Source organism: Pelophylax lessonae (genome assembly GCF_965119305.1).
Source record: "Pelophylax lessonae genome assembly, chromosome: 4".
Lineage (NCBI taxonomy): Eukaryota > Metazoa > Chordata > Amphibia > Anura > Ranidae > Pelophylax > Pelophylax lessonae.
In genome coordinates, this window is record NC_138771.1 from 518,234,760 (window position 1) to 518,306,848 (window position 72,089).

At 45.8% G+C, this 72,089-nt stretch overlaps 1 protein-coding gene across 1 annotated transcript; it reads left to right on the forward strand.

Moving 5' to 3' along the window:
• The first annotated feature begins 3,862 nt into the window (after nt 1–3,862).
• On the forward strand, nt 3,863–29,472 carry LOC309553439 (hemagglutinin/amebocyte aggregation factor-like). Its single transcript, XM_082254640.1, has 5 exons — nt 3,863–3,946; nt 17,436–17,511; nt 22,740–22,928; nt 27,941–28,093; nt 29,312–29,472. Exons 1-5 carry the CDS (start codon nt 3,889–3,891, stop codon nt 29,352–29,354), a joined length of 519 nt encoding a protein of 172 aa, XP_082110766.1. The 5' UTR covers nt 3,863–3,888; the 3' UTR covers nt 29,355–29,472.
• Nucleotides 29,473–72,089: the final 42,617 nt, after the last annotated feature.

Genomic DNA, 72,089 nt, shown 5'->3' on the forward strand with positions numbered 1-72,089 from the left:
TATCCTTACTTCTCAATTCTATCTTATTTTTCTAAATTGCTGAATTATGTCGCTATTTCTTTTAAACACCTTTTTCTGTAAATATTTTATTTGCAAAAGTCCAAGAGCCACGGTAAGGCCAGTATCCTCCTCGGCTAAGGCTTCTTCTGCAGTACCTGAGAGGAATCAAGAGCGAGGATCTTCCAATCAGCCTGGTGGCTGTAAATGTCCCTTGGGGGATTCCTCTTAACGAAGACCAGTTGTCCCAAGGGCTGATCTACCATCCTGCTTTAATGGCTTATGAGTTATGATTTATGAAGCACTGTGTTCGTCGATAAACGAAAGAGAGAATTTAATTTTTGTACTTACTGTACAGCACCCACCCCTCACGCTGGAGTTCTGTTACTTTTTTTTAAATAATCTTTATTTTATTTTCACAATTTGCAAGGTACAAACACAACAAGACAAAGTGTAAAGCTGAGTAATCAACAAGAAAATGCAGCTTACATGAATACGTAACAATGGTTATAAAGCAGATGGAACTGAAAGACATCGGCATATAAAGCAGGTTTATCATACTGTAGAGTGTGCCTATTTGTAGAGTGTGCCAATAGGCACACTCTACAGTATGATAAACCTGCTTTATATGCCGATGTCTTTCAGTTCCATCTAACAGAGGCGAACCTCAACCAACCTCCATCCCAATGGCAGGGCCTGGGCCCGGCGTAGGTCCTCCGGAGGGGCCCCTCATGACCAAGGCCCCCCGTAACCTTTAAATACCATGCATAGTTGCTGCTATTACTGCATGTTGAAATAATGAAAGCAGCAAGCACAGAACATAAACTAAAAGGAAAAACAAAAAGAAAACAAACCCAGGCCTCAGAGGGGCCGAAAAAAGAGTAGTAGAAAGAAGAAGAGAGAAAACGAAGCAGCCTAGATGAGACGGGCCATAGAGGAAGCAGTGCCAAAGGGGGAATCTCCGGGTCCCAAACAATGTTAGACGTGCCCCCTGGATCCCACCCCCCAGTAAACTAATAATTAGGGATCTCTTCCGAGTAAAACATCCACCCCGTCCAAGTATCCATGAAACAAGACTGCTTCCCTTGTAGGGTCAGGGCCCTCCTTTCAGCCTTCATAACCCAGTTCACTTCCTTCTTCCATTCAGCTAAGGTGGGACAGGTGGGCTGTTTCCAGTGTCGCGGGATGAGACACTTGGCAGCATTTAATAGAAATGATATGACACTACATTTGTACCTTTTAATCGCAATGTGGGTATCGTGAAAGAGGTACTGGAGCGGGGTGCGTTCAGGAGGGGAAATGGCTAGTTTTTGAATTTCAAGGATAAACTGCATCCCAGAAAGGTTTAAGGACTGGGCAGCCCCACCAAATATGGAGGAACATGTCCTCCTGGCCGCAGCCCCTCCAGCAACCTGGATCAGCGGTAGGAAACATTTGCTTCAACTTCGAGGGGGTCCTATACCATCGGGACAGGAACTTGTATTAGGATTACTGGATCCTAGTACTAATAGTGGAGACATGGGCAAGGCGCAATATCCTAGATAGCTGTTGGGTCGTGAATTCCGTTCCCAATTCCGTCTCCCAGTCCCGAACATAATAAGGGACTGAGGGAGACTTCGAGGCAAGGACTAGTTTATGCATATGATAGAGAAGATGTCGGTAGTCCAGAGGATGGACAAACCATTTTTCCAGGGGGAGAGTCTATCTATCGGGCGAGGGGGGGTAGGAAGTCTGGTTACAAAATCAGCCATCTGCCAGTGGTGCCAGGCGGACATAGGGAAATCCCCAAATCGAGCTCTGAGCTTGGTCAGGGATACCAGCTGCCAAGACGGTGCAAACTTGCCGCAAAATGTCTTCCCGTCGTCCCCACAAGACCGGAAAAACAGCATCCTCGCCAAACTGAGTTCTGATACTTCTAATACTGCTTGCTACTAAACTGATTACCTAGAGCAGAGAGGGGGGTTATACATAAAAACAAAAAAGATGTAAGGAAGGAGAAAATTGCTAGGACCAGAGATCCCAGCTGGGAGCCTAGATCCTTACTCCTGACTAGACAGAATAAAACTGATTACCTAGAGCAGAGTGGGGGGGGGGGGGGGGGGGGGTTTATACCAGCTAAGGACGGCCCATGGGCGTAGCCAGGTGTTTTATGTTCGGCCTAGTCCTACTCCTAGTGGAGGCACTATAACCCAGTAGTTTTGATTAATGGAGCGCTGTGTCCGTCAAACTCAGAGAAATTGATTTTACATTAAGTACAATAATCCCATTTTCTTATGACCAAAACAAGCTTGATCTTTTGTGTGAGTACACACACCAATCTGTCTAACATCAATAAACCGATCAGTCCAACATGCTGTAAAATATGTGCAACTTCTTTCCAACACGCTGTGTGATATCTTCTCTCTGATGCACTTCACTCCTCCACTCCAGTTGTACTCTTAACTTAAAGTGATTGTAAACCCTTACATATACCCAGTGAAGTGATCGGCCTTAGGTGATCTACACAGAGATTAAACACATCCTCCCAGTTGTTCCTGTTTATCTGCAGTCGTCCCTACATGCATTTAAAGTCCAGACTTTCTAAAACTTGTCTGAGTGTTCGATAAAAAAGAGGGTGGAGAGCTGAAGTTACAGTCTGCAGAGCTCAGTGAGGAGAGATCTGAGAGCTGATTGGAGGAAAGGGACACACCCCTTCACACAGCTCACATGAACATAGTTAAGGGTGTCAATCAGCTGGAGCTCCCTTTCCTGACACCCTTTTTCCTCTTGGTGCCAGAAAAACTCATAAGAAGTGATTCATGCAAATAGCATAGGAACGATGCGTGGACAGAAAAGACACTTAGTGCTCCTAATTGAGACAAAGTACACACTATAGAGGGGTATACTTTGTTCATATTTCATGTCTGAGGATTACAAACACTTTAAATGTGTGACCTGTACATTATAGAGATCAGTTACAGCCTTCTCCCGGGGTCCAGAGATCTCTACCATAGTCTACTTCCTCTTACTCTTTCAAGTCAAGCAAAAAATAAACTACATACAAAGATGACCTTTATTAAAACCTTATGTTGACCATCACCAACCAACCAATCACTATTCCTCAGTGCTCATAGGTAAAGCACATCAATAAAAGCATTTCCGCTTTAACAGTACATAAACTTGCACTTCCGATTACTTCTTCATGTGAGATTACTTCATCCAAGTCTGCTCAACGCATTTTGTCAGTCACGCGACTGCTTCAGGAGACCCGGATTGCATAACAGCATCGATCTTTTAGAACCCTCAGGTTACTGGAGTTACTCTGAAGCCATTTTATTGACAATTTCACTGATCTCCTGCACAATTAATATGTATGCTAATCAGATCATTTATTAACTGGCATCCATTTTTTAATACCCATTCGGTAATTAAAGTTACCCTGATTCCATTTTATTGAAGGTTACACTGATCTCCTAAACACTTAATATGTTATGCTTCTCTGACCATTTCATATAAATGCTGCATGCTTGATTTTGAAGTGCATCAGATGGCCCTTTCAAATTAATGAGCTTCCTTAATGTAATGGGCGATAGCGTGCAACACAATGTGTATGAGAGCGCCACAGTGGATCAGGCTGGTACAAATGGGCCTTAAAAGCTTATGACCTGAAATCCAATTTGGCAATCTTCATTGCGGCATGGTTAAAAGTCACACTCTTTAATGTGTAAACAGAGGGCCGTATTATTAATCATGTTATTTTTGACTGATACTCCTGGCACAATCCTGTCATTAGCAGCAATATCTAAAGAACAGGTGGTTAATGTGTAAGAAAATTTCTCAGCAATGCTTTTATACCAGCCAGTATAATACAGAAAATATCCTCTTTATCAAGACATATCCAGAAGTAAAGTTATGATGGTGGTTTTGGCCCTCCTGCTGAGTGTCACTGTGGCAATGGCTGCACCTCAAGGTAACTTTAAAGGGATATTCTATTTTTTTTAGCAGTTTGTATTTCAGTTAATATTGCAGTATTTTCCTTAAATCATATCTAAACCCAAAAAAAAAAAAAAATTGTAATATAACGTAGCTTGCTGGTCCTTCGATATGGTGGCTGCATTAGGGTTTTTTTTGGCTTTTTTCCTTTTTATTTTTACCAAGTCATCCTGCAAACAACACTCTTTCTATACCTGGGACGTTCACTGCTTCACCGCATCAATGGAGGGGAGCCATGGTTGCCACACAGGCCAGACTTTTTAAACATGTCTGCTTTTGCTGGTTTACATTACATGAGCAATTATTGGGGTTAGAGGTTTTTCAGAAACAAGATAGGATTATTTTTTTATTTTTCTGTCTGTTCAGTTTGCAAGAAATGATACTTATAGGATTAACAGGTAGTTTCTGTGCTTGCTGAAAATATTCATAGTCTGAAAAAAAAGAAAACAAATACAGCCACCACATCTAAGGCACAGTAGGCTATACTATATTTTGTTTTAGTTCTTGGATCTAGTTCCACTTTAAAGTAGATTTTGATTACCTACACATTTTTACATGCTTGCTTTTCCATATATTGATTATATTAGTATAAATAAAAAGATTTGTAGATTAGCCATTCCTGGAAGACAAGATGCACTGCTACAAAGGTTCTGCCTGACTGCTTAACAGCTGCTCAGGTAAGATAAAGATCACACAGGGAGTGCATTATTTTCAATGACTTCCATTGTAGGAAGAAACTGTAAAGAACAAAATGATTCCGTAGCACTGCACAGCAGGAAGCAGAGCCTGCATATGTAATGGATATATAGGGCTGCCCCAATGAACATATATCATTAAAAATTATACAGTATAAGTTTTAGGCAGTTGTAAAAAATTGCTGTTAAATGAAGAAATCTTCCAGAAATAGAGTTGTTTGTTTTTTATCAATTAAAATAAGGAAAAAAAAGTAAATGAACAGAAGAGAAATCCAAATGAAATCAATATTTGATGTGACCATCCTTTGCCTTCAATACGGCATTAATTCTTCTAGGTACACTTGTATACACTTTTTGAAGGAACCCGGCAGGTAGGTTGTTCAAAACATCTTGGAGAACAAACCACAGATGATCTGTGAATGTAGGCTGCCTCAAATCATTTTGTCTCTTCATATAATTCCAGACTGACTCAATGCTTTTGAGATCAGGGCTCTGTGGTGGGCCAAGCCATCGCTTCAAGGACTCCTTGTTCTTTGTGCTTAAGACAGTTCTTAATGACATTGGCTATATGTTTGGATTTGTTGTCCTGCTGCAGAATAAATTTACAAGCCAATAACACGCCTCCCTGGTCGTATGGCATGATGGATAAGTATTTGCCTGTATTTCTCAGCATTGATCCTGACCTAAACCCCTACTCCATTTGCAGAAATGCAGCCCCAAACTTGCAAGGAAACTCTACCATGCTTCACTGTTGCCTGCAGACACTCATTATTGTACAGCTCTCCAGCCCTTCAGTAAACAAACTGCCTCCTGCTACAGCCAAATATTTCACATTTTCACTCATCAGTCCAGAGCACCTGCTGTAATTTTTCTGCACCCCTGTTCCTATGTTTGCATGCATAGGACATGGCAACAAGGCTAAGCGACAACTACAGTGGGGAAATTATTTTTTGGATCCCCTCCAGATTTTGTAAGTTTGTCAGCTTACAAAAAAATGAAAGGTCTATAATTATCATTGGTTTATTTTAAATGATAGCCAGAATATCAACCAAAAATCCATAAAAATCACAATACAAATGTTATAAATTGAGTTGCAGCTCAGTGAGTAAAATAAGTATTTGATCCCCTACCAACAATAATTCTGGCTCCCACAGACTGGCCACAGTATGTGCTTATGTGGTACACAGATTAGTCCTGTCAATTTAAGAAGGTGCTCCTAACAATTACTCGTTCTGTGTATAAAAGACACATGGCCACATCATTTTTCTTCCATTCAAGTCCACCATCATGGGCAAGACCAAAGAGTTGTCAAAGGACATCAGTCACCAAACAAACCATTGGTAACACAATCGATAGATTGAAATCCTGCAGCGCCCGCAAGGTCCGCCTCCTCAAGAAGGCACATGTACAGGTCCATCTGAAGTTTGCCAATGAACATCTAAATGATTCAGAGAAGGATTGGGAGAAAGTGCTGTGGTTAGATGAGACCAAGATTAAGCTCTTTGGCATTAACTCGACTCGTCGTGTTTGGAGGAAGTAAAATGCTGACTATTACCCTAAGAACATCATCCCTACAGTCAAGCATGGAGGTGGAAACATTATGCTTTGGGGCTGTTTCTCTGCTGCAGGTACAGGCTGACTTTGCTGCATTGAGGGGCCAATGAACGGGGCCATGTATCGTAAAATCTTGGATAGGAACCTTCTTTTCCTCAGCAAGGACACTGAAGATGGGTCATGGATGGGTCTTCCAGCATGACAATGACCCAAAACATACCGCCAAGGCAACAAAGAAGTGGCTCAAGAAGAAGCACATTAAGGTCAAGAAGTGGCTTCCAGTCTCCAGACCTTAATCCTATTAAAAATGTATGGAGGGAGCTGAGACTTCGAGTTGCTTAGGGACAGCCAAGAAACCTTAAGAATTTAGAGAAGATTTGTAAAGAAGAGTGGACCAAAATCCCTCTTGAAATGTAGTTGGTTACCAGGTTTGCACACAAACGTCTTACCTCTGTGCTTGCCAACAAGGGTTTCTCCACCATGTACTAAGTCATGTTTTGCTTTGGGATCAAATACTTATTTTACTCACTGAACTGCACCTTAATTTATAACATTTGTATCATGTTTTTTCTGGATTTTTGGTTGATGGTCACTGGTATTCATTCCCCACAACTATCTTTTTTTTTTTTTTTATGCCAGGATGGTCTCGATTTTCAAAATAGAATGGTAGCATAGTTTGGCAATATGAGCCTGGTTTTATCCCTATACAGATGAATTGGGATGTAGTTTGGTTGAGTTATCAGTTGGGCCCTTATGCCATTTTGAAGTTGCTGTGAAAGTCTAGTTAAAGTGTTAACTTGCAGACCTCCAGCTGCTAAAGGCCTGCAAAGCGTCCCGGAGCTTGTAGTTTCTCAGAACTGCATATCTGCAGTGTGAGTGGCCTATAACTTTAATGTAGGTCACACTATGCATTGTGCTAATGCACGTGTATAGACACATTGGAGGGAATTTACTAAAACTGGAGCAGCCAGAATCTGGAGCAGCTGTGCAGGGCAACAAATCAGCTTGGTTTCCAAAGCTTAAAGGATAAGTTCACCTTTATGGAACATATTACATGTTTTGCCCGTTTTTAGGGTGGACCATGTAACATGTTCCCACTGCTGCAGCCGCTCGCAGATTCCCCTCTCTCCCTGTGACAGCAGTATAGCAAGAAGTTCCCCATACAATGTGAACTTATCCTTTTAAGTGAACAAACTAAAGATAGCTAATTGGTTACTATGCACAGCTGCTCCAGATTTAGTCAATTTCCTCTGATGCGTTTTTGTGTGTTGGGCCTGCTTAGACCTATTTGTTGTGGTTTTAGACAGTAAAAGGCGCATTGCTAGATGTACGTAAGAAGAGCCATAAATATCACCTTAGCAGCACAATTGCCATGGTTTATTGTTACTAAGGTTGCCACCTGTTCGAGATTCACCTGGACAGACCGGGTTTATAATCATGTGTCCAGATTTCTGGCTGCCTGAAACCCAGACACATTATTCAGACCGGACCGTGGCTCCCCATGCTCCAGGGGCCCGTGCAACCTCCCTGTCACACCTGGATAGGAAGGGCCGTGGGAGCATTACTACTCTCCTTGGGGCACCCAAAGGTGTCCTAGATCTTTTACAATGCTACTGTATAGTGTATACCACAAAATAAAAATTGCTGTGTGTCGCTAAAGTGTTTTGGTTTAGCATGAAGAAAAGGTGGCATCCCTAGTTTTTACGTGGCATCAGCTGTACTTTTGTTGCATAGTTGTCTGCCTGTTTTTGGGGACTAATCCCTGTCTTTAAAAACTGTACTCTAGGCAAAACAAATGTAATTTAAATACAGTGTATTCCTGAATAGCCACAAATACACTTTTTGTGCACCAAATGTCTTTGCAAATCCAGAAATTACCCTTTAAAGGTAGCAGTGACATTATCACTGCTGTACATAGCCTGTGCAGACAGCATAGCTGCAGACAATCCCGTTTTTCCCTGGACAGTCCCGGTTTTCAGACCCATGTCTCGGTCTGTCCGTGTCCCAGGAAAAATCACTGGAAATTGGCTTTTTTGATAGCCGAAGAGAAAATATAGCCGCGCGCGGGATCTCCCTCCGCTTAGCAGGTCACTTCCTTGTGTACAGTGGAGAGGGGAGGGGCCTCTGACCGGAGCAGCCCCTCCCCTCTCCACAAAACACATGGAAGAAACCTGCTAGCCAGAGGGAGATCCCGCGTGGGCATCACAAAGCTGCCACTTGCCCCCTCAATTCTGAGCTGACACGTGCAGGGGGAGATGCTATGCTTCAGGCACACAGTTGCAGGTCAGTGGCCATTGGGTGCGCTGATACTTAGACCACATAAGTACAGTCTCTGGACTGTAAGAAACAGAAGATCAGCTTCTCTGTACAGAGTCTAGTCATCCTTATGGCAATATACCAAGCAATTAGTACACTTGTGATAATCTGACTAATGCTGGCTTTTATAAACAGTAAAGAGAGAAATACTTTAAATTAATTTACAACTAATTTAGTATAAAATTTCATTTTTATTTGAATTAATTGCAATAGGACGCCTTTTAAAACTAATGCACATTTATTTTATGGTCATATTTGTAATAGGATACCTTTAAAACTGATGCGCATTTATTTTATGGTCATATTTACTCTAAATATTGCTGGATAGTTCTATAGACCACAAGAGGAAAAAAGATGAGAAAAAGTTCCTGGCATAATATTTTTAAAATGGGGATGATCAAACTTTTAAATATTCACTCTGATTGTGACGACCTGTTAACACTAATTTATTCTCACATACCTGAAAACCTAACTATAAAAATTCCGGGCATTGGCATATCATACATAGGTACATTGGTTGAGCTTGGACCAATATAATGATGTATACACCATTCCTGCCAAATGCGGCTGGAAGCTGGAAATCACCGAAATAGATCTGCACTTGCTTCCCGGTCCTGGGACAAGCAGTTGCTCTCCTGCTTTGTGAACGCAGGAGGTTGGCTGCTTGGCACGGGCGCCATTAAAAGAATGCTTTTGCTTCTTCTGAATGAATGCAAAGTGTTCTCTGATTGGACAAGGCAGAGAGGCGGGGAAGGGATGTCATGATCTCTACCGTGTCCAATAGGAGAGTGCTTTGCATCCATTCAGAAAATGCAAAGCATTCCTTAAATGGCGTTGTACTGAGTGGCGGACCTCCTGTATTCACAATGCATCAGTTGACCCTATAATCTGATGAGAAGTAGGTGGAGAGTAATTATGTGGAGTGGGTGGAGTTTCAGGGAAGCGGGAGTGGTACATTTTAAAGTAAGTAATTGATAGCTGTGCTGCAAATTGTCCCTGGAATTTTTTTTTCAAATGTTGGCAACTATGAGACAGCAGAGCTGTGGGAGGGTCCCAAAAAGCCCCACCAACTACAGGCTTCCAGACGAAAACTACAGGAGGCCTCTTCATCAGGGCTCAGCACAGAATAAAACTTGGATGGACTCGGAGAAAACCATGACTTCACCTATTAATATTAGAATCAGTATTGAACCCTCCACATGGAGTAACCACTTGTCAGCATTTGCTGAGCAGAAGGTTTTCCTTCTGATTACACATGCAAGTCTAAAAGTTCCCAGTGCTTCCTTGATGCAGTTGCAGTTTTTATTACAATAAGCTCCTGCACAAAGGTACATTTTCACACTGGATTACTGCACAGATCTGGAAGAAAGCAGACGGGATGCGCATGCTGATCTGGCAAAAAATTCAGGGGTCTAATTAGACCCCTGAAGTCTCACTTTTGAGACAGAAAAAAGGGGTAAAGGGGAAACATTCCCCAGTTTCTTTCAGCAGTCTCGGCTACACAGAATGAATGAACAAGAAGAACTCTGCACAGCCTTCCTGTTCATTCATTAACTGAAGTATAATAAACAGCGTTTACTGTGTTCATTAATAAAAGGGAGTGGCTGGTGAATTACATATTTACCAGACTCTTACCTGCTCTCCATCCAGGAAAAATCTCTCTTAGCAACTGGTGGCAGAGGTGACGGGGAAGCCGGCAGAGCAGGGAAGGGTCTGGTAATATGTAATGGGCAGCCGACACAGAGAGGGTGATCAGTGAAGTGGGGGGCATTTAGAGGAACTGATCCCCTGAATGTAGCAGTTGAAAGCAGTGGTAGGGAATAGAAGAACCTGACTTTTGGCTGCTGCATACAGGGAATCAGTTCCTCTAATTGCCTTCCGCCACAAAACCTAATGTGACAGGTTTGTGCATGGGCCAGGTCGCAATTGAGGCCCCCTGGTGGTACACCACTGAGTCCATGCCTCGACAGGCTATAGTGGGTGGTCATAATGTTATGGCTAATCGGTGTACAAAGCACCCCAGCATTTAAGTAAGAATACACAACTTTTTAGGGAAAAAAAAAAAAAAAAAAAAAAAGAATACACATGCCTCTTGTATTTAGACCATACTTGCTTACCCTGGAGTTGAGCCATAAAATATCCATAGACCAGAGAATAGGGTGTTTACTCTATGCACCAATCCACACAGGGCATTTTATAGCACGAACATACAGGATTATTCAAAACAATGAAGATTATGTAAGGGATAGAAGCAGGTTCTGTACATCACTGGATAGAAGAAGGTTCAAAGTTAAAAGCCCGCCTAAAAGTTCCATTCAATGCCACACAGTGGCGCTGTTTCTTGTTTATAGGAAATATGGGAAATGGTGACGCCACAGGAGAAGTTCTTTTGTGTGCTGCAGTTTCGAAAGTGTGAATCTATTGTTTAAGTACAATGTGAATTACGCTGCCGGTTCAACAAACAGCCATCTTGTCATCAGCAAATTTACAAAATTTGTTGAAGACTATTGCATATGCAATTGAAAAAGCACTGATCATTCCTGCACGTCAGATGAAAATGTTCAGTGTATCCAGGGTGTGTTCGAATAGAGCCGTAGCAAATCCACAACATGGGCAAGCGTTAAACTTGGAATTCCTCAAACCACAGTATGGCGTTTTCTTGAAAACAGTCTGCATATGACGCCATACAAGTTGCAGTTACAACATTTTATCTCTCTGGTAAAGTTAATTGCTACAATGTTAGAATTTGGGGAGTGAAAATCCTTGCATAGTCATGGAATATGAGAGACTTGCCGAAGACTGTTACATAAAAGAAAGTGTTTGCCCCACCTGTGCCTGCTACTCTTCAAGATCTAAGACATCGCATTGTTGAAGCTGTAATTTCAGTTGAACTAGCATCCAGTTGATTCACGCGAGGCCAGAATCTGTCTTTTGATGTTTGTTGTGCAACACATGGTGCTCATGTTGACTACATACAATCTCAAGGACCATAAACTTTTGAACCTTCCTCTATCTATCCAATAATGTATGGAATGTACTTCTATCCTATACAGTTTGTTTGAAAAACACAGTTGAAATCTGCTTCTTTTCTCTTTCGTTTGATGGACACAGCTCCTGATCATCTTAACCATTGGGTTATAATGCTCCCTACAGGAGTAGGACACTAGGCAGAAAAAAAAGTCTGGCTACGCCTATGGACAGTTCGGGGGGGGGGGGGTATACTCCCTCTTTTCTGCCTAGTCAGGAGCAAGGACCTAGTTCCCTGGTGGGATCTCTGGTGCTGACAATTTTTTCTTTTTAGATAGACTTTTCTCTTGGTGTGTTCCTGTGAGACCTACAATCAACTGCTGGACTGGGCAAAGGGCTGGATAATCTAGATCCAGTGGTCACCCCAGTCTGGTCAGCAAGCACGCACAGACCTCAGCTCCGCGCTAGGTCAGCCACGACATAGCCCCACCAGACTGGGGCTGGCCTGCGAGTTAAACACCTTGCGGGGTCGCATATGACTGGGTCTCGGCCCGAGTCGCAATGTTCCTCCTGGCTGACAGCCTCCCCATTTCGATGGGGAGGAGGTTCTGTCTGGAGCGGTGCCTGCCTGGTATGGTAAGTAACTGTCCTCTCTCTCTCTCCCTGGAGGGTTTTGAGGTGGACGCGGGCCCCTCCTTGGGATGGTCAGACCCCAGGGTTCCCCTCCTTCCGGTTAGGCAACCCGCCTCATGGTGCTCCCTGGGGGCCATCTCGCCCCCCCCCCTTCACTTGCACTGAGGCTGTGGGGTGGCTTGGTTCCCCTTCAGGGGTGGGGGCAGGGTGCTATGCTGGCGATGGGGGCTGTACTTGGTGGGGGCCCTGTTTCCTGCCTGTCTTGTATTCTGAGGCCTAGGAATCCCTTCTGGTGCCGCTATTTTGCTGTAGCCTGTGTGCCGGCCATGTTTGTGTAGTCCGGTGGCCATTTTGTGGTGGTTTGCCATTGAAAATAGCAACAGCCATGACAGTGTAGCCCTATGGGTGGAGATTTTGGCGGTGGGAGCCCCTCCTCATCCCCTGGTGCTGACTCCTGTATCTTTTCACTTCCTGGTCTCCTTACGTGGAGTGCAGATTATCCTGGTGGCTGCAGGTGCCTGTTTCTGCTGGGTGGTGAGTCTGGTGAGGTCCTCTCCCTCTCTGCTGAGCATTGATTAGGTGCTCTGTTACTGGCGATCGAGTGGTGCTGCTGGAGCGGTGGGGGTGTCCCTTAGTAGTGTTTTTACACCTTTTTTGGGGGGTCCCCCTATCGACTCAAGGCGCCTTTGGATCACATTCCCCACCTGATTTCCTCTGAGGCTGCGGGGCCCTCTGGGTCCCAACCATCCATTAATGCACTGACGGCAGTTCTGAAGACCTCCCAGGTAAAGGTGATTTTTGGGCGACAGGTTAGCAAAAAGAACCCCCTGCCTTCCCCTGCCTCATCTGTCTCCTCAGATTCAAAATCTGACTCACTCGCCGAGGACGTGGGTCACTTTGCTGGGTCTTGCGACTACGCGCCCTGAGTTCTCACATAGTGGAGATGATTCCCCCACTCCTGTAGCCATGCACGAAAAGGCGCTGGTGGATGCACTGATTGTTTCTATGCGTGAGACCTTTAAAAAATGGAGGGCACAGCTGAAGCTGTGACGGAAGCATCGGTTCCCTTTGGCACTAACAAGCCATCCAGAGCGTCACAGGTGTTTCCTTTCCTCGCCTATTTTGAAAGAATTGTCGCTAAAAAGTGAGAACGGCCAAAACGTCACTTTGTGGTCCCTAAGCGATTTGCTATGCGGTACCCCTATAAGGAGTCCCTTCTTAAAAACTGGACTGTTCCACCAATGGTGGACCCTCCGGTCTCTAGATTGAACAAGGCAACCATGATTCTGGTTGAAGAGTCCCTGGCTTTTAAGGACCCGGCTGATGGGAAGATGGAGGCTGTGACACACAATATGAACAGTGTGGCTAGTTCAGCACTAAGGCCAGTACCGTATTTGCCATTGCACTGGTGTTGCAAACTCTGACCAAGTGGGCTAAGCTTTTTCGTCGTTACCTGGAGGGGGAGCAGATCCCCCCCTATCTTTGCTGAGCTGGCGGACCAATTGGTCCAGGGGCTGCAGTTTATCTGTGATGCCTCTTTGGACGCGGTTTCCCTAGTCGCTAGGCCCTCTGTTTCAGCAGTGGCCCTTCGGCGTATTTTTTGGCTCAAATGTTGGTCTGTGGACCAGACTTATAAAAGGCCATGACTGATCTTCCTTTTCAAGGAGATCGCCTGTTTAAAGCTACCATGGATGACATCATTAAGGGTCTCACAGAGGGGAAGAGTACCTTTCTTCCATAGGCTAGTAAGGGCAAGGACGTCTCTCTTCGTAGATGTGGGCCACCCTTCTCGGCTCATAAGAAGTTTTTTTGGTCCCTCAGGGGCCACTAATAAGGGATCAAAACCTTTCAGGGCCTCCTTCTGGTGGATCCAAGTGAAATTGTTCTGGCAAGTCGAGAGCGGGCTTTTCCAGACTCACTAACAAGGCTCTTTCAGCGTGGGGGAACGTCTTTGCTGGTTTCTAGTCCCGTGGACTTCCGTGGTACAAAAAAAGTGGGTCCACGAAGTCATGCGGTCCGGCTGTAAGATCGAGTTTAGCTCTTACCCCCCGGCAAGGTTCTTTCCATACAACTTGAGCCTGCCTGTTCAGAATGGAGTCCATTCGCACAGTGGTGGCATCCCTGCATCAGGGGTATTTTCTTGCCTCTATCGACATCAAGGATGCTTACCTTCACATTCCAATATGCGCCGGTCACCAGCACTTCCTCCGATTTGCTGTGGGAGAGGAGCATTATCAGTTTGTGGTGTTCCCCTTTGGTCTCGCCTCTGCTCCTCTGGTCTTCACAAAAGTGTTTGCCCCGGTGCTAGCATTGTTACCTTAATGGGGGGATTGCGGCACTGGGCTAATTGGACAACCTCCTTCTGCGAGCAGAGTCTCCTGCTGCTCTGGTGGAAAACATGGAGATCACCATACGAACTCTGAGGGAGTTTAGCTGGATTCTGAATTTTCAGAAGTCTGCTCTGTAAAAGTCTACGTCCACAAAGCTGGACTATCTGGGTCTGACTCTGGACTCAGCCTTAGCCAGAGTGTTCCTTCCTCTGGACAAACTTCAGAAACTGCAGGCTGCAATTCATCTCCTGGCCGTCCAGCAGATGGTCATCCCTCCAGACTTGCACGCGGGTGCTGGGTCTGATGGTGTCTACCTTCGAGGTGGTTCTGTTTGCACAGTTCCATATGGGGTCCCCGCAAAGGGAGATTCTGGGAAAATGGGACAAGAATCCACAGTCTCTGGGCAATCCGATCCGGCTGAGCAGGGGGAACGAAAGAGTCCCTGATATGGTGGCTTTGTTCCCTGGCGCTTCAGCTGGGCAAATCCTTCCTCCCCTTGTATTTGACAGTGGTTACCACGGATGCCTGCCTGTCCAGCTGGGTAGGCGTCCTCAGCAAAAATTCTGCTCAGGGGATCTGGACACCGGAAGAGTCCAGACTACCGATCAATGTCTTGGAACTCCGAGCAATCAGACTGCCCCTGAAACATTAATCGGATCGTCTTCAGGGATGTCCAGTGCACGTTCAATCTGATAATGCCACAAATGTGGCATACGTCAATCACACGGGGGGGCACAAGTAGTGTCCTGGAGGCTTTGGAGGTAGCCGGCATTCTAAGGTGGGCAGAACGGTTCGTTCCAGTCCTCTCCGTCGTACACATTCCCAGTTTGAAAAACTGGCAGGCGTACTACCTCAGTCGGCAGGCTTTGGACCAAGGGGAGTGGTCCCTTCATCCGAAGGTGTTTCATCAATTGTGTCTCTGGTGTGGCATCCCTGAGGTGGATCTGTTGGCGTCTCGGCTCAACAGAAAGGTGCAAAGGTTTATGGCTGGGTCACGGGATCCTCTGGCAGATGCCACAGATGCGCTGGTGGCCCAGTATTGTCTGATTTACACCTTTTCTCCTCTCAAGCTGCTGCCAAGACTTCTATGCAGGATTGAGGCAGAAGGGATTCCGGTCATCTTAGTGGCCCGATCTGGCCTCGCCGGGCTTGGTACGCCGATCTGGTGTGGCTAGTCGCTGACGTTCCTTTGAACCTTCCTCTCAGGGAGGATCTTCTGTCCCAAGGACCGATCTTCCATCCTGCTTGACGGCTTGGCTGTTGAATGCCAGGTGCTGATAGATGGAGGTTTGTCTGAGTCGGTGATTCCAACGCTGTTAAAAGCTAGTAAATCTACTTCTAGAAAGATCTACCATCGTACGTGGAAGATGTACATTGCGTGGTGTGAGTCTCTTGGGGTTCACCCACGCTTTTATGCCGGTGGCTCGGATCTTGACCTTCCTTCAATGGGGGGGGGGGGTTAAGCAGAAACTGGCCTTGAGTACTATCAAGGGCCAGATGTCGGCCTTAGCGGTCTTCTTTTAACTGCCCTTGGCCACACACTCCTTGGTGTGTACTTTCCTTCAGGGAGTTAGGCACTTGGCCCCTCCAGTGCAGTCTCCATTGCCGCCTTGGGACCTCAATTTGGTGCTCTCAGTCCTCCAGAAGCCTCCTTTTGAGAACTTTCGGGAGATTCCCCTGCTTACGCTGTCCCAGAAGGTGGCCTTTTTGGTGGCTTTCACCTTTCCACGCAGGGTGTCGGAATTGGCAGCGTTATCCTGTCATTCACCTTACTTGGTGGTTCACAGAGATAAGGTGGTTCTTCTCCCCTGTCCGTCATTCCTTCCAAAGGTTGTCTCTGATTTTCATGTGAATTAAGACATTGTGTTGCTTTCCCTGTGTCCCAGACCATAACATTCGAAGGAAATGGCCTTGCATGCCTTGGATTTGGTCCGGGCAATTGGGGTGTACCTGGCAGCTACGGAGTCTTTTAGGAAGTCAGACTCCCTATTTGTGCTCATGGATGGGCCTCGGTGTGGGTTGTCCACTTCCTCAGTGACCATATCCAGATGGATAAGACAGACGTTGATTCAGGCCTATTCCCTCAAGGGTCAGGTTCCTCCTTTCCCTGTCAAGGCGCACTCTACTCGGGCACTCAGTGCCTCCTGGGCCTTACATCATCAGACGTCAGTGACACAAGTTTGCAAGGTGGCCACCTGGTCGTCGGTGCACACTTTCACAAAGTTCTATAAAGTGGATGTGTTGGCATCTGCGGATGCTTCCTTTTGGCCGCAAAGTTTTACAAGCTGCTGTTTAGAGGACCTGGTCCTCTTTTGAGGGCGTTTTATTCTTTTCAGGTGGGCTCCGATTGTTTTGGTTGAGCTATAGTTTTAGCCTTGGGAATACATTTTTTGCTGTTCCCACCCCTCATGTTTAACATTGGTTTGGGATGTCCCAATGGTTAAGAAGATGAAGAACTGTGTCCATCAATAAACGAAAGAGAAAATGGGATTTATGACTTACTGGAAAATCCATTTCTCTGATCATTGATGGACACTGCACCCACCCCTCTGTGGAGTTGTAATTCTTCTGACACTGCTTGTAAGAAAACCTATAGCAGAGAGAGGGAGTATACCCCCTGGGACTGCTCATAGGTGTAGCCAGATTTTTTTCTGCCTAGTGTCCTTCTCCTGTAGGGGGTAGTATAATCTAATGGTTAAGAAGATCAGTAGCTGTGTACGTTAATGAAGATCAAAGAAATGGATTTTACGGTAAGTCAAAAATCCCTTTTTTTTTTTTTTATATATATATTTTTTGCTGTGATATAGAGGCTCCAACCTTCTGAAACTTCACAAAGATGTTACTTACATCTCCTCTAACAGTTGTTTCATACATGGTCTTCAGAAGTGGCACACTGAGCCATTTTATACAAGGGCAGCCATAGTTTTTTTTTATCATGTTAATAATTTAGAATTCTGGTTCTTTCCTTCAGAACGATGGGTCAATGATTATGACCAACCTCTCAATTATGAGTGTCAGAGCCACCAGAGCATCAGTTTGATCATCAGGTAAAAAAAAGTCTCTTATTGCAACATGAAAGAATTGTCATGGAGGTTTGAGTCCATTATTTCCAAGTGAAAGCAAATGTTTGATGATAGCAACTCTCTTAACAACACACCTTTTTATAGCAAAGAATGCCAATCAAAGAACCGGTCACTAAATAAAATGGTAAGTTTACAGTCCTTTTCACACCAATGTTAATTTTGGCAGCAAATTTCCATTTAGTTTTAGTCATAGTCTTTTGACTAAAATGCCATTTTAGTTTTAGTCTTGGCAGTATTTTAGTCTGACTAAAATGCTATTTTAGTTTTATTGGTATTTTAGTCATCTGAATTGTTTGTTTTAGTCGACTAAAATCTCCAATACATTTTAGTTGACTAAAATCTCATACGTTTTAGTCCACTACAAATCGAATGGGCTTAAGTAATTTGTAATGCAGAATTTAAACATTTCTCCAGAATTTCCACACTCATTATATATTCCTGGAGTAAAAATGTAATAATATGGTATTATTTATGGTATTAGGGTTTGAACAAGCACTACAGACACAGATGTAGCACTGCCCCCTTGAGGACTGCTGGATTCCACACCTTTGGGTCCCCCCGGGTTACCATTAGCAATTTCAGCATGTACAAATTAACAATTTACTTCTTGGCTCAGTCGATCAGTCCAAGGGTTTGTAGTTGTTTTTGGTGTTTTATTTAAATTAGGGATAGGAGAAGGGAATAGTGGGATGCTCCAGATTAACTATTCACAAGATATGAGGACTCCTATCTGATGATGCAGCCAGGCTGCTGATTCACCCTGCCACTGGGTGAATTCAGATCAGGCCTCTATCCAGAAGACTTGATGAACTAATTCTCTTCAAGATACTCTCCTAGTATCCCCTTTCACTGACACACTGACACCCGCCCTCTGGCTATCCTACTCCGAGGTGGCCCCCCTCAGGTCAGGCCCCCCTGTACTCACGATACTGTTTTTCGAGGGTCTCCAGTGTCTCTTACCCTCTAGTCAGTTCTCCTGGACCTCTGGGTTCAGTTAAGTTTCCTTGATTCCCCAGGCCGACCGCCTGCAACCACGTGTGACCACTACAGAGGAAGAGTCAGCCGCCACCCTCCCTCCGGGACTCTGCTCACTAGCCAAAGACCTTGCAGCACATGTGCTCCTGGCTTATCCCATAATGCACTGAGACAGCCGGTCTCCGCCAATCACCGGGACTGTATCAAAGCCTGTGTACCCATTGGTCAGGTTTCCTCACACTATCAAACAAGCCTCCCTATTGGACCAGTGTGAAACACTATCTAGACCCAATGAATCGCACACTGAGCAGACCTAACACACAGATCCTGCTCTCTGGTAGGCAGAAAGCAATATAGATTTGCCTGCTGCTCCTCTGATAGGCAGACAGAGCCAAAAACTATACTCTCTCACTAGCACCTACCTAGGAGGGTGCTACACAGATTTAGCCATTATGATACAGTATATAATGTCTTTATAAATAAAACTAAGTTCATAAACCAACAAAAATATTGCTTTTTGACAAACAGAAGTGCAACTTTAAAATTAAAAAAAAAAAAAATGTAAACTCTATTGCCTGTATGTTTAAATTTTAATGTTTTATTATTACAGGCTCTGGATGGGATTGTGCTGCCAACTGAGAAATGGCCAGCAGAGTAGTGTTCATTTTTATGTCAATTTTCAATTTCTGACTAAAATGTAATTTTAGCTTTAGTCGTCGTATTTTAGTCTTATGACTAAAATGCCATTTTAGTTTTAGTCATATTTTAGTCATTTGAATTGTTTGTTTTAGTCGTATTTTAGTGGACTAAAATTGTGTTAATTTAGTCTAAGAAATTAACACTGATTTACACCTTGTTTGCTTCGCTTCAGAAATTACACCCCATGTCGCTTTCTTGGTGCTTCAAATTGTCTCCAAAGCCTCTATAGATGTCTATGACAATGTTCACTAACAGCTCCCGGCAACTTTTAAAGGGCTTTTATTTAGTTAGCTACACTTTGTTTTGGAGGTATTGCAGGTATGACAAACTTTTGAGGGGCTTTTATTTAGAGTTGGGTACACTTTGTTTTGGAGGTATTGCAGGTATGACATATCCGAGTATGCACTAGGAAACCAACAAGTGAACCGGAAAGATGTATTCAGCTGTCATTTCCAGTTTATTTGTATATATTCATGAAGTGTTTGGTGCAGACGTCACATCTTGGTATGCAGCGTGGAGCAGCAGGAAGGTAAGCAGGGTCTAAACTGGAGCACAGCAACTAGCAGACAGAACACGAGGTGTGCAACATGCGGAAAGTGAGTGGGGACTGGAGAGAGAGCACTGAACGACAAAGAATGAGCAGAACTGGTGGACTGGAGCAGGAGAAACTAGCCAATGTCACATGTGGTGCACAGCATGGAAGCAATATAGCAGGAGGTGAGCGAGGACCAGAAATAGGAGGATAGGCAAACCAGAGGATCAGCAAAGCTAGGGGTTACTACTAAGGGGGAGGGATCGGCCAAGCTGGGGGTTACTACTGAGTGGGAGATCAGCTGAGCTAGGGGTTACTATGGAGTTGGGGATCAGCAAAGCTTGGGTTACCATTGAGCAGGGAATATGCCGAGTGAAGGTACTAGTAAGCTAGGGATCACTGAATGAGGGTACCAATGAGCTAGTGATCTGCTGAGCAGGGGTACTAATGAGCTGGGGACCTGCTGAATAGGGGTACTACTGAGCCAAGCTTCTACTGGACCCCTTTAAAACGCATCGAAAATCAACACACATACACAGGGGCACATGCCATGCTTTATTCAGGTCTCATGCACACAGGGCGTTTTTTACAGCTGCTTTTAGGAGCGTCAGACATTTTTTTTTTTGCAGCTTAAAGAGGTTGTAAACCCACATATTTTTTTTTTCTTCACCCTGAAAGAGAAACCCATAATGAGCTAGTATGCATCGCATACTAGCTCATTATGAAAAACTTACCTTAGAACGAGCCCCCGCTGTGCCGCCCGCTTACCTCTATGACGGGCGACATGTCCAGTCGCCCGTCTTCCGGGATCGCGGCATCCGGTCATCTGATTGGCCGGAGCCGCGGTGACGTCATGCACGCGCGCGGGAGCCGACGGTCACGGCACGGGGCTCTGAAGGAACGGCACGAGCGGCCGTTCCTTCAGAGCGCATGTGCCAGTGACGTCACTGGCTGCATGTAAGGTAAATATCTCCTAAACGGTACATGTTTAGGAGATATTTACAGTACCTATAGGTAAGCCTTATCATAGGCTTACCTATAGGTACAACTTGCAGAGGAGGGTTTACTTCCTCTTTAAAAACGCCCCTCCATGTTATTCTATGGCCTCATGCACATACAAACGTTTTGAAGCTGCAGGTGGTGTTTTCAAGCTGCAAAAAAAAACGCCAGGGCCAGGATCTTGAAGGGGAACTCTACGCCAAAATGAAAAAAAAAAAAACTGTGGGGGTCCCCCCCAAGTTCCATACCAGGCCCTTTAAGTCTGGTATGGATCTTGAAAGGGAACCCCACACCAAAATGGAAAAAATAGGTTGGGTGGGTGCTTTGGGGCAGGGGGGCTCCGCCCCCCCACCTCAAAGCACCTTGTCCCCATGTTGATGGGGACAAGAGCCTCTTCCCGACAATCCTGGGTGGTGGTTGTGGGGTCTGCGAGCAGGGAGCTTATCAGAATGTGGATGCCCCCTGTAACAAGCGGGCCCCCCAGATCCCGGCCCCCACCTATGTGACTGAGTATGGGGTACATTGTACCCCTTCCCATTCACCTCAAAGGCAGTGCAGTGTAAATGACAAGAGTCGGTTTTGAGAAGTCCTTTATTAAAATTCTGCCTCAGGTCTTCTCCGCTGCCAACCTGGTCTTCCTCCATCGATGTCTCCCATGATTATGCCAGCTCCACTCTTTTTGGCTTCTTTTATAGCTGTGGGGCGTGGCCACCTGGAGACCCTGCCCCTTGTGTCACCTGATGACGCGTGATGACACAAGGGTCGGGATCTCTGGGTGACATCACTGTGTGGCCATGCCCCATGGCTATATAAGAATCTGCAAAGAGCGGAGCTGACATAATCATGGGAGAAGTCGGAGGAGGACCAGTTTGGCAGCGGAGAAGACCTGAGGCAGAAGATCTGAGGAAGATTTTTAAAAAAGGACTTCTCAAAACTGTCTCTTGTCATTATTTACACTACACTACCTTTTTTGGGGTGAATGGGTAGGGGTACAATGTACCCCATACTCATCACACAGGGGGGGCTAGGATCTGGGGGGCCCCTTGTTACAGGGGGTGTCCAGATTCCGATAAGCCCCCTGCCCACAGACCCCCACAACCACCACCCAGGGTTGTCTGGAAGAGGCCCTTGTCCCTGTCAACATGGGGACAAGGTGCTTTGGGGGGGGGATTCTTTGGGGCAGGGGGGACTCTGCATCACCCCCACTGCCCCAAAGCATCCATCCCCCCATGTTGAGGGCGTATGGCCTGGTAAGGTCCAGGAAGAGGGGGGCGCGCTCCCTCATCCCCTCCACTTTCCTGCCTGGCTTCATGCTCGGATAAGGGTCTGGTATGGATTTTGGGGGGATCCCCCGCCTTTTTTTTGTGTGGGATTTCCCCTTAAAATCCATACTAGACCAAAGGATCTAGTATGGTCCTGGGGGAACCCTACGCCATTTTTACTTTTCATGTTGGCGTGGGGTTCCCTTTCAAGATCCATACCAGGCTCAAAGGGCCCCCCACGCCATTTTTTTCTCCATTTTGGCGTGGAGCTCCCCTTCAAGATTCTCAGAGCACAAGTTGCGCCACAAGTTGGATCATCATTATCCGACTTGGATGCGACTTCTATTCAAATAAATGGGCTGAAAGTTGTATCAACGACGGCTCATAGGCAACCATTGATTTTGAATAGAGACAGAAAAATGCTGCTTAAAAGCTAAAACGGCTAATCGCGCATTGACGCCAATGGAAAAAGCTACTAAAAGCACGTTTTTACAACTGCTTTTTCCTGGCATTGGTAGTGGCTTTGCAGCTTGTTTTTCCTAACGCCCTGTGTGCATGAGGCCTCAATCTTAAATAAAGTATCACAGAAGCATGTTGAAGTGGTGGGTGCTCTTAAGGTTTTGCTTTTTTTGTTTTTTTTTTACTTTTTTTATTTTTTTATCTTGCTAGTATTTGTATACTGTATATTAAAGAACCATACATTGACTTTCTGTTTCATCTCCCAGCTCGCATGACAATAACCGTGAAGACCGTGTTTGGGATTTTAGCTGTCAGAACACATTCAGCACTGCAGCTTCTTGTTCCTGGACCGGATACATCAATGATTTTGACCAAGAGTTCAGTTACACCTGCCCATTCGGCTCTGTCATAACTGGCATGAAGAGCTACCACGATAATAAGAAAGAAGATAGAAGGTGAATCACATTAGTAATTAAGGATAAGGAAATTTTATTGTCATTCCAAAAACATGATATGCATGTACACAGAGTGCCACTTCTACCACTAAATCCCTATCTCTACAATACAATATAGTTAAATGTGTAAATAAAGTGATACTGTAGCTAGAAGGTGCCTAAAGTGACATCAATTATCCATAAATATTCATAAACTCATTCTGACATATTTGGCACAATTGTTTGTAGTGAATAGAGCACAGGAGTGTGAAGAATTTCTGATCTTTATTTTACTTTACTTTTGACACATTTATCTCCTTGCACAAGGACTGTTAATATATGACTCAGAAATATTTTTTGCACACTAATTGAGAATTACCTTTAATTGGTGGTGATTATAGATATGAACTCTATGCACAAGGACTGTAATCTATGAACTGAAATAGAGTTTTAGTACACTAATGGGGGTGCACTTGCCATTTTGTAATAATTACGAATATGCACTTCATGTTCGCACATGAATTGTTTTTTTTTATTTTTTGGAATAATTTTTTTTATTTTTATGAATAATGTGTGCACCTTCTAGTTGCAATGTACATTTTTATGTACATACAGTATATTTATAGGTAGTTTATACAGCTGTATATTATTATTTCTATGAAATAGGTACTCAGGTTATGCTGAACAATAGTAAAATTGAGATAAAAACATATATAAACATTACAGTGTGAAGATAAAAAATATTTAAGTGGTATTTTTTTTTTTTTTTTTTTCAAATAGACTTGTCATACTGCTCTGTGCAATGGTTTTTCATGGGAGGAGCCTGAATCCTCCTCTTCTTGGGTCCCACTCCTGACCCCTCCCTTCTGCTGGGTGCCCTCACAGCTTGCTCTGAGGGAACCTAAGCAGGCAAGCTCCCGAGCTATGGCTCTGTGTGTCCATTCACACACAGAGCCGCAGCTCGGCCCGCCTGCTCCCTCCATCCCCTGATTGGCTCACTGGCTGTGATTGCCAATGGCTCCCGTTACTGCCAAAAGCCAGTCAGGAGTGAGAGTCCTCAGGGAAACAAGGCAAGACATTGCTGGATTGAGAGGGGGCTCAGGTAAGTATTAGGTGGGGGATGCTGTACACAGAAGGTAAAAAAAAACCTTGTGCCCTTACAACCACTTTAAATGAACAATTTGTTTGTGGGCAACACTTAAACATAAAAAGCAGCAGGATGCTCAATAATATTGCAATATTATCAATCATAAAGTGCAGTATTCTCTATCTCAAATTGTATCAAAGCACAGAAAAGTAATATTGCTACATCTGAGAAAAAAGCTGTTCATCAGCTTGGTCACTCTAGTGCTAATGCTGTGTAACCCCCACCCTGAGGAGGCCCAGTCCATGTGCAGGATGGAAAGGTTCCTTCATAATGCTGAGGGTCATCTTCCTACATTTGCTGTTGTAAAGATTAATGATGGTGGACAGTTTGCTGTTGATAATTCTCTGGGCAGTCGTTACCTCTGTGCATGTTTATCTGCAGCAAAGCAATCACTGTACCAAATGGTAATACAAGAAGTGGGGATACACTCTACCACATACCTATAAAGCAAGATGAGGACTTCAATACCAAGGGTAGCACACTTGTAGGTAGGGTGCAGCACAGTGCGGTAGAATAACATACATAGTCCACGTGCAATGAAAGAATTTGTATTGAAATAATGCAGAAAAGGTTCACAAATAACCCTGTGGGAATGAAGCCCAACCAGGAACACTTACAGTGTATACAGAGCAGAGTGCAGTCGGACTGTCGCGTTTGTAGAGAGGGGAAGAATGCAGGTTGGCCATTTTGGGCCCAACAGGTAGGTGGCCAGAGAAGTTGCGATCCCTACGCTTTCCCTCCTCAGGAACCTTTCCCTGCCACTAGTACTGTCCCTACCAGGTGGAGTTCCTCTCCGTACTCTTTGAACGCACAAATGAGTGCCAAACTTTGGGAGCCAGGGCCTTAAAAAAGACTCTGCCTGACCCAAGATGGCTGCCAGAGTCACATGGAGTCAATTGGATGCTTCCCCAGTGAACCATAGAGGAAGCGAGTTCCTCCTGACTATCTCTCCAACTGCAGTAGGGCTGGGGAAGAGTGCCACCTGCAGTGGAGAAAGTAGACTTGCACCTGCCTATCCACTTCCTTCTTCTCAAAAAGTAAACTCATTGATAGGCCTTGTACACTATGATGGCAGTATTGGCACTCCAGGTGAGGTCATTCGAGATGTGCAACCCCAGATATTTAAAGCAAAATATTATCTCAACCGCTGCACCCCTGATATAGACAGAAGGGTGCATTGGTGCCGTTCTTTCTAAGGTCCAACAACAATCATCTCTTTTGTATTTTTTATGTTAATGAAGAAATTGTTAACTTTGCACCTGACTTCCAAATTCTCCCCTTCCTGCCTGTATATGGACTCGTCACAAATAAATGTTGAGTCTGCTGTATTATCTGCACATTTCATGAGATTGCTCAGATTCTTAGAAGCAATTGTAGGTCAACAGTGTGTACAGTAAGGGGCTCAAGATGCATCCCTGGAGAAGCAGATATTGAGGATAATGGAAGAGGATGAAACACGAATTCAAATAGAATGTGGCCTATTTGTTAAAAAGGCTAGTACTCAGTTGCACAAAAATTAGCCTCCTCCTAGTAGTGTTTATCAAACAGATTCTGTGAAATAGTATTTAAGGCAGTTCTAAAATTAAAAAAAAAAAAAAATCTAATATAAGAATCCTTATACTTCAAGTGAGTAAGAGCTAGATGAATCACCAAGGAGATAGCATTTGCAGTGGGTCAGTTCTCCCTGTACTTATTCCGATGGGCTTCCACTCTGAAGTCGATGGTCTTCTTGATATGTGCCACAACCAGCCTTTAAAAGCACTTCATATTTATTGGGGTTAGTGCCAGTGGCGGCTGGTGCTGAAAATTTTTTTTTTGGGGGGGGGGGGGGGCGCAAACAGAAAAATTTTACTTTTTGAGGTCCATAAACATAGGCATTTATTTGCAGCAAAAAAAGCGGTTAATTACTAATGGGGAATATCTGAACATATTGCACGGGGCAATTCCTGTACTAATAGGTAATATATGAATATATAGCATGGGGCAATTCCTGTACTAATGGCCCATTAGTACAGGAATTGCCCGATGCTATATATTCATATACTGTATTACCTATTAGTTTAGGAATTGCCCCATGCAATATATTCATATATTACATACATATATATATATATATATATATATATATATACACACACACACATTACATATATATATAAAATATACACACATTACATGGTGGGCACTGTACATGACATGGTGGGCATGGCACAGCACATGAGATGGTGGACGTGGCACATCACAATACAAGGTGGGCACACCACCCCGCATTACATGGTGGGCACAGCATATTACACAGTGGGCACTCTACAGCAAAGCCCATGACAGTGTGGGCATATCACATGACATGGTGGGCATGGCACAGCACGTGACATAGTGGGCACAGCGCATTACATGGTGGGCATGGCACAGCACATTACATGGTGGGCACACTACTCCGCATTACATGGTGAGCATATCACATTATACAGAGGGCACACCACTCCCCATTACATGGTGGGAACATCACATTACATGATGGGCACTGTACAGCACATGGCATGGTGGACACAGCACATTACATTGTAGGCACATCACATGACATGTTGGGCATAGCTCAGCACATTACATGGTGGGCACACCACTCCGCATTACATGGTGGGCACAACACATTACACAGAGGGCACACCACATTACACAGAGGGCACTATACAGCACAGCCCATGACTTGATGGGCACAGCCCATGACATGGTGGGCACAGCACAGCACATGGTGGGCACGGCACAGCACATGGTGGTCACAGTACAGTACATGGTGGGCACAGTACAGCACATGGTGGGCACAGTACATCACATGGTGGGCACTGCACTTGACATGAGGGGAGCAGCAGTCTGCCCCCCAGTACAATCATTGCACCCCCAAAGGTCAGTTTCTGCACAATCTTCCCTGTTTACTGACCTCATCTCAGCAGCAGGGTAGATATTCTTCCTCCCGGGCTGTAGCTGCATGACATCAGTGCCCCACCCCCCGACAGCTGCCTGAATCTCCCGGAGACTGAGAGGATCTGTGTGTGCAGATCCTGTGATAGGAGCCAGGCAGCACTGACAGCTTTGGCGCCCCTCCTCTGCCTCAGCTTGCGGCGCCTGTGCGCAGTGCACCCGCCCAGGATCGGCCCTGCCTACTACGTCCTATGGACGAATCACAGGAGGCCAATGCAATAGTGGGAGTGTTTGGGGCGCATCGTTCTGCGCCCCGAGGACAGTCTAAACGCAGGCCAATGAGCTTCCCAGGACCCAGTCACGTGATTACAAACTCCTTTCACTTTCCATAGACACCAGTGTGTCCGGCGCCCCGCACACTCTTAAAGGAACAGATCACACACAAAAGGTAAGTGATTTATTTCTTTTTTAATGATGATGACTAGGATGACTAGCCTTGGGGGGGGGGGGGCGGCGTCCCTGTGCCCCCTATTGACAGGCTGCCACTGGTTAATGCTGGGCATTAGTAATTCAGACTTAACACTGAACAATTGTAGTAGTCTTAAGGCACATAGGGACACCTGAGAAAGGAAGTTATTAAAAAATGTCAGTCAACACCTCTGAAATCTGATGTGAGGTCTCTAAGGACCCAGCCTGGATTATCTGAGCCTGTAGCCTTTTGGGGGTCAATGTTTTACATTCACCCCTTTTCTGGTCATCGCTAGATGCTAACACTAAACCGTTTTCAGTAACCATTTCTGCTGTTACGAGGGTCATGGTGGTGGTATTTACAAAGACAGGCTGATTAACACAGAATTGATACCAAGTACTCTGTGTGGTCAGCTTAGATAAACTTGCTTGAACTTCTGCTCTTCCATAAAATTATTTTTTCATGACCCGGAACAATGGCAACATCTTTCATTTTTAGGTGGAATTTCCTTTGCTGCCAAGGAGAAGCAAAAGTTACCCGTAACTGCAAATGGAGTGATTACGTCAATGACTTTGATGCCTACTTGAGATGGAATGCGCCTCCCAACTCGCACCTAACTGGTGCGCACAGCTACCACGATAACAAGCGAGAGTATGTATTTTACTAAGCTGCTAGTCGCAATACAATTCTTACTAAGATGATCTCCAATCAGGAGAACCATTGAGCATATACTGAGTTTACAGCCCCCCTACTGGACTTTGGTTTGAAATAGTTAGGAATCCCTTGAGCAGTGGCAGATTAATATCCCACCTACAATTACCACGAAAGTAAGGGAGGCAACGCCTCACTGACATCCACTGTAAGCAGTCACTTTTACACTGCTCGTCAATCTAAAGCTCATTGCCATTGATCATCAACAGAGCATTTCTCCAATGGCAGCTAGTTATAAGGCAAGTCCAGTAATGTGTATTAACTCTGGTAAAAGTAAAAAAAAACAAAAAAAACAAAGCCAACACAATTCAGAGGGTTTGGGGCTCCCCCTTATTCAAGGATGAGAAGCAAGACTGCACGTAATCATACAAGTCATAATAAATAAAAGCTGTGTGCACAATGCCCAGCCTCTGTATTTACAGCGTACTTCTCCCAGAGGCTCCACACAGAGTGCAATGGGTAGAAAATATAAGTTGTGGCCGCAGAAGATAATAGTTGGGTGGATGCTGAATGGTGAAAGGTATGTGCATATGTAGAAGATGGTAGAGCTTTGAAGGCAGGGGGGAGAAAAGGGGGGGGGGGGTTGAAAATGAGGGCAGTGGAAAAGGGGGCATGTGAAGAGGTGAGGCCAGGAGGGAGGGGTAATGGAGGAAGGGTACAGAAGTGAAAATAGAGGCCAGAGCTGAGTAAGGGTACAGAAGTGAAATGTGTATGGGGTTGTAGTGATAAGTTGGTGTGGAAGAGGGATCAACCCTGCACCCTGTGCATATTGCACTCATGAGCCTTGAAATCCATGCATAACACACTCCAGCCCCTCCCACCCTCCACCTCAGCCCAGCACTCCAGTGAACACTGAAGGGGCAGAGCAGAGAGCCAGTGAGAGACAGTCACGTCTCTTTGCTCAGAGCGGAGGGGGAGAACTGAGTGATCAGCGGTCTTTGATCACTCAATTCTCACTGCGGTGGGGGACAGATGTAGCATCGATCCCACTTAGATGAGTTTAAATGTTTTTTTGGGGTTTTTTTTCAGAAAGATGTACTTCTCTTTTAAAATTGACTCTCTCTGGATTGAATTCAACCACACACTGGGGTAAGAGTAGCAGCATATGTTTCTTCTTGATCATTTAACATGTATTTATCATTGTGTTATTTTTTTTAGGGACAGACGCTGGAAGTTCCAATCCTGTGAAAAGAATGTTTGAGCCAAACAAAATACTGCCCAAAATATGCCAGCAAAACTAGAGCCTTGCTCCCAGATATAATACCACCTCTAGCCTCCTGGTGGTACAATAATTTCTTCTTAACATGAAATAATCCTGGTGTGTTTAATGTAAATTGGATTTTAAAATATAATCACTATCTTACACTTTCTTAATCAAGAGTCTTGCTTACAACCATGTCAATAAAAGTTCCTAAAAAGTATATGTGCACAATACCTGAAGGTTCTGGACTGTTATTTTCTCATTGCAAGAGAAGGAGGTGTAGGAGTCAACTGGTTGTATCTCAGAGGGCTATGAGTTTTTTCCTCTTATAGTAAATTCTTTATTATAGTTTTGTGTTATAGCAAGTAATGTGTCCAAATATTGTAGCGCTGTACCTTTCAATAAATACATGTGCTAAAAAAAAACTAAAAATAAACAAAACCTATTGTCCATATGCCAACATCTAAAATGTGGATTTTTATTTTTTGTGGCGCTACCCCCGCAGAAGCTGCTTGAATTTTTGTGCCCGCATCTCTCACTGATTAAACCACAGCCAGTCACAGAGTATTTTTACACAGCTAGGTGCACACACACACTCTTCTGCTGGTTATTTCCAATGACCAGTCTAGGGGATTTGTTTTTGTGTTTTATTTGGAGAACTTGGATAGGAGAAGGGAATTAGTAGGATACTCCAAATTATTCACAGGTGAGAACCACTCTCTCAATAGAACTGTGTAGCAGATTATCAGTAGGACCATAAAGCAGCTGTACGGAATAAACAAGTCCTTTTGTAGCTGAAGGAACTCAGTGAACCTTGCCTCTTCAAGACACTATCCAGTGTCCCCTTTTAGCTATTACCCAGAGAGGGATCTAGCAGCACAAGTCTCAGGGATCCCCTGTGGGGGGGGGGGGGGGGTCTGTACTCACAAGGCTTCTGAAGCACCAGCGGCAGCCTTCCTTAGTAGTATCAGACAGGATCCATGGACATTCTTCCTCAGTCATCTCTCATAAGAACCATGGGTTGCAGTTTTAATGTTTCAGGTCGCCCTCCCTGAGGCCGCATGGCAGCTGGCGCTGAGGTGGGGCGGCAGCCCCGTCCTCACCTGGACCTCTCTCTAGAGGAAGACCAAGAGCCCATGTGCTAATTGGATATAAATACAGTCACCCAGCATGCTATGCTACACAATATAATACAGTATGTTGCAGTGGAAGGATCCCACTGGGGAGTAGAAGCTCCTTGCAATTCTGCGAAGGAAAAATACACGTACATTATTTTTTATACATCCTAGACAACTAACTAGGCGACCATCCCACCTCACATGCATCTACCGCTAACACTCCCGTAGAGGCACATGCTGGGAATCTTGCCCCCTAACGGCAACTCTTGACACGTCATCTCTTGGTGTTCCTGCAAGAGACAAAGTAAACATACTACCTAATCTAACTAGCTAGGCATGTTCAGCTACAAGTTTGAACTTCAGCATATAAAACAGAAATGCAAAAAAGTCCCCTTTGAGTAACTGGGTTCTGACTGCCAGTCAAACCCATGAACCGGCATGAAGAAATGTGTAGTTTACTCAACTAGTACCTGCAGTGCCACCACTTCTGCAACATCAGGAGCAACACATATTTTTCTTGTGGCAAGCCATTGCCTGAGCCTACAGCTATGACTCACCAGCATGCAGCCATCAATGGAAAAAAAAAGTTAATTAGACTGGAGAAGCTTTTAGTGGAAGTCCTTTTCCCCGGCACTTCACTTGTAGGATAACTGAAGGAACTTTCAGTAAAAGTCCTTCCTCCAGTACTTTACTTGAAGAAAGGTAGTGAGCAACTGCCCTCTGACATGATAGCAACTCACACAAACTTGACTTGGCAATAGCAGTGGTGAATTGGCCAAAGGATCTTCGCAAAGTGTTCATCAGTTAAAGGATCTTCGCAGAGTGTCCTTTGAGCGACAAGGGGTTGCAGTTACTGAATAAAGTAGAAAAAGTCCTCTGTAGCACAAGACGCCTTTCTCCAGATAGAGCAAATCCCAGATACCCCCTCTCTAATTTGCAAGGATAGCAGGGAAAAGGAGATTTAGGAATAAGGGGATTGCCCCCTGCAACAACTCAACAGATGATTCTTTTTTTTTTTTCAATAGATACTTCAGGCCTGGCAGCTTCTTTGACGGAACAACAGCTTTCCCAAAGCAGACAGGAGACTTGAACATGTTTACTAAAAGTCAGGATGTTGGATATGAACCATTTTCCCTGCCAGGGCCCCAGATATTTTTGGACCACTTCAGATTCTACTTTCCAGGCCGTTTGACCAATTTTCCCTGATCGACTGGAACTCTTCCCATAGGTGGGGTTAAGACTTGTGATGATAGGGTTTCGGGATTTACATAAAGTCCCAAACTGCTTCCTCGCACCAGGAAACTCTCTTGGCCTCTATCTCCTCCATGATCTCCCTGGGAGTGTAGGGATAGTCGTACCCATACTCCATAGCCACCTTCCAGTGAACAAGCCTCTGAAAACAAGAAAACCTTGGTAACTTCTGCCTGTCACCTCTCCCAGGCGGGGCATGTGGGGTCTCTGCTTTCTTATTTAGCAAGGTAAAGGCTTGGTTCTGAGCATAAGTGTGGGGAGGGGATAGATAAGGAGCTCTAGTTGCATAGGCCTCACAGAATCCCAAATTCATGGCACACCATATGAGGATGGCTTCTTGCTCACCATCCTCATTGTGCAGGTCAGATCATGGAAAATCCTCTATTTCTTCAGCCTCACTATCCCACTCTGTGCTGATCTTTGACCCCCTCGCTGCGATCTCTTCCTCTATGGGCCCAAAGCAGCATTCAAAACTGGACGACCCCATATCCATGATCCCCAGCCCCTTCTCACCTGAGGAACTTGTAGACTCCGGCCTCTGAATCCACTGGGTCCCCTCTGCCCTTTCAGATCTGGGCAACTTGCTGCGACTGCAGCTAATGAATGCTGATGCCCAGCCCTGACCAGCTGGGTGCTCTGTACCCTTGGGATGTGGGTCTCCCTGGTTTGGCAGATGGTGGTGTGGTAGTAGGCCACTGGTCTTGGCCCCAGCAATGCCCTCAGTGCATGTCTGTCTCCCCTGCGAGCAGTAGCGACAGTAGGCTTTGGCATTTCAGTGGTGAATCCTGTCTCCCAAGTCACATAGAGGATCCTAGGCTGACAACTACTTCAGCAGCATCTCTCTGCAATGACCAAACTGACCCCAGGCACGTAACTTCACAGTCACATGCTCTGGAAAGGATATATAAAAAAAAAGAAAAGCGCCTCTAAGTGTATAACTTTATTTTCCAAGACACAGCAGCAATAATATTAAGCAACTCACAAGATGATGGTGGATTTGGGCTCATCAATAGACAGAAAGGATTTCCTACAGGTGAAAAGTCCATCCACGTCGATTCGACATGCAGAGACCACGGTCTGGCAAGGAGGAGATTCCAGAAGCCTCCTATTTATTCTGGGTGGACAGGATGGACCGCGTGGAGGGGTGTGGGACATCACCAGGATCAAGAAACAATGTGTTTCTGAGCATGCGCGAAGCTCGTACTGCACATGCGTGCTCCTTTGTCAAGTGTACGATGGGGAGGTGAGGGCCGCATTTATGTACACTGAATATAATTGGTCAGTGTGCAGGGGGAAAAAAGAAGGGGCACAGACCAACTGATGGTATACAGACAGTGTAAGGATATGAACAGATGCATAAAACAACTATAATGCTAAAAAATCATACCTAGAAGTTATTATGAACCATACATGGCACAAAAATATGTGCTGAAGCCACGAAAAGTAAATAATAATATTAACAACTAATAGATTATTGATATTATTTTCACATAGCCAGGTGCATACACTCTTTCGCTCATTCTCTCCAATGACCAGTCTAGTAGATTTGTTTTTGTGTTTTATTTGGAGAACTTGGATAGGAGAAGGGGATTAGCAGGATACTCTTGGGCTTGACAAATTTGCTGAGGAGCCAGTTTTTTAAAATCAGCTGCCCAGCGCCCAGAACTGCATGTCAGGGGTGTCAGGCAATAAGAATTGCTCACGCCTGGTGCCAAGCGAAAAAAGACTGAAGAAAAGAAAAGTGGCACTGATGAGACTGCTCTGATGGGCACTAAAGAGATGACACTAAAGAGATGACGCTAACAAATGACACTGATGAGGCTGTGCTAAAAAGCACTGATAGACTGCACTGATTAAGTGGCACTTATGAGCACTGATAGGTGTCACTAATGAGGTGGTACTGATTGGCACTGATAGATGGCACTGAAGAGGCTGTGCTGATGAGCACTGATAGGCTGCACTGATTAGATGGTATTTATGGGCACTGATAGGCAACGCTAATAAGCACTGATAGGCTGCGCTGATGGGCACTGATGAGGCTGTCCTGATGGGTGCTGATAGGCGGCACTGATGGGCATTGATGAGGTGCCACTGATAGATGGCACTGACAGGTGGCACTGATAAGCACTAATGAGGTTGCACTGATGGACACAGATGAGTTGGCACTGTTTAGGTGGCACTGATAGGCACAGATGAGTTGGCAATGATGAGGTGGCTATGATAGACAGCACTCTCTGTTCACTCAGCGGCAGTAAGAAAAAGGGCGACAGATCAAGCCCAGATATCAATCTGTGAAGATAATGTCTGAGGTGAGCGGGCAGTGAAAGCAAGCCGCGCTTATCCCAGCACTGTCCACTAGAGGGCACTGGTTCGCACATAGGAACGTGACTCCCGCTCCAGCAGGCCGCAAAGCCACGGCTTCAATTATCTTCCAACCCGACGCTAATCTGTGCACCCGTGGGTGGGCTACAAAGGATCCTGACCACTGCTGCGGTGTAACCCAGGCGCCAGGATGCGATTTTCAGTCGACATTGCGACCTGGCACCTAGGTTCTGTTGAGTCCTGGGATACTCCAAATTAACTATTCACAGGTGAGGACAACTCTCTCATTAGAACTGTGTAACAGGTTATCAGTAGGACCATACAGCAGGTGTACAGAATAAACAAGTCCCTTTGTAGCAGAAGGAACTCAGTGAACTTTGCCTCTTTAAGACACTAGCCAGTGTCCCCTTTTGCTTGCCCTCAGAAGCTGACTTCTAACACCTAGAGAGGGATCTAGCAGCACAAGTCCCAGGGATCCCCTGTGGGGGTATGTACTTACAAGGCTCCTGAAGCATCAGCAGAAGCTTTCCTTAGTAGTACCAGACAGGATCTGTGGACATCCTCCCTCAGTCAGCTCTCACAAGAACCCATGGGTTGCAGCTTCAATGTATCTGGCCCTCAGGTTGCCCACCTGAGGCAGCATGGCAGCTGGCACTGAGGGGAGGCAGCAGCCCCGTCCCTACCTGGACCTCTTTATAAGGAACATCCAGAGCTCATGTGCTCTTCAGATATAAATACAGTTACCCAGAATGCCTTGGGGCACATCCCCTTCTAAATGGCCAGGGCTGTATAGACATCCATGCTTTCACCTGTAAGGTTTCCTCCCACTGTCCAGTACATCCCATAGTTACCAGACCAGTGTGAAACTTTCAAGACCTCATGAGCAGCACCAGAACACACTGAGCAGCCTCTGTTAAAGCGGTAGTATATTCAAAAAAAAAAAAAAGAAGAAGAAAAAAAAACCCTGCAAGACAAAGGCATAATGAGCTAGTATGCGATGCATACTAGCTCATTATGAAAGCCTTACCTTAGAATGAAGTCCCGACACGGACCCCCGGACACCACTGTGGGAGCGGACATGATCCCTCGGCGTCTCTTCCGGGTTCGGCGGCTCCGGCACTGTGAGTGGCTGGTGCCATGATGATGTCACTCCCGCGAATGCGCGCAGGGGATTAACTTTCCGGCAACTTCCCGGTAAGGGACTCTGAAGGTCCGATTTTTTTATTTGTTTTTTTTTGCGGGACTGCGACATTGTGGCGGACAGATCGGACCCCTGACTGACATTTTTGACACTTTTGGGGGTACAAGTGAAATTACTACATTAATCAGTGCTAAAAATATGCACTGTTACTGTAAAAATTACACTGGCAGGTAAGGGGTTAACAGTATAGGTGATCAAGGGGTTAAGTGTGTCCCTAGGGGCGTGATTCTAACTGTCAAGGGGCGTGGCTAGTGAAGTAACCACAGAGACATGCGATCCTATATAGCAGGATTGCATAGCCTCTGTGCTTACTTCAGGGAGAATGACAGACGGCTGTGTTTACATCAGCCGTCTGTCTTTCTCCCTTTGCAGCGGGAGATTGCGAGTGGCCGGCGGCCATCGGAGCCGCTGGTCACACGCGCTGGCTCCCCAGGGAACGAGTGGGGACGAGCGACGTCTACGTCGCTTTGCCTGTAAGTAAATGTACGGTGGGCAGGGCGGAAGTGGTTAAGTCCCCCCCCAATTGGGTGCCAATTTTACAGGGCCGATCCTAGGGTAACAGATGCCTGGGTGCAGAAATATTTATGGCGCCCCCCGTGTGGGCGTGGTCATCTTACTAACTCCTCCCCTTTCCGAATGGGACCTGGAGACTGGGAGAGACTGGGTCTCTCCAAGGAACACAGAGAGGGCCTCTGTTAGAGAGTCTGTTAGAAAGAGCCTCCACCAGGCCCCATTAGAGACTACAATGGGGTTGTATCATGGGATCTGGAGGGGGGTCTTTCGAACAGAGGTCATCTCTGTGTGCATTTTAAAGTCTATGTTAGAAAGACCACTCACTAGGCCCCATTAGAGACTACAACAGAGTCTAATGGGACCTGGAGGGGGGTTTATCTTACAGAGGCCCTCTCTGTGCCTATTGGAGAGTCTCTGATAGAAAGAGTCCCCTCCATCCCCGATGAGAGACTACATTAGAGTGTCACCGAACAATAGAAAAATAAACAATATTATATTAATAGCACTTTGATGCCCAGGCCCAAGACTAGAAGACTTCACTTACCTTAAATAATGGGTCCTGGGGTCTGGCTGCTGGTCCTCCTGATTCCTGGCTGCTGGTCCTGGTTTTTGGGGCTAGGCTGCTGGTCCTGTATTCCGGCTGCTGGTCCTGGGGTCTGGCTGCTGGGGCCTTGGGGCTGGCTTCTGGTCCTGGGGTCTGGCTGCTGGTCCTGACTCTTGGCTGCCTGTCCTGATTCCTGGCTCCTCTGTGGTGTGCCGGGCTCTGTGGTGTAAAGCTCTTGTGTGATATCTCAGTGGGGCTGAGGATGTCACTGTGAGAACGGCGCCTCCATAGTCCTGGCTCACAGGCGGAGTGATATCAAATGCACTCTGCCTGTGAGAGGAGGAGCCGTACAGAGAAAGCAGGCGGCTGCAGTAGAGAGCAAAGCCATTGCTTCCTCTGTATGGCTCCTCCTCTCCAGGGCTGGTGCAAGGATTTTTGGCCCCTAGGCAAAATAAAAATTGCCGCCCCCCCCCCCCCCCCCAATATGCTCGTGAATGTGCGGTACAATGCGCATTATTAGTACACATACACTTCCATAAGCCTAAAACGTTTTACTATGCATTATACTTCAGTCTCAGTTACAGTCAGAGCATGTAATGTAGTACACTACACATACACTTCCATAATGGTAATGTGACATCACCATCATGTTATGGAAGTGTATGTGTAGTGTACATTACATGGTCTGACTGTAACTTATCAAACCCAGTGATCACACTATCAGCCCATACACCGGCAGGCACTTTAATTCATCTGTCAGTGTGGGACTGAGATTTGTCCCCTGGTAAAGTCTGCCTCCCTCCCAGGCTCTACTAATCAGTGTCACAAACTGCCAGCACACACTAAAACTTCAGCAGGCTCAGGCTGTGGGATCACATGGCCGGCTCACACTCACACACATGCCATGAGACTTCTTCCTCCTCAGCTCCGCATAGGAAAAAGGGGCTGGACTGGAAGTCTCTGAGCAGCCCCCAGCCTGCTTGCAGTAACAGACTGAGAGGAAGATTGTAAGGAGAGGCAGCTGCTACACTACACTCAGCGATCCATCCGATCAATGTTTACACCTCTCACCTCACCTGATCATCTGTCATTGTCATGTGCTTGCCTTTTTAAAGCTGGAACTCTCACCTGGCATCTCCCTCTGTCCAGGGGGAAGCATGGAGATAGATGCACAGCATTAGGCGGAAGGCTGGACATGACTGGGTTTGCAGGACAGGTTGCTACCCAGTGGGGGTTAATTAATTTAAGTAAACAGGTTAGATAGGTGATTGGTCGTTAGGAAGGTGGGGCAGGGTGGGGCAGGGTGTGACAAGGTGGGGTCAGTGGGGGAATAATTTGAGGGTGGTCCCAAGGGTCCGGTCAGTTGCAACCTGGACAGCAAAGGAAAAACTTCTCTGCCCTCATTGCTGGTACATAATGGCGGACTTGGATACCATGCTTGCTCAGATCAGGAGTGCAGCCATGGCCCATGGCCCACAATGGCTGCAATCTAGGATGAATGACTTGATTCAGGGGTCGGGGCAGGTACCAGCCTCACCTGCCCCAATTTTACAACGGCCTAGGAGGTCAAGGCCTCCTGAGCGCTTCAGCCCTGAGACGGCCCCTAGGGTCCGCCGCCGCCTAGGGAGCCCCCCTAGGGACCCTTCGACCTCGGCCACTGGCGGGAAGCCCCCCACTGGTGCTGCTGGCGTTGGAAGGAATCCTCGACCTTGGCGGGGCCCCGGCAAACAGAGCGCGACCTCCTCCCGCGCCATTGCCTCCTCACCTGCGGTTCCGGACGTTGCGACCGGCTCCCCGGGTCCTTCCAGTGGGAGTGGGGTTCTGCGAGGGAGTCGAGTGCGGGGTCCGGGTGCGGGCCTCCCCCCAGGTGCGGCCGTGACCTCTCGAGGAAGAAGCCGAGGTACCAGGAGCTTTCCCAGCGTCCCCTCGCCAGTTCCGGACCAGCTTGCGGCGCCCGCCGCTGTCCCATTGCTGCGGGGCGTTCGGCAGGATCAAGCAGAATCGGTGGATGGCGGTGCTCCGGCGGAGGCGCCCGGCGATGACGTCACCGGTCAGCGTCAGAGGTACGGAGGCCTTCTAGGTTCAAGTAGAGAGGAGGCGCTCGATGATGACGTCAGTCAGCGGCGACCCAGCTACGGAGGCCATCCAGGTCCAATAAGAGTGGCAGCTCCCAGCGATGACGTCATCAGTCTGCACGGCGGCGGCCATGGCTCTCCGGGTCCCAGCCGAGGATCACACTTGGCTGACAGCGGGGAGCGCTCTGAAGGAGAATTGTCGGGGACAGATGAAGATGACCGGCCGGACATCGGGGCGGCTCCGCAGACTGGACACGGACGAACGGCTGAACGGGGTCCTTCACCGGGTCAGCCAGGTAAGTCAGTCTCTTTTTACTCTCCTTCTTCTTTGTGTCTTTCTTCCTCCTTGCCGGGCTATTCTCCTTCTGCTGCTTTGGGTGGGACTGCCTCTCTATATTCGTCTGGGACTTCTGGTATTCTTGCTGTCCCTGCGCCCTCCGCCCTGTCTCCTGTGTCTGGTATGTCCAATGTGGGTTTTGAGGGGCCCTCTCTTCAGGCACCCGGGGTGGTGATCCAGAATAGTGTTGGGGGGGCATCTGTGGCAGGGGGTCCAGGTACATCGTTAGTCCCGGATGGGGGGCTGGGGGGCGTGTCGTTACTGCATAATTTTTTGGCCGGATTTAAGGATTTATTGTCCAGGTGTGAGCCGGCTTTACCGGCTCCACCCGTGGGTGCGCCTGTCCATGCTTGGGCAGCGGCGGCAGGGGGGGGTACGGCCGCGGCTGGGCTTACTACTGAACCTAGGACTACGGTTCCAGTTGCAGTCGCTGAGGTGAGTCCCGTCGCCACGGTATCGACGCCTGTGCCAGAGGTGACGTCAGTGAAAGCGGGGACTTCGGGGTCCACTGACGGGGACAAGGAGCTAGTGCGCCTGGCCGACTCGGCGAAATGCGAGGTGTATGTCTGCTTCGAGGGCCCGTTGGGTGCACATCTGAAAACGGAAGTGCGGGAAAAGATCTGGCGTGGTGAGTATGTGGAAATTTTTTCGCTTCTACCTTTGGAAAAATTTAATCTGGATAGGGTCAAGCCGGACGAATCCAAAAAAGAAGAAGAAAAACGTCGTTATCGTTTAATTCCGCGTTCATTTAACAACTGGTTGCAGGCGTTTAGCATTCTGGCCAGTGTTATTGGCGAGAAGCAAAATGATCAGTGTTCCCCTCTGTTTTGCTATCTGGATTCGATCGGGGAAGCGTATCGGGTTTATGGTGGTACTGCTTGGCTACGCTATGACGAGCAATTTCGTCAGCGCAAGGCTGTCCGCCCGTCTTTGAGATGGGACCATAAGGATATCAGTCTATGGATGCGCCTTATGACCCAGGCAAGATCTACTAATCATCCCTTTCAGGGCGGGGTCGGAGGGGCTGCCTCCTCGTCCTCTCCGGCCGCAAAACGTAAGGGCCTCTGTTGGCAGTTCAATGAGGGCACTTGCAAGTTCGGGGCCTCCTGTCGCTTTAAGCATGAATGCTCCAATTGCGGGGGCTCTCACCCCTCTTCACGATGCTTCAAGCAAGGGGGTGGCAAGAATCCCGACGCTGGAAAAAGGGCGGACGCCGGTGAAAGTGGAAAGACTGGTCAAGTTCCTAAATAGATATCCTGACAGGGAGGCCGCTGGACTCTTGCTGTCGGGGTTTTCACAGGGTTTTCACATCCCCTGTACTTTGTCGGTGATACCCCCGCCTGGGGGAAATTTGAGTTCTGCGAACCTACATTCTTCTGTGGTTTCTGCGAAGCTTCAGAAAGAGGTTCGGTTGGGCAGAATGGCTGGCCCCTTTGCGTCCCCACCATTGCCTAATTTGGTTGTGTCCCCTTTGGGTGTGGTTCCAAAGAAGGAACCTAATCAGTTTAGGCTCATTCACCACCTTTCTTATCCTCCGGGTGGTTCGGTTAATGATGCTATTGCGGAGGATTTCTGTTCTGTTTCCTACGTTTCTTTTGATAAGGCAGTGGCCTGGGTTCGTCGTTTTGGGCGGGGGGCTCTGATGGCAAAGACGGACATTGAGGCTGCTTTCAGGTTGTTGCCGGTTCACGCAGACAGTTTGCATCTTTTGGGTTGCGTATGGCAAGGGCAATACTTTGTGGACCGGTGTCTCCCCATGGGTTGTGCCATTTCTTGTTCTCTGTTTGAGACATTTAGTTCCTTTTTAGAATGGGTGGTTAAGGATGTTTCTGGCCTTTTTTCAATAATTCATTATTTGGACGACTTCCTGGTTATTGGTCCTCCCGGAGAAGTGGCGTGTGCGGCGCTTCTGGCTACTGTCCAGCAGCTTTTTGAATATTTTGGAGTACCATTGGCTCCTGACAAGACGGAAGGTCCGTGCACGGAACTGCGTTTCCTGGGCATTGTCATTGATACGATGACAATGGAGTGCCGGCTTCCGCTCGACAAATTGCGGGACCTACGGGAGGACATTGCCGGAGCCTTAGCGGCCCGAAAAATTCAGCTGCGGGCCCTGCAATCTCTGCTGGGGAAACTGAACTTTGCCTGCCACATCATGCCCATGGGGCGGGTGTTTTGCAGGCGGTTGGCGGCGGCCACGGCCGGCGTTAGGGCTCCACGTCATTATATTCGATTGTCCAAGGACCATCGTGATGATTTGCGAGTTTGGGAGTTGTTTTTGGGTTCTTTCAATGGTAGGTCGGTATGGTTGGAAGCTCCTGTGTCCAATTTTGACCTTGAACTTTACACCGATGCGGCCGGCTCTGGGGGTTTCGCGGCTTATTTGCAGGGTCGATGGAGTGCGGGCGAGTGGCCGGACTCTTGGCGTGGTTCTGACTTCATCCGAAACTTGGTATTGTTGGAATTATTTCCCATTGTGTTGGCTGTAGAGCTGTGGGGTCCGGAGTTCAGGAATAAACGAGTTCGTTTTCACTGCGATAACCTGGGGGTAGTACAGTCGCTCAATAGCATCACCGCCTCTTCCCCGCCGGTTATTAGATTGCTTCGGCACCTGGTGTTAAAATGTCTAAAGCTGAATTCGTTTTTTTATGCTGTACACGTACCGGGTGTTGACAATTCGGTGGCTGATGCTCTTTCTCGATTCCAGTGGGACAGGTTTCGGCGGTTGGCACCGGAGGCGGAGCAGCACGGATTGCCTTGTCCCGAGTATCTGTGGAACATAGCCTTGCCGCAGTAATGAATTTGGTTCGAGCATCGGTTTGTCCAGCCACTTGGAAGGCATACGAGCAGGTATGGGCGACATGGACTCAGCTGGTAAGTGAGGTTGGCGGTCTTTCTGACGACCAAGATAGACTGTATCTGCTTCTTTATTTCGTGGGTTTGAATTTTGCACAAAAAGTGTCGGTTTCTTCGTTGAGCCGGAAGATGGCGGCTTTGGCCTTCTATTTTCAGTTGTCAGGGGTTACGGATGCTACAAAACATTTCCTAGTTCGCAAAGCTTTGCGAGGTTATAGGAAAGGTTGGCGATCGGTCGATTCCAGACGCCCGGTCTCCTTCGATATGCTCGCTCGGCTAGTGGATTGTTTACCGCAGGTTTGTTCTTCTGATCAGGAGGTGGACCTCTTCCGTACGGCTTTTGTTTTGGCGTTTTTTGGAGCCCTCCGCATAGGCGAGTTGGTAAGTAACTCCAGGCGGGGGGATGGGGGGTTACAGTTGTCAGATGTGAGTTTATATCACGACAGAGTGCTGGTCTGGATTCGCAGGTCTAAAACAGACCAGCTAGGACGTGGGGCTTGTGTGGAACTGGGAGAGATTCGGGGGTCCTCTCTTTGTCCAGTATCTGCGGTGAGGCACTGGCTGCAGGTGCGCTCCGCCCTGCCTGGCCCGCTGTTGCTACGTGGCGACGGCACAGCGCTCTCTCGCTTTCAATTCACTGCGGTCTTCCGTAAGTGCGTGGGGGCAGCTGGTTTTCCTGTGAATGAGTACTCCTCGCATTCTTTTCGCATTGGAGCTGCTATGGAGGCAGCTCGGTGGGGCCTTAATGATCAGGCATTGCGGAAGATTGGTCGTTGGGAGTCCCGGCGTTTTCGCCTGTATGTTCGTCCGCATCTATTATGATGCGGCGACCGAGGTGCACATTTCTGATCGGGGGGGGGGCGGGGGTGGCCCGTCCTTAGTATTTGTTACATGTGTTCTAGGTGTTGCTTTGTGTATGTGTTGGTGTTTGTTGCGCACACGGGATGCATGTTGGTATGTATTCTTTTATGTTTTACAGGTCCCACCGAGGTCTTGGTCTGGATTTTAGGACATTCCTACGTTGTTTGGGGTGCTCGGAGGGCACTAGTTAGGCCGGAGGGTCGACAACTGGGATTTGATAGGAATGAGGTGAAAGTGAGGTGGATAGGGGTTTCGGGGATGTTGTGGTCGCGGGTTCTTCCAGAAGTCCATCGTTGTGCGCGGTTGGAACGACCGCCTGACGTCCTTTTGCTTCATGCGGGTGGTAATGACCTAGGCCTCCGTTCTTCCAGGGAATTGATCCGGGATATAAAACTGGATTTCCTGAGATTGCGGACGCTTTTTCCCCAGACAGTGGTAGTATGGTCGGACATAGTTGCCCGCACCGCTTGGCGCCTGGCTCGGTCGGTGGCCAGCCTAAACAAAGCCCGGATAAAAGTGAATAAAGCTGTGGCAAAATTCTTTGTGCGCAATGGGGGGTTGGCAATTCGCCATCTGGAACTAGAGCAGGACCCGGTCCTTTATCTAAGGGGGGATGGGGTTCATTTGAATGCAGTGGGCATTGACCTGTGGACCTTAGGTTTACAGGAAGGTCTTCACAGGGCTCTGCGGGTGTGGAGGGCTACACGGCCATAAGGGGTCATGCCTGTTTGCTGTGGCTGGGTTTTTTAGGGTCTTGGAGGGTGTGACTATTTTAAAAGGTAATGTGGAGGGGTAGGGCCCATCTTAGGTATGGGTGTACCTTCCCTGCCAAGGTCAGTTGGCTGTATGAAGGTATCCCAATGGTAATAGTCCTTGAGCTGGTGCAGTGGCGGCTGAGGGCCTGGAGGTCCATTGGGGTCAGGGATACAGCCAGGGGGGAAGTCAATTTGCCTTCCAAGACCCTAAAATGGTAATTTACATTTGTATTTGATTTGTGTTTTGAATAAAATTGTAATTTGTGTAATTATTGTTTTTACAAGTTGGTTGTAATAAAGATGGCTGCTATGGCCTTTTAAAATCCAAGACAGTAGTAGCGTCCCCTTTTTTTTAAGATAGAAAAGGGGAGGGGGGTGGTTGGTTTTTCTTGGTGGTATAAGGTCAAGCAGCCGTAGTATCTGCAATACTTCAGTCAAGGGGGAAGCATGGAGATAGATGCACAGCATTAGGCGGAAGGCTGGACATGACTGGGTTTGCAGGACAGGTTGCTACCCAGTGGGGGTTAATTAATTTAAGTAAACAGGTTAGATAGGTGATTGGTCGTTAGGAAGGTGGGGCAGGGTGTGACAAGGTGGGGTCAGTGGGGGAATAATTTGAGGGTGGTCCCAAGGGTCCGGTCAGTTGCAACCTGGACAGCAAAGGAAAAACTTCTCCCGCCCGCCCGCCCCCTTTTTTAAAAAAAAAAAATATAATGCGTGGATTAATTGTTAATACAAAAAAATAAAAAAAAAAAAAAAAAATGCTTAAACCAGTACTTTTAAGTATGTAATTCCAAAAAAAAAAACAAAAAAAAACGAATGGACGAAATTCATGGAATGCGAGAGCATGTTCTTATTGTTCGCTTGGGTTGGTTGGGTACGGTCCTCCTTTTTCATTGTCATAGCAGGGGCTGGGTTTTTTAGGGTCTTGGAGGGTGTGACTATTTTAAAAGGTAATGTGGAGGGGTAGGGCCCATCTTAGGTATGGGTGTACCTTCCCTGCCAAGGTCAGTTGGCTGTATGAAGGTATCCCAATGGTAATAGTCCTTGAGCTGGTGCAGTGGCGGCTGAGGGCCTGGAGGTCCATTGGGGTCAGGGATACAGCCAGGGGGGAAGTCAATTTGCCTTCCAAGACCCTAAAATGGTAATTTACATTTGTATTTGATTTGTGTTTTGAATAAAATGGTAATTTGTGTAATTATTGTTTTTACAAGTTGGTTGTAATAAAGATGGCTGCTATGGCCTTTTAAAATCCAAGACAGTAGTAGCGTCCCCTTTTTTTAAGATAGAAAAGGGGAGGGGGGTGGTTGGTTTTTCTTGGTGGTATAAGGTCAAGCAGCCGTAGTATCTGCAATACTTCAGTCATGTCTTCCTCCCCCACTGTCGCCCCTTCCCTCAGCTTACAACTACAAACATAGGCGTGCGCAGCCTATGGCATTAGGGTGTGCACCTCAAACCAAAGCTCAAACACGCACAGTGTATACACACACAGTACACAAACACACAGTATATACACGTATACGCACACACAGTATACACACAGTACACAAACACACAGTATATACACACACACACACAGTACACAAACACACAGTATATACACACACACACACAGTACACAAACACACAGTATATACACGTATACGCACACACACACAGTACACAAACACACAGTATATACACGTATACGCACACACACACAGTATATACACACACACACACACACAGTACACAAACACACAGTATATACACGTATACGCACACACACACAGTACACAAACACACAGTATATACACGTATACGCACACACACACAGTATATACACACACACACAGTACACAAACACACAGTATATACACGTATACGCACACACACACAGTATATACACACACACACACAGTACACAAACACACAGTATATACACGTATACGCGCACACACACAGTATATACACACACACACAGTACACAAACACACAGTATATACACGTATACGCACACACACACACACACAGTATATACACGTATACGCACACACACACAGTATATACACACACACAGTATACACACGCACACACAGTATACACACGTATACGCACACACACACAGTATACGCACACACAGTATACACACACACACAGTATACGCACACACACAGTATACACACACACACAGTATACACACACACACAGTATACACACACACACAGTATACGCACACACACACAGTATACACACAGTATATGCACACAAACACACAGTATATACACGTATACGCACACACACACAGTATACACACGTATACGCACACACAGTATATACACACACACACACACACACGGTATATACACACACACACACACACACACACACAGTATACGCACACACAGTATACGCACACACACACACAGTATACGCACACAGTATACGCACACACAGTATACACACAGTATACGCACACACAGTATACACACACACACAGTATACACACACAGTATACACACACACACACAGTATACGCACACACAGTATACGCACACACAGTATACGCACACACACAGTATACGCACACACAGTATACGCACACACACACACACACACAGTATACACACAGTATACGCACACACACACACACAGTATACACACACATACACACAGTATACGCACACACAGTATACACACACACACACAGTATACACACACAGTATACACACACACACACACACACACACAGTATACGCACACACAGTATACGCGCACACACACACAGTATACACACAGTATACGCACACACACACAGTATACGCACACACACAGTATACACAGTATACACACACACACACAGTATACGCACACACAGTATACACACACACACACACACAGTATACACAGTATACACACACACACACACACAGTATACACACAGTATACGCACACACAGTATACACACACACACAGTATACGCACACACACAGTATACGCACGCACACACAGTATACACACACACACAGTATACGCACACACAGTATACGCACACACAGTATACGCGCACACAGTATACGCGCACACAGTATACACACACACACACAGTATACACACAGTATACCAGCACTTTCCATCTAAATACCCTCCTGCCTGATTGAACACACTGCTGCTGCCCCCATTTCCTGGCATGCTGGTACTTGTAGTGCTCCAGCAGTTCACAGACATTGCATGTGGTAATGCAGAAGAGAGGGAGGTGGGCAGGTATGGAGTAGGGAGGTGCAGTACAGATTGGAGGAGAAGGTTAGAGAATATCCTCCCTCCAGAAGCAGTGCACTGCTACTCACGCAGAAAAAACAACAGACTCAGAGACAGGAAGAGAAAACACAGCCCTCCCCCCTCCTCAGCAGGGGAAGCACTGACAAGAATACATTTAGTTTATTTTCCCCAGCTCACCTTCTTCTATAAAGGCTGCAGCCCGTCCCACACTGCAGGCTGTGTACTCTCCTCTCTTCTCCAGGTCGGCATCTCCTGCTGAGATATCAAACAAGGCGCGCTGGGGAAGGGGGCGTGTCCACTGTGTTCCCATTGGCTGAGGAGGCAGCAGAGAGGCGAAGCAGCTATAACCAATGTATTTTTTCAGTGAAAGGCGGGGCTGCAGTGAGAGACTTGCAGCCGGGAGAGGATAGTGCGCCCCCCACCTTGCGGCGCCTGGGCGCACTGCACCCTCAGCACCCGCCTCGGATCGGCCCTGCAATTTTAGACAGGTACTTGCTCTCACTTGTGCTCGGATCTCCTGGGGCAACAAGAGCAAAAGTTCTCCTCTCCCCCTCTCTCCTCGCAGCCTTCTGGGACATGTAACAGGTCCCAGAAGACTGCGGGTTCATTCACACAGTACAGCACGCATCACACATGCGCAGTGGGCAGCTGGCTGTAAAGTCGCAAGCAGCACAGCCGGCTGCCCACAGTTAAGATTCCAGCACTGGGGACCCGAAGGGTAGTGAAGAACTAGTCAGGGTAAGGACAGTGCTGGACCCTGGACAGGTAATTGTCCTTTTAAAAGTCAGCAGCTACAATACATGTTACTCTTATTTATTTTTTTCCAGAGTGGAGAACTGCTTTAATATTGTGTGTTGTAAGCTTTAAAATAATAATGGTATGCAGTCTTCTATGATAATTGTGAATGAAGTCTTTCAATTTCACATGCAGTTACTGTAGGCTGCTCAATATTTGTGAAAAAAAGCCTCCAGGTCCTGTAATTTTTTGTTGTCTAGATCAGTGGTCCTCAACTCCGGTCCTCAGGGTCCACTAACAGGCCAGTTTTTAAGTATTACCTTGGGGAGATGCAGACTAGAGTACTGCAATCACTGAACAGCAAATGATATCACCTGGGATGTATTTCAGTTATCTTGCAAACCTGGCCTGTTAGTGGGCCCTGAGGACCAGGGTTGAGGACCACTGGTCTAGATGAACTGCATGTTTGAGATCTTATCAATGATGTTGAGGTCAGGAGATTGTAATCACCATTCCAGAACCTTCACTTTTTTTTCTGCTGCTGCCGCTGAAGGATTGGCCTTATGTTTTGGAACATTGTCCTGTTGGAAAGTTCAAGTATATGCCATGCACAGCTCCTGGGCTAATGAAAACAAATTTTCTGCAGCATTTTCAACCAACAAATTAAATTCAAGTTACTAACCATAACTTACAAAGCTATCCATAACTTGGCGCCCAGCTACATCACTAATCTGGTCTCAAAATACCAACCAACTCGTTCTCTTCATTCCTCCCAGGACCTCCTGCTCTCTAGCTCCCTTGTAACCACTTCCCATGCTCGCCTTCAGGACTTCTCCCGAGCCTCTCCCATCCTCTGGAATGCTCTACCCCAATCTGTCTGAGTATCTCCTACTTTGTCTACTTTCAGAAAATCCCTGAAAATGCATCTCTTCAGAGAAACCTATCTGGCATCCACCTAACAACTGTACTTTTATTTTCTCCATCAGCCCATCCCCCACAGGTTTTACCTCTTGTTTCTCTTGCCCCTTCCTCTTAGATTATAAACTCTAACGAGCAGGGTCCTCTGATTCCTACTGTATAAAAGTGTATTGTATTTGTACTGTCTACCCTCAAGTTGTAAAGCGCTGCGTAAACTGTCGGTGCTATATAAATCCTATATAATAATAATTTATCTTCAGTACATCAACATGTTGCATGCTCTCAAAAATTAAACAAAAGGTGTAGTACTCTAGCTGAACATTAGGTGGTGCTGTTTACTCCATGCATATACTGTATATTCAAATGATAACAAAAATTGTCATCAGTCATTATAGAGTAAGAATACCAGGGATATGTGTACTTTCATATAACACTCAAACCAAATCTGGATTTGCATAGGGACAGGTGTAGCTGGCCAGCTATAACCTGTCCTAGGTTGCTAATATGACTTGCATGCTTTTACAGCTAGACCTGCTAATAACCTCAATACAGTGCATGTGTTTATGTGTGAGAGACAAAAGCAGTTATTTACTGTGACTTTATGTTTGGATGTCATATAACAGTTGTATATTGTGTTCACAGAAGCAAAGGAAAAATATGCCTGTAAGATTCATTTATATGCCTGTAAGGTAATCTCAGACACAGCAGAATTGAAACCAGAAAGCACAGAGTTAAACTTTATTACCCATAAGGAGTTTGTGGCCAATCACAGCCAATCTCACACTCAGCAACAGTCTTGGCCAATTACAGCCAGGCTTAAACCCAATTTTTGTCTAAAGTCTCATGCACACATTGCTAGCATTCTCATTCACCAGAGAGAGGAGATCTGTACAGACACAGATCCACAGAGCAGTTTTATGGAAGCAAGTGGCCAAAATAGGTAATTAAAGCGGAGTTCCGGGCACAGAAATGATTTTTTGCTGAACATACCCCCGGGACAGTCAGGGCTAGCACATTCCACAATGGCTAGCCTCTGATCTGTCCCGGTTCGCACTTACCTTTTAGAAGAAATACTTACTTAGAAAATTTCTTCCACAGCGTTTTCATCTCTGTTGTGGGCAGCTGAAGCCGGCGCGGTCCTCTTCTCTGTCTTCTTCCGCGTCTTCGTGTCCCAGAATGCACTGCACCGGCCCCTCTCGTCACTTCCGGTGCGGCGCCGCATTCCTAAACAGCTTCTGGGCATGCCCAGAAGCTGTTTAGCAGGGGAATGCGGCGTCGCCCGGAAATGACGAGCGGGGCCGGTGCCGTCGCATTGATTCCTGGGAGCTATGACGTTTAGCTCCCAGGAATCATCGCAAGGCAGGAAGTGACGGGGTGAGCCGCGGCTCCGAAGGAGGAAGCAGTCAGAGGTGAGTATTTACGATCTTCAATAAAAAGGTGAGTAAACAAAAAAAATAAAAATAACTATCCAATTCCTTTTCAGGTGAGCTCTACCTAGCGGAGGGGCACAAAAAAAAAAATTGTTTTTGTGCCCGGAACTCCTCTTTAACAGTTATATGTGTTCCTATTGTTAGTAATGTGATCATAACTGTGTACTGAACTAGTTATGTGTTCACTTGTAGTTCCACCGAACAGAAATACGCAAGCGTTATATCAAACAAACTATCGAACACTAACTCAAACAAATACGCAAACTATCGAACGAACTCAAACAATCCATACGTCCTAGCAAAGTTATAACAAACTTCAAAAGTTATATCAAATACGCAAACTATCAAACTATCGAACAGTTGAACCACCATTTGTTATACTTTATTCAGCACATGTTTGTACATGGACTGTCTGCTGCAAAGTATCAGTGTTATCTATGAAGAAAAGTTGGAGTTAATAAAGAAGATATCTTAAGCGTTTGGTGTGCTCTTTAAACCTACTGCTTTCCATAGAACGGTATTAGAGGAATTTATAGAGTAACAGACAGTCTGGTTAGACTGAAGTCAGAGAAATCCAATTCTTCTAATGCCACAGCGCATAAGGCACTTCATAGTGCTGCGCCTGCCACAACAGGTCCCAAGTTTATTAATCCATACAAACACAAAACAAACCTTATTAGGCAAGTCCATAAAATATAGGCTTCTACAGGAGGATAATGGGGATAATAAGGAGGGAGGTAGGCCTAAAACATGCATGCTCAAGACATTGATCAGCGCACTGCACCGCTTAGCAGGAAAGGCAAGCATGTCCAGGGGGATTTCCTGCTAAAACATAATGATCATGTTTGCTTTCAACCAAATGCAGGTGGGTTGGGTTGTCCATACACAGAAGTCGCACAGATTCCTCAAGCCAAGCTACATGGTGCTAATGGGTGAATCTCCCACGGTGAGTTTTGTATTGTGATAATCAGCGCTGCCAACTGTCATAATACCCAGAGAGTGGCTACCCCTGATGCAGGTGCTCTTTCGCTGACAATTTTTGATTTTTTTTCAGTTAAAGCTTGGCTATACATGGGTCAAATTCCAAAAGAATTTTCTTGCGAAAACCGTAACTAAGAATTTTCTTTCCAAATTCACAACATTATTGGGCTGCAGCAATGGCCAAGTTTAGTGCGGACATTGAATTCGAGTGAATGTGCATGTTGGAAGTTTTTGGAGAAACTAACAAATTTCTAATCAATGATGGGAAAATTGTGCGAGAAATAAAGAAAAGAAATGTGCATGAGCTGTGACCTGGAAAGAAAAGAAGATTCCCGGCCACGAAAATTCTTTTCTGTAGCAAAGAGGTAAATTTGAAGGCTTGGTTGGTTGAGTGCACACCCATGCGATCCAATTCCAGTGCAGACCAAAAAAAAGAGTCCAGTACCATTTTTGGTCTGAATGCAATGCAAATTGAGCCATACAAACTGTATGGCTGAATTCACATCGCACAGACATCGCATGTGATCTGCACAGCAATGCGATGCAAATAAAATGTAATGTCTGTGTTCGCACCAAGTTGAACCCAGTCTAACACAAACCTAAGCAATTTGTATGCAGTCAGGCAGGCCCTTGCATTACATAGTTGTAGGTAAATCTAAAGTAATTTGAATGAGAAAATCGTAAATGGTCAGCTTTAGTATGGCTACAAGATTTTATTAGAAATACAAAAAGTGCAGCAATAGAAAATTACAAAATAAAAAATAATAAAAATCAATTAAAATATTTGAGCCAATATGGACTGGATTAGATGCGTCCCCCCACCTGACTTAGACCTGAACATAATGGGATTCCCATTTAAAAATGTATGTGCTAAAATAAATTAAACAATATAATGTTAAGATAATGCCTCAATACATGTACCCAGAAATAAAGGGCCGGCCCTACCATGGGTCCCGGTGGGACCATGGGACCTAGGTGGCACTTAGAGAGGGGCAGCCCCCGGCCGCCTCTTCTCTTCTTCGGCTATTACTCGATTAACCGCTTACCGCAAAGTGACGTAGCCCTAAGTCGGCAAACTTTGCGGTAGTATACCGGGATGATGCCTCTAGCTAGAGACACCATCCTGGTACCGTGGTTTAGAGCCAACGGTCAGCTTTCCGTCGGTAACGACCGATGCGGCTCAGGAGCCGCTCGATCGTTACCTGGGTGAGCAGGAAGGGACGTCCCCCCCCCTCCCGCCACCTTCCGTGACTTTGAACGGGGGTCCCGTCCCACGGGGAGCCCCGAGCACCCAGCCGGATGGATGGAGTCCCGATCAAAGCCGGAAGCGGCTTCGATCGGGTCTCCGATGACGTAACACGGAGGCAGCATCCATGAAGTCACTTCCGGGTTATTGTGCTGTAAAAGGCGGCAAATTTAAAAAAATGGCTGTATGCAAAAACGCTGTTTTCGGCGTTTTGCATACATGGAAGTGTAGTGGAGGGGTCTAGAGTCTTTTAGACCCTCGATCCCTCCATAAATAGTACCTGTCACTGCATATTGCTGTCACAAGGGATGTTTACATTGCTTGTGACAGCAATAAAAGTGATCAGATTTTTTTTTTAAAAAAACCTGTAATAAAGTTAAAAAAAAAATAAATAGGAAAAAAAAAAAATTTTAGCCGCCCCCGTCACCGTTAGCTCGCGCACAAAAAAAAACGTATATGGAAGTCGAGCCGCAAATTAAATCACTGTTCAAACCACACATGTGAGGTATCACCGCGATCGCCAGAGCATGGGCAATAATTAAAAAAAAAGAGCTACATTCTAACTCTAAACTGGTAACCGTTAAAAAAATTTAAAGCATCGCCTGTTGAGATCTCTATTGACCGTAGTTTGTTGCCATCCCACGGGGGGGGGGGGGCAATTTTAAACCGTAACATGTTGGGTATTTATTTACTCGGCGTGACATCATCTTTCACAATATACAAAAAAAATGGGCTAACTTTACTGTTTAGTATTTTTTAAATGCAGTGAAATGTGATTTTTCTAAATTTTTCCAAAAAAAAGGCGTTTTAAAGACCGCTGCGCAAATACCGCGTGACAAAAATATTGCAATGAACGACATTTTATTCTCCAGAGACTTTGCTAAAAAAAATATATAATATTTGGGGGTTCGAAGTAGTTTTCTAGGAAAAAATACTGGTTTTAACTTGTAAACAAAAAGTGTCCGAAATAGGGCTGGGGCTTAAGTGGTTAAAAAAAAAAAAAAAAAAAAGGTCCGCGGCCGGCCTGACATGCACACTGCGCATGTATTATGCCCGCAGCACTGCATCTCCTGTAATATGCCCGCAGCCCCGCATTGTCTTGTACCATGCCCACAGACCCGCATTCTCCTACACCATGCCCACAGCCCCGCATTCTCATGCACCATGCCCGCAGCCCCACAATCTCATGCACCATGCCCGTAACCCCGCATTCTCCTGTACCATGCCCGTAACCCCGCATTCTCCTGTACCATGCCCGCAGCCCCGCATTCTCCTGCACCATGCCCGCAGCCCCACATTCTCCTGCACCATGCCCGCAGCCCCGCATTCTCCTCCTGTACCATGCCCGCAGCCCCGCATTCTCCTGTACCATGCCTACAGCCCTGCATTCTTCTGTATTATGCCTGCAGCACTGCATTCTCCTGTACCATGCCCACAGCCCTGCATTCTCCTGTACCATGCCCGCAGGACTGCAGGGCACTATAGACTGTAGAAAGCCTGGTGCGCTCATGTGCCCAGTGTCTACTGCTCTGTCCTGCTCCCGCTGTCACTCTGTACACACTCACACCCCTCTGACTGCTTTCAAAGTCCTATAGAATGTGGAGGGCCTCTTGGAAGACGTAATTTTTTTTTTTTTTTGGGGGGGGGGGGGGGGCAGCATTTCATTCTTGGACCCAGGCAGCACAATGTCTTGGGCCAGCCCTGCAGAAATGCAATACATATATGACAAACGGCAGTATCTAACGCGTTAAAAAGTGCTTGTGCAAATAAATAAAAACTTTAAGTTCATGTACATGCAAGTAAATATAAGCAATGAACAAACAATTTATATATTACAGCTTAAATCAATAAAGTGCTAGAGTGTAAATAGTAAGGTCCAATAGATAAGCATAAATATAGAAGGCTCCTGAACCCGAAATAACTGTTCATCCAGTGAATAGAGGAGTGTTTACAAAGTAGATATAGAAGCATCCAGATATCCAAAGCGGGGAAAAAAGAAGGGTCACACCACCAAAATGTGGTAAAAAGGCTTGTGAGAGAGTATAGTTTTTGGCTCTGTCTGCCTATCAGAGGAGCAGCAGGCAAATCTATATTTCTTTCTGCCTACCAGAGAGCAGGATCTGTGAGTTAGGTCTGCTCTGTGTACTCAGTATGTGATTCATTGGGTCTAGATAGTGTTTCACACTGGTCCAATAGAGAGGCATGTTGGACAGTGGGAGGAAACCTGGCCAATGGGTACACAGGCTTTGATACAGTCCCGGTGATTGGCAGTGACCAGCTGTCTCGGTGCCTCCTCCACTGTAGCAGTGGCACGTGACATCAGGAGGTCGTCCTGAGAGCCAAAGGAACGGAGCTAGACCCAGCGGTCCAGGAGCTGACTGAGTGGGGAGACGCTGGAGACTCTAGAAAAACAGTATTGTGAGTACAGAGGATCATGTCAAGGGGCCTGACCTGAGGGGACCACCCCAAAAGTAAGATAGTCAGTGAATGGGTGTCAGCAGTCCAGAAAGGGGATACTAAGGAGAGTGTCCCGAAGATAAATGTAGTTCACCAAGTCTTCTAGCAAGAGACCTAAATCTAAATCTACCATCTAAGTGGTAAGGTGGATTAGCAGCCTGGCTGCATTATCAGACAGGAGTCCTTCGCAACTTGTGAAGAGTTAACTTGGAGTATCCCACTATTCCCACTATCCTACTATTCCCTTCTCCCATCCCTATTTAAAATAAAACAGCAAAAACAACTACATACCCCTGGACTGATCATTGACTGAGCCAAGAAGTAAAGTGTTAATCTGTGAATGCCAGTATTGCTAACGGTAACCCAGGGGGACCCGAGAGTGTATTATCCAGCAGTCCTCAAGGGGCAGTGCTACACATAAATGACAAACAGCAGTATCTAAAGTGTTAAAAAGTGCATGTGCAAATAAATAAAAACTTTAAATTCATGTAGATGCAAGTAAATATAAGCAATTAACAAACAATTAATATATAACAGCTTAAATCAGTAAAGTGCAGTGTTGCCAACCCCCCAGAGTGAAATTTACTGGCAGAACGTCAAAATTTACAAACGGCACCAATTTTTTACTGGCACTGCAAAAATGTACATAAAATGGCTGTTTTCAGTGCTAAACCGTGCAAATATCAATACTTAAACTATAAACATGTAGAAAACCATATTTCTCCATTTACATGAAGGTCAGATTAATATAACCCAGCCAGCACAGAGTTGCCCCATATATCAGAGTGTGCAGTATTCCCCCTTACAGTGTAACTCTGACATGAAGAGGAATGCTGCAAATCTTAATTTAAGGGGGAACTCTGATGTAAGTGGGTGCTCTGGTGACCAGAAACCACCTTATATCAGAGTCCACTGCATTCCCCTTTACATTAGAGTTCCCACTTACATCAGGGTCTGCAGCTTTCTTTGCTCTTTACATCAGAGTTCATTTTTACATCAGGGTCTGCAGAGTTCCCACTTGCACTGTAAGGGGAGAATCCTGCAGACTCTGATGTAGAGAGGAATATCAGGAACTCTTATGTGGGGGGGAGGGGGGACTCTGGTGACCAGAGACCACCTTCCGCAGATTAATTACACTAAGGTAAGGGGGGGATTCCCTGCCATAAGGGGGAAACCTTTATATCAGTTCCCCCTTACATTATTGTATTCACCCAGCCCTAAGACTGGCCTGGCGGCGCTGTCACTTACCTGAGCGTAGTCAGAGGCTGCGGACATGATACGGGAGGTGGTCAGATGCTACGGACATCATACAGGAGGTGGTTAGAGGCTGCGGACATGATACCGGAGGTGGTCAGAGGATGCGGACATGGTACAGGAGGTGGTCAGAGGCTGCAGACACTCCCATTTCCCCCCAACAGTAGTGTCCTAATCTGCCCCCATTCACCCTCCACATCAGTGTCCACCTCTGCCACCCTTTACATCACCCTCCCACAGCAGAGTTCTCCTCTGCCCACCTTCATATACCCTCTACAGTACTGTCCTTCTCTGCCCCCTTCAGTCCCCATAGCACTGTCATTCCCTGTCTCCTTCAGCCCCCACAGCACTGTCCTTCCCTGTCCCCTTAAGCTCCCACAGCACTGTCTTTCTCTGTCCCCTTCAGCCCCCCCAGCACTGTCTTTCTCTGCCCCCTTCAGCCCCCACAGCACTGTCTTTCTCTGCCCCTTTCAGCCCCCACTGCACTTTCCTTCTCTGCCCCTTCAGCCCCCCACAGCAATGTCCTTCTCCGCCCCCTTCAGCCCCCACAGCAATGTCCTTCTCTGCCCCCTTCAGCCCACACAGCACTGTCCTTCTCTGCCCCCTGCCTTCAGCCCCCACATGACTGTCCTTCTCTGCCCCTTCAGCCCCCACAGCAATGTCCTTCTTGGCCCCCTTCAGCCCACACAGCACTGTCCTTCTCTGCCCCCTGCCTTCAGCCCCCACTGCACTGTCCTTCTCTGCCCTCGTCAGCCCCACAGCACTGTCCTTCTCTGCCCCCTTCAGCCCCCACAGCACTGTCCTTTTCTGCCCCCACTTCAGCCCCCACAGCACTGTCCTTCTCTGCCCCCTGCATTTAGCCCCCCACAGCACTGTCCTTCTCTGCCCCCTGCATTTAGCCCCCCACAGCACTGTCCTTCTCTGCCCCCCGCCTTCAGCCCCCCACAGCACTGTCCTTCTCTGCCCCCTGCCTTTAGCCCCCCCACAGCACTGTCCTTCTCTGCCCCCCGCCTTTAGCCCCCCACAGCACTGTCCTTCTCTGCCCCCACAGCACTATCCTTCTCTGCCCCCTGCCTTTAGCCCCCCACAGCACTGTCCTTCTCTGCCCCCCTGCCTTTATTCCCCCACAGCACTGTCCTTCTCTGCCCCCCTGCCTTCAGCCCCCACAGCACTGTCCTTCTCTGCCCCCACTTCAGCCCCGACAGCACTGTCCTTCTCTGCCCCCACTTCAGCCCCCACAGCACTGTCCTTCTCTGCCCCCTGCCTTTAGCCCCCCATAGCACTGTCCTCTGACCCCTGCCTTTAGCCCCCCACAGCACTGTCCTCCTCTGCCCCCTGTCTTTAGCCCCCCACAGCACTGTCCTTCTCTGCCCCCACAACACTGTTCTTTTCAACCCCCACTTCAGCCCCCATAGCACTGTTCATCTCTGCCCCCTGCCTTTAGCCCCCACAGCACTGTCCTTCTCTGTCCCCTGCCTTTAGCCCCCCCACAGCACTGTCCTTCTCTGCCCCCACTTCAGCCCCCCACAGCACTGTCCTTCTCTGCCCCCACTTCAGCCCCCACAGCACTGTCCTTCTCTGCCCCCTGCCTTTAGCCCGCCACAGCACTGTCCTACTCTGACCCTTGTCTTTAGCACCCCACCGCACTGTCCTTCCCTGCCTTTAGCCCCCCCCACAGCACTGTCCTTCTCTGCCCCCACAGCACTGTCCTTCTCTGCCCCCACAACACTGTCCTTTTCTGCCCCCACTTCAGACCCCACAGCACTGTCCTTCTCTGCCCCCTGCCTTTAGCCCCCCCCCAAGCACTGTCCTTCTCTGCCCCCTGCCTTCAGCCCCCCACAGCACTGTCCTTCTCTGCCCCCACTTCAGCCCCCCCACAGCGCTGTCCTTCTCTGCCCCCACTTCAGCCCCCCCACAGCGCTGTCCTTCTCTGCCCCCACAGAACTGTCCTTCTCTGCCCCCAGTTCTCACATGAGTGTCCTCCTCTTCTCTAGCCGCGGCACCGGCGAGACAGTGTCACTGTCTTCCTTTTTAAAAATGGCACCAACCGTCGCCAGTTCGTCACTGCGCATGCGCCCGCCCAGCCGGAAATAGGCAAGCTTTCCCGAGCCCGACAGGCTTTGGAACAGCGCATGCGCAGTTGCACTGCGGCCATTCTGCCATCTTTTTTTACGGGCGCCGCTGCCCGTAACAGGCATTTACGGGGAGCCTGAAAATGGGCTAAAATTTACGGGCTGCCCATAAATGTACGAGCAGTTGGCAACACTGGTAAAGTGCTAGAGTGTAAATAGTAAGGTCCAATAGATAAGCATAAATATAGAAGGCTCCTGAACCCAAAATAACAGTTCATCCAGTGAATAGAAGAGTGTCTACAAAGTGTAGATATAGCAGTATCCAGATATCCAAAGCAGGGAAAAAAGAAGGGTCACACAACCAAAATGTGGTAAAAAGGGAGGCTTACCTTAGCCCGAAAACTCATTTTCAGGTGAAACTGAATTTCACCTGCACCTCCAACACATAAACAGCGGTGTGACCTTCTTAATTACACATTGAAAAGGTAAAGGTTAACCTACAAACACAGGGGTTGCCCGAACAAGTTAAAAAGAATTTGGTCCTGGTTGGTGGACTCAAGCAACCTTTGGCTGTGGTGCTTCCCTTTGCTCGATGAGCAACCAGGATTAGAGCTGTCTACCAGCTTTTCTTCTATATGGCTTATACTGACCACCCGATTGTTGTGATAAGTTTTTGGTAAGCCTCCCCTTTTACCACATTTTAGTGGTGTGACCCTTCTTTTTTCTCTGCTTTGGGTATCTGGATACTTCTATACCTACACATTGGAGATACTCGTGTATTTATTGGATGAACAGTTTTTGGGGGTTCAAGAGCCCTCTATATGCTCATCCATTCACTTTTTGGACTTTACTATTTATGCACTAGCACTTTATTGATTTAAGCTGTTATATATTAATTGTTTGTTCATTGCTTATATTTACTTGTATGTACATACATTTATAATTCTTATTTGCACAAGTACTTTATAGTATTTTTGATACTGCTGTTTGTCATATATGTATTGCGTTTCTGGGTACATGTATTGAGGCATTATCTCATATGAATTGTTTAATTTATTTGAGCACAGTCACATTTAAAGGGGAATACCATTATGTTCATGTCTAAGTCCAGTGGGATCTGAGGAGGCATCCAATCCAGTCCATATTGGCACAAATAATTGCATTGAGTGTTATAATTTTTTATTTTGTAATTTTCAAGTGCTGCACTTTTATCTTTCTATACTGTGATACTTGGCCCAAGTATTGTGTAAGCAGCTTTTCCATATAGTGTTTTGGGCCATTAGCTTGTGAGTTTTCTCTTTCTTACAAGATTTTTTAATCAGTTGGTTTTAATAACACTTTAAAATACTGTACAGAGCAAAGAGTGAGCATGCAGATTATATTTAACAATCTTGGGTCTTATTAGTGACACCTTGGATGATTGAAAGGTGTTAGCTCTTTCTGTAGCTGAAGAAAAAGGCCTGAAAAACTCAGGATCAAACATGAAGACATCATCTGGATTTCTAAGGAGAAGGAAGTGCATGAAGTCACTCATGTTTTATTTCTGCTTCCTGGCTCAGGTAGGTTTTATGATCTGAGAGCAGCACTTCCTGCAAGGGTAACAGAAGGAGAAAGTGACAATCTGAAGTTGGTTGAAAAGGCCCATCTTCTCACATGTAGAACAGGTGGAGACCGCTTTTTGATGCTGTTGAAGTGTCACACAAACTCTGAAATCATTTCATCGGATGGCACTCTGACACATTTTACAGAAACAATACACTGCAGTACCCCACAAAGCATATACCTTGTGGTGTGCGGAATTTAAAAAAAAGTCCTCGTTTTTCATCTGTTATGTTTCAAAACTATATGAAAGTGATTGCTGGGTATTCATGGGCACCTAATCTGTTAACATATCAGAATTCATACATTTGTTAACAGTGGAACGTTTTGGATTCCAAATATATACATCACGCAATAATGTTTCCATTAAAAAATATATACATTTTATTGGTACATTAATGGACTCTTTACATTCATAAAATTCACATGACATCCTGATGTGTTTAAATAAACCCCTTAAAAGTACAGCATTATTCCATTAGATATTAACCTGGATAGGTTATCTCCTGGTATAGGGTTGTAAGCTACTTCCATTCATGGTTATACTGGTAAAAAGGCCCTTAAAACATTGAGGAGGGCTTAACAGGAGGATGGCTGTATTTGATGTGTTTCACAGTTAGTTTCTTCAGGAACAGAGCAAATATAATTCAATAAAAAACACCCTACAGTATATCCACATACCGCAGGACTGTGCTGGGTTCTCAAAATGTATCTACAATGGGTAAATGACCTTGGCATAGATGCACCCCACTGTTGCTAGAGTAGGTAAATTTAGTTTGGCTCCCCTGTAGGCAAAGGAGCATGGATTAATTTTGTTTAGGAGACTTGGCAGTGCTACAAAGGCATTGGCTCTGTTGTCTCCTCCTGTCTTCTGGAACTCTCTGGATAGTTCTAGAATATAGTGGGTGGAGGGACAGATGCTGCAGTCTGAAAAATGAAGGAGTTTCCACCAATCCGTGGGGAGGCAGGGCCCAGAAGGTAGGGAGACAACCCATAAATACTCAGAAGCTCTCTCTGGTGGAGACCCCTGTGCTGGGGCTCTGACTCTAGGGCAGAAGAAAGAGAGAGTAGTGGAAAGTTGCAAGTCTTCATTTAGCCCAGTTTCAGCTAGGACTAGCTGCAGACACCAAGCTAAACCAGAAACAGCCTGCCCAGCAGAGGCCAGTGCAGCAACTTTCTGAATTTAAGAAATTATTTAAAGGGGACTGAGTGAATGCAAACCAGCAGCATATCCAAGGCCACAAAGAAGACAGTATAGTGCAATATCGCACATGTCTGAGACCTAGGTGATAGCTTGAGTGCAGTATAAAACCACCAGCACCCAAATATCCCTTCTTTGGATCTAGAGCAGGCAGGCGCTGTCACTGGAATATTGATTTTCTTGGAATTTTTGCCTTTCTGTTCCAGCTGCATCATTACTCTGACAGTTCAGCGGGAATTTATCAGCCAAAGACTTTAGCAGTTCCTGAACCGTTTATTTGGAGCTTACAAATTCCTTCAATTCTGGGCATCCCATGCATCCCAATCCCTATCCAAGTTCAACATTACCTAAATAAACAACCTAAACTAAAACCTCTAGACTGTTTTCTTGAGACATTTGGAGAGTGTGGAAAATTCCTGTTGCCTGGTTGTGGGTGCTGTGTGGGGGAATAGGCCTGAAATCTATTGGCTCCTTCGGGGGGTAGCGCTTCATAGGTATACCTTTATAACCCAGCACAGTCCTGCAGTATGTGGAAACTGAAATATGTGATGGATGTCATCTATAGGGTTGTTGATGTCAATGTCCTCCTCTCCCTGCTTCCTCTGTGGGCTGAATGCTGTACTGAATGGTATCTGTGTATAGGGCCCTGTCCTTTTACAGCTGTTATACCATAGCTCCCAACTGTCTCTGATTTTGAGGGACTGTCCCTGATTTGGAACAAAGTCCCTCTGTCCCTCTTTCCTCAATTATCCCTCATTTTGGTTCGATCTATTGTATATAAAATGCACTATTTAACTTTCAAAAAGTGTTTCCCAGTGCTAAACCTTTCATCTAATTTCTAAATTGTTGCATCTGTAAATTTCTAAAGCCAGTACTGTATAAAGGAATAGTAGTGGTAAAAAAAAGCACTTGTGGGATTACCTAATCTTTTTGTATAATACTCCTTTAAGGGGGGCGTAGCAGGGGGCGCATCCTATATTTACATACTTTTGCTAATAGCTGTTTCTCGTTCCCATCTCAAAAAGTTGGGAGGTATGGTTATACAGAGACCACACCTATTGCCTATGCTAAAAGGTACCTCTCAGGGGACATTGCACAATATCCTAGCCATTTTCCTACACTTTACAGTAGACTAGCTAACTAGTTATAGTATAATTATTCACATTTCGGTTAATGCTTATAAATCACTGTTTATTGCTGACTTTGCTGATTTTGTTTAGTTAATCCCAATCTAGTGGTACGGAACTCTATTCTAAGTTACCTTGGCATAGTGATTATACTGTCTAATGGACTGTGTCTGAACCTACCTTCTGTGTGTTCATTTATGGTCAAACCACCATAAATTCTAACCCGTACCAATACATTGAGTTAATTTATCACTAAACACTGTGGTGTCTGTTTCCTGGTACTAATTCACAGCTAAGGTAAAGGTATCTAGTCATGTTCTTTTAAGTACTTGCAGTAAGCTGAGGTTGTTCTTGGAGATACAACCAGGTGGCAACTGCCCCCACCTATAACTGGTCTTTGCAGCAAGGAGCACTTGTTCTTGGAGTTGAGTCACAGAACAAAGAACCCAAATTACTTATTCGGGGTAGCGCTACATAATAATGTCATCTGACTTAAAAATGGCAAATACGGTACCTAACACACAGTCTAGCTACAGCAAGAGAGAATGTTGCTGTTGGTTTTGTGCAATCAAATTATAGAATTGTTATCTAGTTTCTAACAATATTTCCCGCAAGTCATTAAAACATCTAGCAAGCCAACCAAGACCACAGCTGTGTAGTAGAGTGGAAACCACCAAAGTCCCATGATCAGCTTTATTTTCCTTTTATGCATCAAGCACAGTATAAAAGAAAACAAAGGGGTCTCTAATTGGTTGCTATAGCAACAACAGATGGATTCCTTTTCTCCCGAAATGTGTTGCACAGAAGCTGACGATCATTTTTTGCACTGTGGCAAGGCAATGAAAGCTGGGCTCTATATTGGCAACCCTTTAGCACATATCGGTCTATCTGTGATTTATTTTATATTTACAGTTTTTAAATGTCTCTTATCAAATATTATTATTATTGCTCATTCAGGGCAAAGTGACAGGATCTATAATAAGAACAACCCTTTTCCCGCTGATATTTATTTTACCCATGCTCCCGTGCAACTTCATTCCGTCATTGGGGCCGAGTATCTAAATATTGTGTAAGATTTATGTTGGATGAGGTCAGCTGAAAGCAAAAGTAAGTGCACTCCTGTCACCCACAAGAAAAGTATAGCTAAAAAAGCTCTGTCCGTGGTTCTGTTTAGAACCAGCAAGCAAGGTGTGATATTCTCCCAGTCAATCTGCATCACCAAGGAGAATTGGAGCCACTCATGCAATATCAGGTGTTCCCATTCTCCTAACAATCAGTCGCTGCTTTTAGGACTTGTTTACACCAGCATTGTAGTTTGAAGAGTAATTCACAATGTATCGCTTTTCAGAGAGAGAGGATCAGGAAGGATTTTTTTCCCCTGCTGTAGCAAATTGGATCATGCTTTGCTGGGGTTTATTTTCACCTTCCTCTGGATCAACAACGGGTATAGGATTATGTATATGGGATTGTATGGTTGGGTTTTCAATACTGTTTTTTTTTTTTTTTTTTTTTTTTTGTTGAACCAGATGAACTTGTGTCTTTTTTCAACCTGACTAACTATGTAACTATGTAACAGGTGCAATTGACAATTGTAGGGATCTTCTGCTCTCTACTGTCTGAATTTGTAAATAGCTTTTGTTTTTTAATTACCACAGAGTTAATTGTGTGTGTCATTTCCTGTCTCTGGGTTGTTAGGTAAAAACCCTGGAAGGAGGAAGGGAGAGAGAGAGATATTATTATTATCCATTATTATGAGAGATTATTATCCATTATTATTTATTATTATACATTATCACATTTGGTATTAAGGGGAGGGATAGTGCCCCATTATTGGTATCCTCAGGAGGAAAAATGCCCCATTGATTGTGTCAGTGGAAGAAATGGTGCCCCATTGTTGATGTCAGTGGGTAGAATAGTGTCTCATATCAGTGGGAGGAATAGTGCCCCGAGGGCCGGATAAAGGCAAGCAAAGGGCCGCAGTTTGGAGACCACTGCTCTAGAGTGAACGAGTATTTAACCCTTGCAGTGTGAGTATAACTCTGGGATTTAACTGTGAAAATTATAAAAGCATTTTTTTTTTTCAATCAATTAACACATTTGTTTTTAAAGAGGTTGTAAACCCATGAAACTTTTTTTTTTTTTTTTTGCTGCAACCTGAAAGAGAAACACATAATGAGCTAGTATGCATCGCATACTAGCTCATTATGAAATGCTTACCTAAGAACGAGCCCCCGCCGTGCCACCCGCTTACCTGTATGACGGGCGACATGTCCAGTCGCCCGTCTTCCGGGATCGTGGCAGCCGCAGTGACGTCACTCCCGCGCACGGGAGCCGACAGTCACGGCACGGGGCTCTGAAGAAACTGCACCAGTGGCCGTTCCTTCAGAGCGCATGCGCCAGTGACGTCACTGGCTGCATGCAAGGTAAATATCTCCTAAACGGTGCATGTTTAGCAGATATTTACAGTACCTATAGGTAAGCCTTAATATAGGCTTACCTATAGGTACAAGTTGTAGAGGAGAGTTTACTTCCTCTTTAAATCCAAGAACATAAATGTAGTATATTGTAGCTTAGCAGTCCTTACATGTGTTGTCTGAATATTTTTTTTTTTTTTCAGGCTAAATCTTTTTTTCTAAAAGTACCAAAATATACCTGTTGACCTTGGCGAAAGTCTAGTGCCCTTGTAACTTTCAGTAGACTGAACTGAAATCTGAATGTTATCAGCACTTCTGACTGTCTTCTGTGAACTACAGAACACCCTGCCCATATGTAATGGAGATTAGAAAAGGGTTTTCAGTCCAGATCAGAAGAGCAGCATACGGTGACAACCCTATGCCGCTATAGATAGAGTGCATTATCCACCCTAGGACAGAAAGTGTGTTAGTGGCAGGAAAAATAGGTTAAAATAAAGAGAAGCCAAGTCTTTAAAAAAAGAACTGATACAGTTACCACATTTAGGAACTGGCAAGCTGTAATATATACTTATTTTTTTTGGGGGGAGGGGGATACTACGCCTTAACACCATTACACAGTGCCATGTGAACTATAAAAAAAAGGTAAAAAAGAAACTTAAGCTAATGTGCTTGCAATTAAAAACTTGACAATGGTTTTAAGGTCGTTGTTTGTGTCTGTGTTCGACAAGTCTCCGGCACCGAGTCTTTCATTTGAAGGTACATTCACACTTTGAATAATGCTCACAGATTGCCCCATGATATGTTGCTTTCAAGTCACTGACTTACCAGTGATAATTCAGGTTGGAAATGTTTGGAGGTAAAGTATAAAAAGTGGTGTATAATTTATGATAAAGAACAGATTTATAAATGTTTACATTGTGTCCATTAAACTACTTTTTAAAATGCAACTGTCAATTTTAAAATCTTTCCTAATGTCAGTTCTAGAAAAATTTTCTTCTCAATGGCAAAGCAATAGCATGCAATGTCAAGCTGCAGCTGCCAAAGCCGGCAGAATATTGGCATGCATAAGAAAGGGGATATATTCCAGAAATAAATCTAGAATTCTACCACTTTATAAAACTCTGGTCCGGCCACACCTGGAGTATTCTGTCCAGTTCTGGTCGTTAATCTTTAGAAATGATGTGCTGGAACTGGAAAGAGTCCAAAGAAGGGCAACTAAGCTAATTAGGGGATCGGAGGACCTAAATTATGTGGAATGTTTACAAGTGCTCAATTTATTCTCCCTAGAGAAGAGATGCCTGAGAGGGGACATGATAGCAATTTAGAAATACCTCAACAGTGATCTCAGCATAGAATAAAACTATTCAGTCGCAAGGAGTGCAAGAGAACACGAGGCCATTCAATGCGATTAGAGGAGAAGTGATTTAACCTCAGGCTAAGCAAAGGGTTTTTTACAGTAAGGGCAATAAGATTGTGGAACTCGCTTCCACAAATGGTGGTAACTGCGGCTAGTATGACTACTTTTAAAAGACTCTTGGACATACATCTCCAAGATCAAAACATTCAGGGGTATAAGAAATGAATACATCCTCACCAGAGCCGGTACAAGGGGGGGGGGGGGCGGGAGGGGCGGATGCCCTGGGCGGAGTATGGGAGGGGCGCTGGGTTGCCAGTAAGAAGACTCACACAATGGCTTTCACTCCTCTGAATGCTGCAACTGCCAGTCCAAAAACAGGGCTAAAGATGCGCCCTCACCCACTGGCTGCCTCCTCTGTACAGGGGGGACTCACATGCCTTTACAGAAGGGAGAAGGGAGCTTTCTCCCGGGCTTTAGTTCCTCAGTGTGGCCAGATCGGGGCTGTAACAGGCAGAGCTTCTCTGCAGGGGGCGGAGCAAGAAGAGGACACTACACTGCAGCCCCGATCATTACTCCCTCCCACTCGCCCAGCACTGAAGACATCAGAGCTCAGCAAATGGCAGAATGAAGATGTGACAGCCAGGATGGATGGATGGATGGATGTCTTCTGCACCTGTGAGTCCAGATCTATTCTGCCTTCCAAACTGTACCTGGCTGTGCTGTAAACCTGTCCTGTACTTTGCTAAATGTGAAAGTGAAAGTAAAATGGATTCATATGGTGGGAATATACTGGGATGTTTCAGTATTCCACAAAGTGTAAAATAACTCCATTCCATTATGTGACTGACACTTGTAGCTGCAGGCAGCAAAGATGGATATAGTGGTGATAGAGCACAGTGAGAATTGGTGGCCATTGTAAGTTTATTTTCTCTGTGCTCTTCATGCACATGGCAGTGACAGTTCTCCTGATCTCCCTCCTGTGTGTCCTGCTTCATTTATCCCCTGCCTCTACATTACAGCTCAGTGCAGGTGTTGTAAAATTTTGTCGGACCCGTGAAAAAATCGGACCTCGTCACTTCCGGTGCCTGTACCTCATCGGTGCGCATGCGCACAACACAGCTCCTGTGTCCGATAAAATTATACTACCAAGCGAACAGCTGATTCCTTCCACCCCTCGGCTGAGGTGGATGATGCGCTTGCGCACAAGACGCCCGACGAAATATTTAAACTTAGCAAGCAGCTGACTCAGAGGAGGAGGGGCTAAGGTGGGACTCGCACACAAAGCCGCGGGAAAATCTTAACACTTTGCAAAGCTGAGGGCAGGAAGGGACTGAGTGACTCTATCTACAGTATATATTATATATATATTTATGGGGCTGTAGCGCCACGGGAAAATGTTAAAACACGGGAAGGAATTGAATAAGAGAATAATAAAAGATAATATATAATAATAATATATAAAATAATAATAATAAAAGAGAATAGTAGTAGATTTTCAAGCGGCTTTGTGTGCGAGTCCCACCTTAGCCCCTCCTCCTCTGAGTCAGCTGCTTGCTAAGTTTTAAATATTTCGTCGGGGAGTCTTGTGCGCAAGCGCATCATCCACCTCAGCCGAGGGGTGGAAGGAATCAGCTGTTCGCTTGGTAGTATAATTTCATCGGACACAGAAGCTGTGTTGTGCGCATGCGCACCGATGAGGTACAGGCACCGGAAGTGACGAGGTCCGATTTTTTCACGGGTCCGACAAAATTTTACAACACCGGCACAGGAAATGTGCAGAATTGCTCTGATAGCCCCAGGATCTCAGCAGAGATAGAGGAGTGGTCCTGAAGCACAGAGCTCTTCATGTACAGACTGGGGCAGTGCTGGGGAGAAATCTTGGGAGTTTAGCTGCAGAAAAACATTTCAGCAAGCTGCAAATGCCATAGAGTCCTTGTTGGGAATCAGAGCTCCCTGTGTGACCTCCTCATTCTCTTTCCCAGATTCACTTCAAACAGGTGAGCAGAAAGCAGAGGTGTGCTGAAGTGCGGAGTGGTGGCTCCGGTTTTCCATAGGCTAGTGATGTATGTTGTGAATTGGTCTAGAAACTAGAAGGAATGTAGTAACAGATCAAACTGTCAGGATTACTAAACTCCTAGCAAACCAAATTCAAAGTATATTTTGTCTCAATTGTGATCCTGGTATCGGTGTCAACTAGCCAGCAACAGGAGAGGACAGGAAAACTACTGACCCGATCCTACAGCATCGATCCCTCATCAGCCAGACTGACAAAGGACATTCCACAGTTTGTCAGCATGGTGGCAATGTCAGGTGATGATGTTCTCTGCTCTCACTAGCAAACCTGTCACCAGCAACAGGGTCACCAGTGTAAAGAAGACATTAAAGTGGCATTAAACCCACTAGTAAACATTATATTGCAGGTTACCAATTCTTAGTTGTGAAGGCTGAATTTGTTTTCATTTTTTAGGCTTTCTTTCTTCCGTTTGTTTTTATCTGGTGATCCAGCCAGCAAGTCTGTTTTTCAAAAGAACAAGCTCACTTGCAGTTACAGAGATATGACAAACCATTTACCACTGGCAGGGGTGCTTACAAAGGTCAGCATATATTTAAGTAAAACCTTTATACAAAAATTTGAAATGTTCGCCCTGGGCGCTGGATGACCTTGTACCGGCACTGATCCTCACACACCTACACAGGTTGAACTGGATGGACTATTGTCTTTATTCAACCTCAAATACTATGTAAAGTCATTTTTTGTTGCGGTTTTTCTAGTAACCTAACAAGGCTTATACAAGAATTTAAAGTTCACTTTTGTTGAGAAAATAAATCTCCACTTGGTGATTATTGTAAATTGCAGGAATTTTAATAAACTTTGTTGCAGAATCTGCCTTTTTTTCTGGAGAAATCGCTGTTTGTTTCAACATGTTCTTTGCAGATCCAACCTGAATGAGAGGGTCTGGTTCAATATAATCACCTGGTGCCAGGGCCTTAGATAACATTTTTTTTTCTGTGGGGGGGGGGGGGTTCAGCTTGTGGCTGAGCTGCATTTTACCACCCCCTAACTGCTCTCTCTTAACCACTTAAGCCCCGGAGGATTTGGCTGCTACAGGACCAGGGGTTTTTTTGCGATTTTTTACTGCGTGACTTTAACGGACAATTGCGCGGTCGTGCGACGCTGTACCTAAACGAATTTGACGTCCTTTTTTTCCCACAAACAGAGCTTTCTTTTGGTGGTATTTGATCACCTGTGCGATTTTTTGATCACGCGCTATAAACAAAAAAAGAGCGTAAATTTTGCAAAAATAACAATATTTTTCACATTTTTTTATATGAAATTCCCCAAAAAAAAAGTAAAAATCAAAATTTTTTAACATTTTTCGGCCAATTTGTTTTATGCTACCTATGTTTGGTAAAAAAAATCGCAAAAAGCGTATTTTGATTGGTTTGCGCAAAAGTTATCGCGTTTACTAACAAAGAGAAAGATTTTTGTCATTTTTGGTGTTTTTTTTTTAACGCGTAATGGCGGCGATCTGCGATTTTTTTTTCGGTACTGCGACATTGCGGCGGACAGATCGGACCCTTGACTGACATTTTTGACACTTTTGGGGTTACCAGTGACATTACTGCAGTAATCAGTGCTATACATATGCACTGTTACTGCAAAAATGACACTGGCAGGGAAGGGGTTAACTTTATTGGACAGGGAGGGGTTAAGTGTGTCCTAGGGGCGTGCTTTCTACTGTGTAGGGACATTGCTATTGGTGTAAAAGCAAAGATCAACCGTTCTACATAGTAGAACGGTCAGATCTTTACTTTTACACAGGGAGAACTGACAGGCAGCTTGTTTACACAAGCTGCTCTGTCTTTCTCCCTTCACAGGAGCGATCGCAGTGTGACTGGCACTGACTTGCCTGTGAACGAGCCGCGGCGGGCGCGCGCCTCGGCGGGCGCGCGCCCGCTCGCTATAGGCTCGCAAGTCAGTGACAGGCGAGTGACGTACCGATACGTCACTCTGCCTGGCCGGGGCTGACCGCCGCAGTATATAGTCGTGCGGCGGTCGGCAACCGGTTAAGCTGCAAGGCAGCAGACAGGGGCGAACATTATACAGGCTGTTGTACTCATTAGGTTATAGCGCCTATCAAATGTGACCCATTCACCATGCAGTTGTGGTGCAGGTTTTTAGGGGTTGAAACTGGTGGTGAGGAGGCAATGTTAATGCTGCCTCACAGATGCATAAACCTAAACAAAATAAAGACCGAGAGCTAACACTTTGTCGGAGCCTACAGTGAAAATGAACTTTATTAAAGCAGATGCAATCCACACAGCAACGGGCAAATGTTGAAATAATTAACAAAAAAACCCTAATCTGACATATGGAACACATAATATATATATGAGTGCAAGTATAAAGCTGGCCATACACTGATCTTTTTTTTTTGATCAGCCAGTGAAAAAAAAAAACAAACAGATTTCCCCATCCACAAAAGCAAGGTGGATGGAGAAATCCTCCCCACTGTGTTAATGTACTCTAAAGCCAGCCATACATGGATCAACATTCAGCAGAAACTGGCCAAATTTCGATCCATGTATGTACAGAAGTCAGTCTACTGATCGATTACTGTACAACCGCCCTATCAGATATTCCTTGCTCGATTAGCACCACAGCCTATAGCCAACAACGCTGATCACTGAATTCTGATGGTGGGGAAGCCTCCCTGCTGTCAGAATAGAAAGGCTCAGTGGGGAGGATTCCCCCATCCACACTCGAATCAGTTCAGTTTTTTGTTCAACCATTGTCTCATCTATGGCCAGCTTAAAGCGGGACTCCTCCACTCTCAGAATACACTGATCAGCATTGCAACTGCTGATTGAAAAAATGTTTTCCAACATTACCATTGGACAAAAGGTGATAATTAGATCACTGTCTGTCAGGGACAGGGCAAAGATGGATCAAAATTTGGCTGGTCCCTGCTGAACTGGCTGAATTTAATTAATCTATGGCCAGCTTAAAGTTTATGAAAGGTACTACATAGGGTATATAGGACTCAATTCACAAAATTGACACACCGGGATAAGACATCTTATTTTCAAAAAAGTAAGTTATTTTTTAGTCCAATGAGCTTTGAAAATGTCAGTTACATGGATAAAATAAAAATCCTTTACCAGTTGTTGAAGCCTTGCAAAATGAACCTGTAGAGTGTAGCTGTCAGGACTTTACAATGTACTACATAGTTTCTTTCAATGGATCCTGGGTGGGGAAAAATATCCTGGGGTCAGTGATTCTTGGGACTATAAAAATCCCCCCCCCCCAATTAGGTGGGGGGTTCTCATCGACCTGGCCTTATTTGTCTGGATAGAACAGATCCAGTATCTCACAAAAGTGAGTACACCCCTCACATTTTTGTAAATATTTTATTATAACTTTTCATGAGACAACACTGAAGAAATTACACTTTGCTCCATTGTAAAGTAGTGAGTGTACAGCTTGTATAACAGTGTAAATTTGCTGTCCCCTCAAAATACCTCAACACACAGCCATTCATGTCTAAACTGCTGGCAACAAAAGTGAGTACACCCCTAAGTTAAAATGTCCAAATTGGGCCCAAAGTGTCAATATTTTGTATGGCCACCAATATTTTCCAGCACTGTCTTAACCTTCTTGGGCATGGAGTTCACCAGAGCTTCACAGGTTGCCACTGGACTCCTCTTCCACTCTGCCATGATGACATCACAGAGCTGAAGGATGTCAGAGACCTTGCACTCCTCCACCTTCCGTTTTGAGGATGCCCCACAGATGCTCAATAGGGTTTAGGTCTGGAGACATGCTTGGCCAGTCCATCACCTTTACCCTCAGCTTCTTTAGCAAGTCAGTGGTTATCTTGGAGGTGTGTTTGGGGTCGTTATCATGTTGGAATACTGCCCTGCGGCCCAGTCTCCAAAGGGAGGGGATCAAGCTCTGCTTCAGTATGTCACCGTACATGTTGGTATTCATGGTTCCCTCAATGAACTGTAGCTCCCCAGTGCTGGCAGCACTCATGCAGCCCCAGACCATGACACTCCCACCACCATGCTTGACTGTAGGCAAGACACACTTGTCTTTGTACTCCTCACCTGGTTGCCACCACACACACTTGACACCGTCTGAACCAAATAGGTTCATCTTGGTTTCATCAGACCACAGGACATGGTTCCAATAATCCATGTCCTTAGTCTGCTTGTCTTCAGCAAACTGTTTGAGGGCTTTTTTTGTGCATCATCTTTAGAAGAGGCTTCCTTCTAGGACAGCCATGTAAACAAATTTGATGCAGTGTGCGGCGGATCACTGACTGGCTGACCTCCACCCCTTCAACCTCTGCAGCCATGCTGGCAGCACTCATATGTCTATTTTCCAAAGACAACCTCTGGATATGACGCAAGGCCTGTTCTGAGTGGAACCTGTCCTGTTAAACCGCTGAATGGTCTTGGCCACCAGTTTCAGGGTCTTGGCAATCTTTTTATAGCCTAGGCCATCTTTATGTAGAGCAACAATTCTTTTTTTCAGATCTTCAGACAGTTCTTTGCCATGAGGTGCCATGTTGAACCTCCAGTGACCAGTATGAGCGAGTGAGAGCAAGAACACTAAATTTAACACACCTTCTCCCCATTCACACCTGAAAACTTGTAACACGAACGCGTCAAATGACACCGGGGAGGGAAAATGGCTAATTGGGCCTAATTCGGACATTTTCACTTAGGGTGTACTCACTTTTGTTGCCAGCGTTTTATATATTAATGGCTGTGTGTTGAGTTATTTTGAGGGGACAGCAAATTTACATTATACAAGCTGTACACTCACTACTTTACATTGTAGCAA

Excerpts from the sequence above, each read along its gene's own strand:
- LOC309553439 (XM_082254640.1), top strand. The coding sequence starts at position 3,889 with ATGATGGTGGTTTTGGCCCTCCTGCTGAGTGTCACTGTGGCAATGGCT. Across the intron at positions 17,512-22,739 it reads AGCATCAGTTTGATCATCAG|CTCGCATGACAATAACCGTG; the intron begins GTAAAAAAAAGT and ends TTCATCTCCCAG. Across the intron at positions 22,929-27,940 it reads AATAAGAAAGAAGATAGAAG|GTGGAATTTCCTTTGCTGCC; the intron begins GTGAATCACATT and ends TTTCATTTTTAG.